Below are 72,089 nucleotides of genomic sequence, written 5' to 3'. Positions count from 1 at the left end.
TTAACATATACATGTGTTCTATATTAGTCTTGTCAGTCTTATCATATATTTATATCATATTCATATTATATTATATTATAACACTTATCATATGTGCTAATGTCTTAGGCACATTTCTTGTTTTATTAGTAATATGCAAGGTCAAAAATCTAGCTACTATGATATTTTTCTTATATAAATTTATGTTGGTTATTCATACCAAATAGGAATCAATCTTAATCACGTGCATCATTCTCATAAAAAGAAATTAATCTTATAGCAGATGTCACAAGCTAGGTGAGTTCTTATAAGAAGTCATCACTTCTTATCGGTCTGTGTATCATATCATATCAATCAATCTTTTAATATCTTCATTTTCATATCTATTAGGATCACACCAAAAAAATTATTTAAAAAAATGATTATCGACTCTCTCTTGTATAGGATAACATTTCTTCACCCAACATGAATTAATCAAAAATTTTTAGCCAGCCTTTCTTACTTTAACACACATTAAATGTGCATATTATAATAATAGAAATTATCACGAACATATCGAGTGCAATCATCATATGATGTAAATATAGTGTAATTATCGGCATGCATGTATTATGCCAAAATACATATAATGTCATATAACTAGAATTTTTTTTCATGTCATGTATTATATATCCAGATTTAAGTACACTAATTTCTACTTATTTTAGACATATTTTTTACACACTTTTATTCCAATTATTTCATATTAAATAACATATGTACAAAACTATTCAGCAAAATCTCAAAATAATCATATAAAAATACTTAAAATAATGAGATCTATCATATATAAAAAAGTTACATGGTGAAAGTTCACTAGACTATGATATTTTTCTTATCGTTCATTTTTGAAAAAGTATTCTGATCATGATAGTTAATCCATGATACATTTATATGATAAGACTTATATAAGAGCATACAATACACATGAATTATATGATAAACATGATATATTACATAGCATTTGAATATTATATAATTTCAATATGATATATATATATATATATATATATATATATATATATATTTATTGTATGATATGCAATATATAATAATAATAATTATTATTATTATTATTATAATTATGAAATGGCAGGTATACTAATATGTATGAGATGACACATAGGAATGGTAGAACACATTAAATGAAATGAAGTGAAGTATAATTTATTAATATGAAATGAAGTGAAGTATAATTTATTAATATGCATAAATTTATGTGTTCTAGTTGATATGAGCATAGGAATGGTAGAACACATTAATCCTTTATATGATTATTGATCTCTAACTCTAAATTATCTTATTTTAATGATTTATATCACTTATATGAAATGATACTGCTTACATTGACTATTACATGTTTATATTGATATGGATTGAATGATTATATGCATATTATTTCTGTTATTATGCATTAATTAAAGTTTTAGGTTATGGTAAGCTACTAAGCTGTTAGCTCACCATGTGATTATTACATATTTTCAAGAAGGGGATAAGATTCAGTGGAGGGAGACATATCAAATTTATAAGTTTTATTTTGTTTACTTTTGTACCTTTGTTTATTATTTTATAACTAGGAATGATGAGAGATAAATTGTTGTTGTAGAATGAATATCTGGTTATTGAATATAAATTTTGAGGAATTAATATATATTATTTTGATGTAAATGATTTATAGTTGCTTTTGCTAGACTTATTTATATTAATAAATTATTAGAATCAAGAGTTGAAATAGATAATTCTTTAAAATTTAGGTCTTCGAGAGTCATAGGTTTAAAGTTGCCTAGCACGATCAAAATAACTTTCATAACTGGGAGGATGGATGAAGATGCTCTAAAGATGAACTTCTATATATTTTCTCCCCTCTCGTCTCTTTTATTCTCTCCTCTATTCTTATCCTATCCTTCCCAGCCAAGGAACTGAATGGTAATTGGGGGTTAAACTTAGGTACTTGAAATTGGGGTGGTGGATTAAGATATTTTAAAAAAACTAATTTTTCATACCTAGAGCTATAGTGCTCTAGACTGTAGTGTCATAGCGGTACCCTTAAATATTATAAACTTGAGAGGTTGATGCCATTGCGGTCATAAGCATAAGCTCCCATTTAGATTACTAAACTATTCATACCTAGTTGACCTCATTTTACTAGATTTCCACAATAATGATACTTGTACCAAGGAAGGAGGTGAGAAGAAGAAAAAAGTGGAGGAGGAGCCTCCCACAAATTTAAAAGAGGGGCCTCTAAATAATAAGGAGAAGGTGGATCCTACTCACCCCCCAATGGATGTTGTGGAGATGTCAATGACAAGTTAGAGGAATCCTCCCTTGATGAAAAAAATGTTATTATTACTAGCCAACCAATGAAGGTTGTACCCATTCTCTCAATTTATCGACCTCTTCATAGATAGACTAAAGTTACCCCATCCTCCCTTGTGATCATAGTTTCCCCTCTCACTCTAAGGGGACTTTCATTGATGAAGACTCAAGATTAGGAAGTGCTGAGGAAGCACTAAAGTCTAGATTAAACTTATGTAGGCTAAGATCAAAGGAATAACTTCTACTTTTAAGAATAAGTAAGTGTCAAGTGGAGGTGAGGAGTATAAGAGTTTGAAGTAGGTTAGGGAGATAGCCGAGTCCACTAATGTCTTCAAAGGAGATAAAGTTCGAAGGATGTGCATGCCTTTGCCATGATGGGTGCATGCATCATCAACTAGGAGACCACATATGATGTGCCTTGTAGTCACAGATAGATAATGAGGACACTTATCACCTTAATAGCAATACACCATGAAGATCAAAGTCTATCCTCTATGAGGATTTTTCCATCGAGTAGGCTATGGATAAAAAGGTGGAGTCCTTAAAAGCTAAGATGGTAAGGAGAAATGTAACATGATGCTTCCCTTAAGGAAGCTGAGGATTTAGTGAGGAAGAATATTCTTGAAGAACTCATATAAGAAACCAACAAATTCGATGGAAAGAAAGAAAAGGGGATATCTTTTTTTGACTCATTTTAGTACCACAGGATTCTCAACAAGAAGAATGGAGAGGAGATTAAGTATTGTTTGAAAAAGTTGATTTCCTATAAGGAACATGGCTGTAAGATCAAGGAATAGGACCTCATATATGAGCTAATGTTGATTTCCTTAGGGGACCGTGGTGGGTTGAGTACAACCAATAACTGAGGTCGCCTTGCTTTGTTTATTTTATTTTATTTATTTACAAAATACATGTAATAAAATATTGAGAATGGATGAAAAAATATTTTTACTTTCTTATTTTTCTATTTATATACTTTTGCTCGTCTATACAGAGAGTTGATATCTTATAATCTTTTATGTTTTTGACTTGGCTATTTTGCATGAATGACCAAGATAGATGATAGTCATAGTGGTATTCAATCAATCGTAGCCAATGAATTTCACTTAAGTATTTAATTTAGTGAAAGATGTGTACATAATATACTATTAACTCTTCTCTTTTATGGGAATGAATAACTTAATACTTGTTATAATGAATAAATATGAAACTATGTAACTGGAGTAATAGCACTCATTTGATGACAACATGAATCAGTAAATCTTTATTTATAAGTCAAAAATTAGTAAACTTTACCATTTTATCATAATAATATGTAGAAATTATGCAATGAATATAACCATACTTGCATTGACAATACTTCAAGTTGTCTAGTTCATAAGGATGGATGAGCAAAAACTCACTTTCTTCACTTAACGAGTTCACATAAATGAAGGAAAATTATTATATTTATATAAAATCATTTTCCTATTTATAACTCGGCTAACTTTGAACAAGTTAAGTCTGTCATTAAAAAAATGATACTCACATGATGATGATGAATTAGCTCTTTCAAGATATCAAATTGGTGCCTAAGAATGAATGACCATGATAATACTTGCTCACTAATGATAGATAAGTTGGATTATGCACTGTGCTTATAGATAGAGATACCTAAGTCAACATTATGTCACTTTGGGTGGGACAAAGTATAAAAGTCCAAAAAATCCCTAATATATATAAGGAAAATGAGAATATATAGGGGTTGAGAGGGGGAATTGCCCCACCAATTTCAAATTAAGGAGAGAATTTTCCCTCCTAGCATGGATAGCCATACATGCTTGAATATCATTTTTAATTATTGATTTAATGAAAATATATATCCTAGTATGATCTGACATAATGATCCATAAATTTGAAAATTTAATTTAAATGAATTTAAAATTTAAATTTCTCCATATACATTCATTAAACTAAAGCACACACAAATATAGTCTAATGAAATAAAATAAAAGCATAAAATTTAAATCCAAATTAAATATTTTAATTCATACTCTTTATCATAATCATGGTGGGCTGGTCTAAAATCTTCTTATGTTGCATCATAAGATAAGAATATTTTCATTATTAAGTAAACTATCTCTCAATAATGATAGCCAACTTGTCATGACCATAGAGCCAAATCCTAAAATTGAAGGGATAGATATACTTAGTAATATGCTTATTTTCCCCACATGCATGCAAAATAGAATCACATGAAGAGGAAATTTTAATGTAGACATGATGAAATTGTATAGTTTACATCATACAATATGATTTGTTCAATGATATTAACTTCAAGAATATCTTAATTAATGTAAATTGATCGTATATGGATTGTCCAAATGCATGGCACATTATATAGTAGATAGAGATTGCATAATATGATTTATGAAATCAATTTATATTAATTAAAAATTTTAAAATAATTATTTTTTTGTATGTGTGTGCTAGTTGTTTCGTAAGTCTCTTTACCTAGAATACATATAAAAAATGATTCTAAATTATAAAAAAAGCTACAACACGTGAACAAGATTATTATATCTCATTAGAATTATCTATTATTCACTTTGAAACTTTGAATTGGTGAACTTCGATCCTAATATTCTTTTTTTCTTAAGGTGTAGTCATTGATTAAGTCTTTGCATATTCTAGATTCACACATTATATCTTTATATAGTCTCTCTCATGTACTCTTCAAATTAGTTGGTACTAAAACCTGCACAATATATATTAGTTCAAAATATACAATATCAATAAAATTATGTTTGTGATCATAAAAATCTATAAGGTACCTCAAAGCTCATGTAGTTATTGACCTCATTTTTGTATGGGGTCACTAGGATCCATGTAGAGCCTAGATCAATCCAGACCCAAGATCAATCCATGCTTCAAATCAAACCAGATCTCAAGTTAATTCAGACTTCAAACCAACATTGACTTCAAACCAATCAGTCTTCAAACCCAAAATTCAATTAACCTTTGATCCAGCCTCTAAACAAGCTTTAATCATATCCATACACTAGCAATCATCCAGTTGATTATTATTGATATGGATATTTGAAACTTAATCAATCAAATCTAGAATCCAGCTGAAACCTAGAAATATATACCAAAATCTAGAGCTAAAGGTTTATGTCCTAAAGCCCTTTTAGAGTGATTTTTTAGTCATTTAAAAACCCAATCAACTGACCCTCAAATCTTGATATATGAGTTTCATAATTATTACGCATGTCCTAGGGTCAACCCTCTAAATTTGATTTCAATCTAAGGTCTCTAACCTCAAAAACTAAATTTATTTCCAAAGATTATAAAACCTTCAAATATTTATAGTCAATGCCATTGGACATTTCACATTATAAAATTTAACCTTAGAGCTTCCTCCAAAGCTTTTAATCATGTCCACACCCTTGATCATGATTTGTTGAGAAACCTGCTAGGAGTTTGCATGCATTCATTTAAAACTTTCTCTTCCTTGTTAGGCACCTCCCCTCCTACGAGTTCTGTAAGCCACCTGACCTAATAAGGTGTAGTCCTATCAAGAGGATGTTGTGTGATCTCTATGAAAAAACTTATTTTTAAGCCTTTTTTAAAACTGCTTCATATAAATTTTATGCATTTATGAAGTTAATTAGCATGCATTACATTTGAAACTAATTAAATGAGTTAAAATTTTAATTGCATTTTATTTTAAGCATCAGTTACCCTACATAAGTCAAGAGGCAAATTAAGACATGCTTTAGATGTTGGCTCCAACTCCTCAAAACTTAATTAAATAACATCCCTACCACTCTTTCATAAGAGACCAGACACATGGTTTTTAAACATCTAGGTGGTTAGCTGGCTCCCTAATCCACGTCGGGGTAAGTTTAGATTTTCACTACATTAGCTAGGTTTGGCCACTATGTTTACTTCCCAAATTTAGATATAGGTTTTGAGTTTGACTCAAAATCATAAGGCATCACATTCTCTGAATATAATCTCAACTTTATAATAAAATTATCAACTTAAATTTTATTCTCCTTGAGTATAAAAACTTAAATTTTATTCTCCTTGAGTACAAAATTTAAGTCAAATATATAGGATAGGAAGGGTGCTTTCTGTTGTATATCAGAATCCTAAGACACCTCCTACCATTCCTCCTTTGACCTCTAGAAATTAGTATTTAATTTTAATCTATTCCCATTTGAAATTCCAGCTTCATTCCTTTGATATCAATCCTTAAGAGATTCCAAATAAAATTTCTACCATTATTTTGATCGAGAGTTTTCGTAGGAAATTTTGGTTCCCTATAATATACTTAATTATGAGGGCTTATGCTCGGAGCCCAGATCAAATTTTTAAAATCAGGTTTTTTTATTATTCAATTAATTATATTTGAGAAAATTAAAATCAATGATCATTATAATCATATTCAAATGATTGATAATGAACTATATTTTCTTTCTTCAGAAGATATATCATTATATTATCATTGCTTTTATTTTGAAATTAAAGATCCATTATCTAGATTATTATAGTTAAACACTTGAGCAAATCAATTTGATCCTTCGGGTTCATATATGGTTCTTCCCTAAGTTTGACTACGATAATCAGAATGAGCTTGTAGTTTAATAATATGAACCCATTAGGGAATGATATATTTGCCTCACAGGGCGATATCATTCATAATGACATGTTTGATTTTGAAACTAAAATCTCATAATTTAAAGTTTCTCAAATTAAATTAATCTTTTCAAAACTCAACTTTTGAACTCAAATAAAAAATGGCGACTTTGCTTGGGAAAAACATTCTCTACATCATTAAAAAAGGTAAATATTTTATTGTACAAGTAGTTTAAATATCCTTCCTTCCATTGGTCCCTCTATCCATTTCTTCCTTGGATGAATGCAACAAACTTCAAAAAGGATATCAAAAGAGAGGTGAGTAAGGAAACCTTTATCAAAGTTAGGCTTTAACATTATTGCCCCTAAGTTAGTTAGTGGAGCGAAAGAGTCAAGCCAAACTCTTAGGATCTTCTTATCAATTTTACAAACCTGCATATTTGAGTGAAACTCAATATATTGAGTTTCAAAAGTTGAAGAAGTTCCATTTAATTTCAATTCTATGTTCAAAGTTCAATTTTGACTTCAAGTTTAAACCAAGGCTTTGACATTTCACCTCTAAGTCAAATGGTGGGATAAAAGATTTAAGCCAAATCCTATAGATTTTCTTATCAATTTATAAACCCTCATATTGAGTGAAACCCAACATGTTTGGTTTCAAAACTTAAAGAAAATATGTCAATTTCAAATTCGAGTCCAGATTTTCCATCAAAATGATCAAAGTAAACTTTGGACATCATTATTATGTGTTACCCTATAATATCTCCTTATAGTTTAGTAACTACAAGGATGATCCAAATTTTTCAAAAAATATTTTTTATTTTTCATAGCCATTCCAAATTTTGAACTCAAGTCCTCTCATTTCAACTCCTCTATCAAAATCCTAACTTTGACATTTAACCCTAAGTCAATTGGTTGAGTGAAAAAGTCAAGCCAAACATTTAGGATCTTCACATCAATCCTATAAACTTGTATATTTGAGTGAAACTCAATTTATTGTGTTTCAAAATTTGAAGAATATCTGCTAACTTCAATTTAAAAATTCAAAACTCTCAAGCTAAATCTATGCTTTGATATTTTTTCCCCAAGTTAATTATGGAATGAAAGAGTCAAGTTTAATCCTGGGATTACTTTAATCAATTTTGTAAACCTACATATTTTAGTGAAACTTAATATATTGTGTTTCAAAATTTGAAGAAGATCCATTAACGTAAATTCAAATATTAAAACCCTCTAGCCAAATCTAGGCTTTGATATTTTGCCCCTGAGTCAACTGATGGAATGAGAGAATTAAGTCTACTCCTTAGGATTCTTCCTATCAATTTTATAAACCTGTATATTTGAGTGAAACTAAATAAGTTATGTTTAAGAATTTTAAGAAGATTTGTCAACTTCAATATCAAAATTCAAAACTCTCTAGCCAAATATAGGTTTTAACATTTTGCCTCTGAGTCAATTGGTGGAATGAAAGAGCCAAGTCAAATCCTTGGGATTCTTCATCTCAATTTTATAAACCTGTATATCTAAGTGAAACTCAATATATTGAGTTCCAAAATTTGAAGAAGAACCATTAATTTTAATTCCATAATTCAATTTTGTTTGACAAAATATGGGCTTTGACATTTCACCTAAAGTCAATTAGTGGAATGAAAGAGACAAGCCCAATTCTTGGGATCTATAAGTTGATTTTGTAAATCTATATGATTGAATGAAACTCATCATATTGAATTTCAATGTTTGAATAAGATCCATTCAATTTCATCCTCAAGTTCAATTTCAATTTAAATTCCAATTTCAATTGGTGGGAAGAAAGAATCAAGCCAACTCTTAAGATTTCCTTGTCAACTTTATGAACCCTCATGTTTATTAAAAACTCAGCATTTGAGTATCAAAGTTTAAATAAATTTAATCAAGTTCAAAATTCAAATTCTATTTCAAAACCAACTAATTCAAATCACCTTTCCTTACTTCTAGGAAACCAAACTTACTCAAATGGCTGGGAAACTCATATTCTCACTGAATGGAGACACACCTGTAGAATGAACTACTTGATGTAGTTCAATTCAGTTTGGGATGGGATTTCAAAACTTCAAACTTTCAATTAACATAGAAAGAATCATGGATATATTTGATGAGACATAAGTGGATCTCCTCTTAGTTGAGATTCCTTATAGCTGGGAACTGACTCCACCATTTCCAATGGAGGTTGCTATCGCACCCTTGCCCACAATACCTATACTTGGGAGGATAAAAAATAGAAACCAATAACAATGGATGAGAGATCATCTGTGTCTATGATCAGGTAAAGTTCCATCACCCCTTTTCCAGCAAGAACCAGAAGATGAACTACTTGTGTAGAGCCAAAAAGAAAATCATTAAGGCTAGAAAGATTATTGATTCAAAAGCCTTAAAGTATGTAAAATCTGAGGCTAATGGAGAATTCCTTTATCATTATCCATACCCCCTCTTTAGTGGAAATCATTTTGACCCTATTTATGTTACTTAAGGGAGGAAGGTTGTAAGAATGATAGCGCAATCTGCACTGTGCCCTTTTAACTATCGCACAAAAAAGATCAACCAAGTGATAGGCCATAGGCCTTAAAGCAAGTTAAACTTAACTAAAGGATGTTAGGTCATCTTACAATACGTGCCCCACTATATCATCAATAGAGGAGGAGGTGTAGAAACTACTTAGAGTGTCAATCTCATAATTATTAGGCAACTAGTAATTAGGAAGGAAAAACTAATCTAAAATCTTACCAGATAGTGATACCACAAAATTTAACTTTCAAAGGGATCATATGACGATAGACCTTTAGATTGAAATGATGCAATATCATCTATGGATAGTGCAAACCCCAAGACAGTTTCTCCTTCCTAAGAGATTGTAGAAATATAATTTTTAGGGTCTTGCCACTTAGAGTTACAATTTTTAAGGAAATAATATAATTTTTCAAGTTTACTGGGTTCGTATTTGAAGATATTTGATTCGTCTTTTTAATAAAAGTTGACCTTTACTTTAAATCATAAAAAGAGAGAGTTTTAGTTGACTCCATCAGATTTTTAAAGGCCCCTCCCTCATACCATTTGTGTGGGTTGATTTTACATTTGAATTAAAATCTATATCAAACTTAAGTTGACTTTAGAAATAAAAATCTTTTCAATTTTCACGTAATGTTTTACCCTAATAGGTGTCTCTTGTATGCTTAAAATCTATTCAATAATTTTTCTAGTCAAGTTAATATTCTTAACAAAAGATTGGGTCTGCTTCAAGGGTTATTCATCCTTGCATAAGAGAATGAAGTTTCTTCTATAATACTTGTTATATAATCTTGGCATTCAAAAAAGGTAAAAAATCATTTTAAGGTTTTAAAGAAAGTAAATCCTCTGAGTAAAATTAGAAAAAAAAAAATCAAAATATATGAGAAGTGCTCCAAAAATAAAAAAAAATTTAAAAAATGAGCCAAATGCGTCAAAAATCAATAGATGCATAAAGTGCACAAAAAATCAAAGATACGTGAAGTGCACCAAAACTCAGAAGATGCACAAAGTGTGCAATAAAAAAAAGAGAAAGAGGCTTCCTTCTTTTTAATTCCTTAAATCTTAGAAAATCCAATCAACTTTAATTTCTTGATTTTAAAAAATCTTGAATCCTGATTCTTCACAATGCTTGGATGGTCTATCATATAAAAAAAATATTATGTAAGAGTATTGAGAAGATTAAATTTTTCTTTATAACTTATACCTTTCGAAATTGATTTTATTTTTAAAATATACAAGGGAGAACCTCACTTTAGTTTCTATAAAACTAGATCTAGGTTAACAAAATCTTGATCCTTAGCCCTTTTAGGTTGGTTGGAGTCACTCTACTTCTCAATATACTTGTGAATTGGTTCTCATATATCATTCTGATAGGGTCCAAATTAGTATGAAGATAATTTTGAAATAAAATGAACTAATATCCAACTTCCGATAAGATTTTAAATCTCATTCTTAAGGGATGTATGTAAGCCTTTACACATAAGCAACATCTCCTTTAGAATATATTATATAAAATCACATCATCTGCTAAATCCAAAACCTTTCCCATTTAGAAGTATAATTTTCATTACTGGGAATTATTATTCCATATCAAATCACAATTGTGTTGAGCACTAGACTCCAATTAGAGGAGCTCGAGGGCCTTGCAGTGCATCATCTCCAAAGCTCAACAAAACTTGAATTATGTAAAGTCTGAGTGGTTCAAGCTCATGATAAGTTAATGCGACATAGAACCTTCTAAGTAGAAGACATGGTCCTGGTTCTTCGGATGCCTATCTTAGCCCACCCAAAGATTGATGTAAATTTTGAACCAACATGAGAATTACCTTCGGTCGTAGAGATGACCTATGAGAGAGGTTTATGTCAACTAATTAATTCTAAAGATACCACCTAATGTTTCTTGTCATCGAGATGGTTCTTCGAGAAGTACAATGCCTCATGAGTATCAAATTTAAAATTAAAAGAAATTATTCAAATTCAAAATAAATTTTAAAACTCTTCAAATTCAAAATAAAAAATCAAATCAAATAAAAAACTTTCAGAATTCCAAATAAAAAACCAAACCAAATCCAAAAACTTTAAAAATTAAAAAAAAAAATCAAATTCAAAAAACTCTACAACCTCAAATTCATGGATTCAAATAAAATTAAAAAAATACTCCAAATTCAAGTCTCAAATTTTAAAAATCACTCCAGTCTTCTTTTCTTTATGACTAGGTGCTTCCTTCCCTTAAGATTGGACCCACTAGAATCCAATTTGAATCCAATTTTAATCCTCTGTGTAGAGCAAGCTTCCTCCCCATATGATCATTCACTAGTGTCAGAGCACACCTTTGCAACACCATCTTAATTTCAAATTCTAGAATCCATTTTTCTTCTCCTTAAGGTTAGATATGAGTCATCGTGCTTTCTTCCCGAGGATTAAATCTCCTAGTGGTGGATAATACACTTTGTGGCGCCATCTTAGTTTCAATATCCAGACTTGATCCTTTATGGAAAGTCATGCTTCCTTCTCGCATGATCTTTCAGTTTTCTTCTCCTTAAGGTTAGAAATGAGTCATCATGCTTTCTTTCCATAAGATTAGACATCCAAGTGGTAGATAACACCCTATATGGCACCAGCCTAGTTTTAAAATCCATATTCGATCCTCTATCAGAAGCATTGCTTCCTTCCCATATAATCATGCAGTTTTCTTTTCCTTAAGGTCAAATGTAAGTCATCATGCTTTATTTTTGTAGGATTAGATGTTCTAGTGGTGGATAACACCCCTATGGCACCATCCTAGTTTTAAAAGCCAAATCTAATCCTCTGTGGGAAGCAATGCTTCCTTCCCACTCGATCATTTAATTTTCTTCTCCTTAAGTACATATGTGAGTTATCATGATTTCTCTCCTTATGATTAGATTTATTAGTGGTGGAGCATGCCCTCTGTGGCACCATTCTAGTTTTAAAATCTAATTTTGATCCTTTGTGTGGAGAAAACATTCTCTCCATATGATCATCTCCTAGTGATGTATAATACCCTTTGTGGCATTATCCTAGTTTAAAAATCTATACTTGATCATCTGTGGGAAGCAATGCTTCCTTCCCACACAATCTTCCAATTTTCTTTTCCTTAAGAACAAATGTGAGCCACCATGCTTTCTTTCCTTAGGATTAGATCTCCTAGTGGTGGATAACGCCCTCTGTGGTACCATCATAGTCTTAACCCAATCCTCTATGGTAAATAATGCTTCCTTCCTAAAAGTTATCTAATCTTCTTTTCCTTAAGGATAGGTATAAGTTTTTATGCTTCCTTCCCTTAGGATTAGACCCACTAATGATAGTGTACGCCCTTTGTGGCACCACCATAGTATCAATTCAAACTCAATCCTCTAAGGTTAGGTTTTCCCTTCCCTTAGAATCAAAATTTTAAACATGATTGATTTTTATTCGGTTAATGACAATATGGGCAGTATAACTTTATTCTACTATATATTGGGGGTCCATTTATTAACCTCATTTTTATTTGAAGTCACTAGGATTCATCCAGATCACAGATCAATCCAAACCTTAGATCAATCCAGACTATAGATTATTCCAAAACTCAAATCAATTCAGATCTCAAGTCAATCTAGACTTCAAACTAATCTAAACTTCAAACCAATCCAGCCTTCAAACCCAGACTTCAATTAACCTTTGATACAGCCTCTAATCAACCTTCAATAATATCCATTCACTAACAATCATATGGTTGATTATTATTAATATGAATATTTAAAACTTAAATAATCAAATCAATAATCCAGCTCAAACCCAAAAATCTAGACCAAAATCCAGAGTAATAGGCTTATATATATCCTTAGGTCATTTTTGAGCGATTTTCAATCATTTGAAAACCTAGTCAAATGACCCCCAATTCATGAACTATCAATTTCATATTAATTAGAAATATTCTTATGTTCAACCCTCTAAATTTGAGCTCAATATGAGGTCTCTAACCTCTAAAAATAAATTTTTTTCTCTAAAGGCTATAAAACCTTTAAATATTTATAGCTCATGCCACTAGACCTTCCACCTTATGGAATTTAACCTTGGATCTTTCTACAAAGCTTTGATCAAGTCCACACTCTTGATCATGATATGTTGAGCAATAAATTGCATTTTGGTGGATCCTCTTTGACTCCTAATTGACCAAGGCTCAAATAAATCAAAATGCCCCTTAAGGGCAAAATTGAAGTTTCCTCTAAACTTCAACATGACCCATTCAAATCAAACCTTGAAACCTCTTACAATGCATCCTAAGCATCACTAGGAGTGTATAGTTCACAAACCTAGACCCTTGTAAAGCCTGGTTAACCAAGTCAACCTATTTTGACCAAAATGCCCCTTAGGGGTTTGAACAGTCATTTCAATCCAAATGGCCTCATATTTACATGAGACCACATCCACCATACTCCAATTGTTAAACCAAACCTGTTGAACCTAAACCCAGTCTCTGTGTTAACTTGGTTGACCAAGTCAACCTAGGTTGGCTAAATAGCCTTTTAAGGGTCTAAATGGTCATTTTGACAAAAAATAACCATCCTGACCAATGAGACCACCTCCAATGGCCTTCATTATTGATCAACCCAAACATACTAAGCCCAACCCAAGCCTTGGGTCAACCTAGTTGACCAAGTCAACCCAAGTTGACCAAATATTCCTTTAAGGGTCTAAATGATCATTTTTACCCAAATGACTATTTTGACCCACGAGACCACCTCCATTAGTCTCCATTGATCAAACTAAACATGTTGAGCCTAAACTCAGGCCCTAGGTTAACTTGGTTGACCAAGTCAGCCTTTAAGCCCTTTTTACATAAAATTAAACCATTCAAACATTATTAAACCCTCCAAGCTCACAATCTTATTCCAATACTTGATCCAAATACATTAAAATTCATTTGAAGTCAAGCCACACTTACTTTGACTTATTTAACTCACAAGTAATGGTCAAACTTCCTTATAAATATATATGATATATTACTCATGCTTTGAATCCATCCCTTAATCTCTTTGAACTCCACTAAAGCTAGCACCTAGCCATCTATCAAATGACACCTAAGCAGCCCTTGACCTGTTGATTGGTCAAACCAGTCAACAAAGGGTAAAAATAAGCTCAATTGGTAAAATTACTTAACCAATTTGATTTCACTCCATGTTAAGCCTTTCCATCTACTTAAACTCATTATAGAACCTCCTAAATAGTCTTTAAACTTAAAATTAGGCTTTGTATTAGCCCAAATTATGCCCAGATGCTCCAGGGGACAAGGAGGCCTTTCCACCTAGATGTCCTTGCTTTTCCCTTTGATTCCATGCTCCCTAACAATCTAATGACACTTGGCACCATCATAGGAGGCTGCAAAATTAATCTCAACCCCCCAAAACTACTTAGGGCATTTGAATCATTTAAAAGGAATGAAAAAGCCTCATTCCTTCATTTAACACTCTCTGACCACATTCAAAATCTCCAATAGCCTCCCCTTAAAAAACTCTTCCTTTAAATCCTCTACCATCTCCTGTATCCATTTCAATCATTTCTCCACCATTTTTAAACCCCCAAACTTGTTTTTGGTGAAGAGAGAGAGAGAGAGAGAGATTTAGAGAGAGAATAAAAATACCTAAACATATCTAAAAAATATGTATAGGTTGTTAGACCTAAAGCAATTATCTCAAGGCTAACCAAGAGTAGGGGGTGAATTGGTAATTTAAAAAGCATCTTGGAAATTTTTATAGAAAATTGTTTTGAACTTTTTTGCATAATTAAAAGTAAAAAAAAAAACTTTTCAATCACAACAAAAATATAATATATAGAAAAATAAAATTGCAGTAAAAATAAAAAACATAAAAATTTATAGTGCTTCGGTCCAATTAGACCTAAGTCCACTCCCTGAAGGCTCCCTCTTCAGGTATTGCACTATTACCAAAGTGACTATCATTTTGCTCCCACAGCAAGGCAGAGAAGCCTTTATAATTACCCTCTATTCCACCAATCCCTTATGCAGCAGAGTACCATCATCCTTTCACACTCTTTAAATGTCGACAGAGAATTAGTGTCCTTTCACACCCTCCTGATGTCAGCAGAGAATCGACATCCTTTCATACCTTCCTGGTGTTAGTAGAGAACCAGCATCCTTTAACACCCTCCTGGTGTTAGTAGAGAATCGATGTCCTTTCACATCCATGAATAAACTTTTTCTACTTTAATTTAAATTAAAAAATTTTAAGCTAACATAAAAACTTAACAATTTTAAAAAGTAAGCCCGGGAATGACCCGAGTGAAAGTCTGTATAGATTCTTAGACCTATTACAATTGTCTCAATGCTAACTAAGAGGGAGGTGAATTGGTAATTTAAAATTCTCTTGGAAAATTGTAAAAAACTATTTTATGAATTTAACACAATGAAAAATTTTCCAAAATAAATGTTTTCAACCACAAAATTAAAAGTGCAGAAAATTAAAAATGAGTTAAAAAAAAAGAACATAAAAATTTATAATGGTTTGGTCCAATAAGACCTATGTCTATTCCATGAAGACTCCCTCTTCAGGTATTACACTATACCAAAGTGACTCCCTTTTTGCTCCCACAATAAGGTGGATTGGCCTTTACAATTAACCTCTCTTCCACCAATCCTCGATGCGATAGAGAACCGTCGTCCTTTCACACTCTCCAAGTGTCGACAGAGAACCATCTTCCTTTCACACTCTCATAGTTTTGGTAGAGAACCGTTATTCTTTCACACTCTCCAAGTGTCAGCATAGAACTATTATCCTTTCACACTCTCTAAGTTTAGACAGAGAACCGTCATCCTTTCACACTCTCCATATGTTGGTAGAGAACCTTCATCCTTTCACACTCTTGAAGTGTCGACAAAGAACCAGATATCCTCCAAAGATCTTCTCTCGAGCATCTTCAAAGAAATAAGAAAGAGATTTAACAAACTTATAAAGAGATTCTTACCTTTGGGCAACCTTGTGAATCATTCACAAATTTCACTTGCAAGATCTCTCTATCCACACTCTCAAACACTCTCTAAAAGCACTCTCACTCTTGCTCTCAAAGAAAATATGAAGAAGTATCTCTTTTATAGTTAGTTTTTAGGATCATATATATGAATGACATGAAAAATCATCGAGAAAACTAAAAAATTCAATTTAATCATCCATGATCATATAGTATGAATGCACATCATACATATGATCAGTTCAAAATTTGCTCATATGATCCTGTATGAACCTATTTTGAACTTTAATTAGTGTGTGTATGAATTGACATCATATAGTATGATCAGTTCAAAATTGAACATATTCATATAGTACGATTCTATACAAACTGATTTCGTACACTAGAAGTCATTTGTATGAACCCATTATCATACAATATGATCTATTTTAACCAAATTATGCATTGTTTGGTACGAAACTGGATGAGTCCATTACATACTCTGGAAGTCATCTATACAAACCCAATATCATATATTACAAACAGTTCAAAAAATTCACCTATTCATATGGATGAAATGATATGCACCCATTTTATACTTTGGATGTCATCTATATGAACCTAGAATCATACAGTATAAATAATTAAAAAAAAAATTCAGTTCATTCAAGACAAACTAGTACGTAGCCATTTTATACTCTGGATGTCATCTATATGAAGGTAACTTCATATAGTACGAACATTACTTAGAAAAAATTCCATGTATGATTCGATAAACTACTTTCTGGAGGAATGATTAATTCAAATAATCTCGTATGATCCAAAAACCTATAATATGATTAGTTTTTTAAAAAATACAAATTTTTATACTCCCCTAGTGTGCGTGTGCACGATTACTCAACTACAATCATACTATCTCATAATCAAGAAAAATATAAAAATTATAGACTTCAAATATAATAAACCCTAATCTAATCTATCTTGAAGTCTTCAACAATATGTAGTATGATTTTCTTTAAACGTTAGTACACACAAATAACAAAAGCAATATTTCTAATATATGTTAGGAGAAATATTAATCAATACAATAAGATTTTAGAATCATCAAAAACACACATGATATATAAAACATAATTATGAAAACTAAGTTGCAACATCAGGAGTTTGCATGTATTCATTTTGAACTTTTCTTCCTTTTTAGGTACCACCCTGCCTACGAATTTGGTAGGCCACCTGACCTATTAGAGTGCACTCTTGTCAAAGGTATATTTTGTAATCTATAAAAGAAAACTAATTTTTAAGCCTTTAATTCAAAAAAAAATTGAGTTCATTCAAGACAAACTAGTACGTAGCCATTTTATACTCTTGATGTCATCTGTATGAAGGTAACTTCATATAGTACGAACATTACTTAGAAAAAAATTCCATGTATGATTCGATTAACTGCTTTCTGGAGCAACGATTAATTCAAATAATCTCGCATGATCCAAAAACCTACAATAGGATTAGTTTTTAAAAAAATACAAATTTTTACACTCCCCTAGTTTGCGTGTGCACGATTACTCAACTACAATCATACTATCTCAGAATCAAGAAAAATATAAAAATTATAGACTTCAAATATAATAAACCCTAATCTAATCTATCTTGAAGTCTTCAACAATATGTAGTATGATTTTCTTTAAACGTTAGTACACACAAATAACAAAAGCAATATTTCTAATATATGTTAGGAGAAATATTAATCAATACAATAAGATTTTAGAATCATCAAAAACACACATGATATATAAAACATAATTATGAAAACTAAGTTGCAACATCAGGAGTTTGCATGTATTCATTTTGAACTTTTCTTCCTTTTTAGGTACCACCCTGCCTACGGATTCGGTAGGCCACCTGACCTATTAGAGTGCACTCTTGTCAAAGGTATATTTTGTAATCTATAAAAGAAAACTAATTTTTAAGCCTTTTAAAACTATTTCATACAAATTTTATGCATTTATCAAGTCAATTAGCAATATTGTAATAGAAACTAATTAAATGAGTCAAAATTTTAATTATATTTTATTTCAAGCATCAATTACCCTACATAAGTCAAGGTGTTAATTAGAATCTTCTCTAAATGTTGGCCCCAAATTCTTAAAACTTAATTAAGTAACTTTTTTGCCACTCCATAAGAGATCAAACACATGGTTTTAAGCACCAATGTGCTTAGCTAGCTCCCTAATCTAAGCTTGTGAAGTCCAAATTTGCACAGAATTAGCTAGGTTTGGGCCACTATATTTAGTATCAAAATTTAGATCTAGATTCTGAGGAATGCTCAAAATTATAAGACCTCACCTTCTTGGAATATAATCCCGACTTCGAATAAAATTGACAACTTAAGCTTAAATCAACTTTAATCCAAAATTTCAGCCGTATAGGATAGACTAGGGTGTTTTCTAAAGTGATTCATAATCCTAAAATGCCTCCTACCATTCCTTCTTTGACCTCTAGAAATATATGTTCAATTTTGTTCCATTCCCATTTAAAATTTTAGCTTCAATCCTTAAAAAATTCAAGATAAAATTTCTACCATTATTTTAATCCAGAGTTTCATTAGAAAATCTAGTTTATTATAATACCATAAACTATGAGGGATTTTGCTCGTAGGAGATTTAGAAGCCAAATAAAATTTTTAAAACTAAGTTTTTACAATATTCAACTAATTATCTTTGGAAAAATCAAAGTCAATGATCATTTTAGTCATATTCAAATGATTGATAGTGAATGATAATTTCTTTGTTCAAGAAGATATATCATTCTATTATCATGACTTTGATTATGAAATTAATGATCGCTTATTCGGATTATTATAGTCAAACACTTGAATAAATATTATTTTGACCCTTCAGAGTCATATGTGGTTCTTCCCTTAGTTTGACTATAATAATCAGGATAAACTTGCAGTTTTGTATTCTTAACCCATTAGGGAATGATATGTTCACCTCCCTGGGTAATATATTATTCATAATGATGTATTCAATTTCAAAACTAAAATCCCATAGATTAAATTTTCCCAAAGAAAATTAATCTTTTCAAAACTCAACTTTTCAACTCAAACAGGGGTCAACAATCTTCTCCAATCATGAAAAATATACTTTGGTTGTGTATATATAGCGAGGCGTTCTATGGCTTCCCCGGAATTTATACCTTAATAAACTTTATAATTGATTATTAGGTAAGTTGTATAGAGTTTATTTTTTAATTTATTAAAGAATGCACAAAAATTAACAATAATGTAATATGAACAAGGAATACTAATACACCAATTCAAACATGATCATAAATACAATATAACATAAGTAATAATTTCTACTCCTCATTTTGATACATAAAAAAGATACAAAAATGTATAAAAATATAAGAAAAAAAATATAAAAAACACATAAAATAAAAATTTAAATATAAGATAAAATGATACTCAATCAGCTATCAAAGGATCCCGCGTATGGTGGTGAAGATGTTGTATATACTAGTGAGGTTGAGTGAACAAGTTGATATAAAAATCATTCACAATCCTTTTCTTGATTCCATTGAATTTGTGCCCATTAAAGATTTTCCCAAGCAATGGGATCATTAATTTTAAGATTAAGTAAAGAGAATGTTCTATCCAGGCATCTTATTGGTAATTATAACATAAAGTGGAAGAGGCACCTCTTTTTTATTAAAGATGATATGAAAGGAGTGTTCGATGAAGTGAGATGGTAGATGATTAAGTGACTCGGGATAGGTGATATTATATTTTTCCTCGATGATGTGGGTAAGTGCTAAGTGAGATTTTTAGTATATTAAATAATGATATTCATAACATAAAATTTATTTTGGGTTACTATGGATAAAGGGTAAATAATTGAAATGACCACAAGCATTAGGGATTACATATGTTAAGTAATATGGTCATTTTACAAAAGTCCATTGACTATTGGCTAAAGATGGAGAAGAGGTGAGACCATAAGAACTTGTCTTATAGTCATATAAATAATGGCAGGTTTTTAAGCTATGGTATGTGGACTGACTCTAATATTCGATATATGAAGGATATCATACATGTGCTTATCACTTATTACAACTTGCCTCTAATAGACTAATGATTGCATGGATGTGTGGTAGTTATTGATTACCAAATTTGTAGAAAATTTTAGAAGGAGATCACAATTATAAGGATGAGCATGTGAATTCAAAAATTATAATGTAATAATGACAAAGAGATTGTATATATTGTAAGAAGGTTTTCTTGTAGTACCAATTTTTATTTAGTGATTACTAGAACAAAGATCTTCCATATTTTATCTAAATATAATCTCTTCCTTCACCCTCTATCATAGTGATTCCATATATGCTAACTTCTAGATAGCTTTCTCTTTCTAATGTTTCTTTAAGATAAAATAAAAGAGTTCTTCATTTAAGTGATCATTGAGATTGAGGTCATGAAATAGCTTTATCTTTGCTAACAAAAGAAAAAAGCTATAGAAAAAAGTTAAGAGAGAAAATGAATAGAAAGGATGAAAATATTCAAATATAATATTCTAGGGTGATCATTATAAATTTCTCCGATGAGCTAAACACATGTAAATAAGTGCTTTAAGCCAAGTAATTAGCTATAATTAATGTGTCATCTCTTTAAGATTGAAGTTACATTATAAATAGGGTAATCATTATATTGTTAATGAACTCACTAGTTCAAATCATAAGGCTAGTTGACACATTTGTTAATTACTCAATCATTGTTTTCATCATTTGAATTCAACTAAACCAACATTCAATACAAAAATTATTCAAATTTGACACATCAATTTGTTGTCAAAGTCACTCAAGTATCTAAAGTTACTCATCACTCAAAGTGAAGTCATCAAAAACTTTGTCAAAGAAATATTATTCACAAAGATTTTACAATTTATATATAGTCATCAAAAGCAATTGATGTAATTAAAAAGTTACAAAATAGTTAAGTTTATACATTTTCTAAGAAGCATTTGTTAAGACTTGCTGTATAATTTTATTTGCATTTATTAAATCTAGTACTTCTTAAAATATCATATATAATCCCAAGTTATAAATATAGGGAAGAGGTAAGTCTGACACCCTTTGTCACATTGATAATGTAACATCAATCTTATACTTTATCCTGGTTTAGTTACACCCCCATAGATTCACTTTTTAAGCTCTCCTCTTCATATTATTTCTTATTTTATTAGCCATTATGCTAGTAAGGTTCTAAAATGATCTATGAACAATTTAGGATACAACAATATCATCAATAAAAAGTATTGGTTGATATTTTAAAAAATTCTATTATTTAAAAACTATATTTTAATATAAATTTGTGAAGTAAAATAATTTTGCATTAACTCCAACTCCTTAAAACAAACTAGGGCCTAAAACTATTTACTAGACTTTTAGAAAATAACTCCATCTTAATTAAACTTTATCTTATGTAGTCACTAAATAGCAATACAACCAACTACATGATGTGGGAATTTTTCAATTTATAGATATTTTTGCAATACTCCATTTCACTTTTTTTTAGAGATGGCAATTTTTGTGCTAATAGGTTAGGAAACTTCAATGTTTATCTTGGGATCGAAAGGGTGGAGTTTAATATCCCTTCTCATTTTAGCGACATGGTTAATACTGATAAATTAATTAATTTATCTTTTTTCACTATGAATAATAGGGGATTGCTTTCATTAGGTTTGAGCCATTTAATATCATTGTATTTTATGTGTGATTTAGAGGCTGTTTGGTTGGAAGCTAAATTAGTGTATAGTATTTCTTTTACAGCAAATTTAAAAATGTTGGTGTTTGGTTGGATGACAAAGGAATGAGTATAAGAATATAAATATAATACAAAACATTCTTGTTCATTTTTAAGGTAAAGTAAACTCATACATTTTCGATTGAAAATCACCGCAACCAAGTTACTTTGTCATCACCCCTGCCAGCAAGCATCAGCCACCTTCCACCCTTCTCATCTACCACCAGCCACCACTACCACCTTCAGCTACATCTATCCTAGTTGTCTGCTACCGACTATCACTGTAATTATCATTGACCATCACCATCACTGCCAGCCACCACTACTACTTGCATCCACCACCAAACACATCCTCTCTCACCGACCACCATTATCATAGTCGGTGATCGTAACCATTTTTAACTTTACACTGCATTCAATTTCCTTCAAGCCAATAAAAAAATAATCTCATGTGTTCCTTTGACACTCATCCAAACAACTTCAAATATTTTAAATACATTATATATATTTTACACTTTATTTTTTTATTCATCATTCTTTTTTATGGAAATCAAATAGACCTTTAATCCAGATATATCTGGAATACCTTAATCTTTTGAGTGATGTTTCTTAGTGATCATTTCTAACCTTGAGCATTTTTGTATGTCCTACGTCACATAGTCTAATGTCTTGTTATATGATCATATTTTTTTGTGGGCTTGCTTGCTAGATGTCGGTTATATTATGGAGATTTTATTTAATATATTTGATTAAGTATAATTCTATAAGGATTAGTGGTTGGTTCCTAATTATCATTCAAGATGGTGGCTTTTTCTCTGTCGAGTTTCAATAGCAACTGATTCTCATTTAATGAGGTTCTTTCTCAGGTTGAGCTTGCTTATCTACATATGTTGACTCTTAAGCTTTGACAATTTGGAGGCATTTAGATCAATTAAGACAAACTCACACTCACATCACATACATAAGAATCAAATCCAATACCTCTTGGTTGGTAGCCAAAGCTCCCAACTAACAGGCCAAGGTGAGCTGCATCAAGCTTTGACTTAATATAGGATTTCTTCAAGTTACTTTATTTCTTAGGAGTGATTAATCAATGAAATATTTTGAATTCTCTTTTATGTTGGTTTGGTTTTTATTTATTTATTTATTATTTTTTCCTTGAACTTTTTCTATTTTTATTAAGTTGTAATGTATAGTTCACAAATTTTTCTCCTTAGTCCTAATCAAAGTTATGTTATTATTAATCATTTTTGCAAAATATATGCTGATTTAGGCTTCATTTGAGATGACTTTGTTACTTCTTTTTAAAGCAGCTTTTGTACCATTTGTATTCTAACCCCTCCGGCAATATCCTTTCGAAAACCCACACTTATATTCAACATTAGTGTGTCAAATAAATAAATAAATAAATATATATTTTTTTTTTTTTTTTTTTTTTTTTGGGTGAGGGGGTTGGACTCCTAATCACATGCAAGGCTTTGAAGACCTAGGGGGATCTAAGTTTTAGATGATTATCTTATCGAAGTAAGTCAACAGTGAAACTGGCGATAGCACCTCCATTTGAAAGAAATGGAGGCGACTGAATGTTCCATAAATTTGTTATATAAATCATCTCCAATGTACCTCACAAATAACATGAAGAGAGAAGTAGGTGTTAAAACTCCATATATTGCAGTGTAAAACTGGCATATATTATAATCCAATGCATTTGTATTTTCCAAGTTGGTCGAAATGATTACATATGTAAATAACATATAGGAAAACAAGTGGCACACCCTTAGCATTTATGAAAACTTGTGAATGAATGTAATTCTAATCATGAATTGACATCAAAATTTTGTAAACTAATTGATGATGTAATTTGAGCACAAACTTTCATATAAACCAATCCAACAAGTCCTAAATTATAAAATAACGAAAGCATATGAATAACCTACTTAATCTTCAATTTTCATTTATCAATTTATTTATTAAATAAATACCAAATCATTGTTTAAACTATATAACCCATTTATTCATAAAAAATTATGTGTGTGTGTGTGTTTATATATATATATATCATTAGACTTAAAAAAAATTACCCAAATATAATTATTTTAATTTAGATATAAGAATTAATCAGATGATTTGTTTCTTAAAGATATTTCATTTAAAGAAAAAGTGGTTGGTTAATGTAGAAATATCTATATAATATATCCATAACGTCATATAAGCAATTTTTTAAAAAAATTACAATAGCTAATAAATTCAAAAGTTATCACCATAGCAGTCGTTTTGAAAGCAAGTATTCACTCCTTTCTTGCAAGAATAGTCTTTCGCCATTTTCTAGTTTCAGCAATGTAAAAATATGATGCATTTTATATAATTTGATTGCAACCCAATAAATATGCTAATCAAGAAATTAAATGATTTAGAGCTCACGGAGCATTACCTCCATGTTAATGAAATTTTTTTTTATTGATCAAAGGACAGCAAAAATTCTAATGCTAATCACCCACATTTCTATAACAGGCTATAATATCTTATTAATTCTCTATGCACACATTGGTTTTCAGCAATAATTCAGAGAAAAAAATGATGAAGAGCATACGCAAAGTTAAAACAATATGAGAAATTATACAGAGAGAACACAACTAAGATTGTCTGGTTAGATATAAGCAAATGCATGGTGTAATAACCATAGTGATGATTGGAGAGATCCAAATCTCCACTCTCAAATGTTTCTCTAAGTAATAAACGGAGGAAGAAGACACATAAGGAGTAAAAGCTCACAGGCTATCACATGCAGGTAAACGGTGAGAAAGCAGATTTCATTACCTTCAAAACATAAAGCACCGGATCGAGTTGGCTCGATCATGTCAGCAAGGTTAAGAGTTAAGTGGGTCAAAGGAAGGGCTGTCTGTGAAAGACTTTGGCAAAGGAGGGGTTGTTGGCAGCATGAAGAAGAATGGCATGTCGGGATCTAGCTAGTCAGGGGCTTGAGATTGAGCAAGAGTCAGATATGGATGGTCGAAGGTTGACGGATCTAGTCCGTCGAAGAGCAGCAAAAACAACAACCTAAAATAAGTTGAGACGACGACTACGTACCTAAGCTGAGTCGGGACTGTCGGGAGTTTGGTCTGCATGCTGGAATTGAAGGGAGGAAGGTTGTTCGGTCGATGATAGGAGGGGAATGGTTGATCACAGCTGGAGTTATGGGTGGCTGGAGATGAACGGTCGATCGAGTTATGAGTGTTGAGGGAAAGAGTAGCTCCCTTGCTACTGTTTGTTAATGAGAACGGAGCGAGTTTGACTACACCAGCTAAGGGGGAGTTGGTGTCACTATACTTGGAGTGGAGACATGTGAGAGGGTGTCTTAGAGCTCAGCCTTGGGCTTACAGCCTAGACAAAAGGAATTGGGTTGTGTCTTTAACCCAGCCCAGAGAGAAGTCCCACCTTCACAAGAAATTATTCTGTGTGTAGCTCTGCGTCCGGGTGCTAATAAAATTATTACACATGGATTGCCTAAGTGTAAGTTGCCAACATTGTTTACTGACTTGGATTGCCCGCTTAGGGTACCAAACTGATTTTAATCTATCTTATCAGCACGACACTCACCACCCAGAGGAAGGTAAAAATGTGAAAATGGCTTGAAATTTTTCACTTTTTGAACACCTATTCAGCTTTCAATTTTAGGCATTCGCAGTTTTTCGAAGTTCCTGCATTCGGTTCTCCTTCGAACTTTTAACATTCTATCATTTTCTACTCAAATGGAGTCACTTGCACACAAAAACCCTAATCACCTAAGCAATCATACTTTCCATTTTCATTTTCAGCTCAATCATTCGATATTCTCAAGGAGAAAATAATGAAAACAGAGCGGAATACCTGCATTAACCTATTCCATGAATTTGAGCAACTAGCTCAAAGAGTAGAAGTAATTGCCCCCTCCTCTTCTAGCAAGAACCCAATCCAAAATAAAGGGATATATAGACCAAATAAAGTGGAAATCCCTAGACGAGCCTAATATTGAGCCAGATATCCCTGCCCAGTCAAATAATCCTGCCCATGACAAACTAGTTATCCCTACCCAAGCTTTTAATGAGAAAGCTTTAGATGAGTTAGAAGAAGATATTATAAAAATTAAGAGGGTGAATAAGAAGCAGAAATTAGATATCCCTTTCCCATCTCAAAATGAACCAATCGACATTGATGACATTGAAATAACTACTAACCTTACAAGTCAAATAATGGAATACTTGGCCAAGAAGATGTTGAGTTCTGAGAAGAAACATTTTTAGATGAATGCTTAATAAACTTCATTGACAAATAAACTCTGCAACACTATGTTATCAACTCCATTTTTAGTGTTTTTTTGTGTATATATTGAGATGTTTATTGACTTATGTACTAGATTTTTATGGTATAAATAGCTACGTATTACTAAGCATTACTACGTGTGTATTGCATAATGGATAACTTATGCATATTTTATACATATTTTAGGCTTATTTACTAAGTATTTACTACATATTTTATGCGTAATTACTATGTGTTATATGCTTATTAACTGTGTAATTTGTGCCTAATTTTTTTGCATGAGTGATACAATATTTTCTTCTAGGAAAATTATATGTTCTAGATGTGGCATTGATGAATTATTATCTGATTGTTACCCTGACAATGATCATGTAGATGCCTTCGCCATTTTATAAAATGACAAGAGTAGATTTTCCCCCAATAAGTACCATAAATTTCTATACATCTCGCCAATGTATTGGGTTAGTATACATGTTTAATTTATATATAATATTTTTTAGTTTTTTTTTTCATTTTTCATTTCTTATATTTAATTCTTATAGAGTTACAAGAAGAGGGATCCACTGTCGAATTATATATCGGTAATATAACCTATGATTTTATTCAGTCAAGCGAAATTCTACTTTAACCAATTATTGATGGTTCACACTAGAACCTTCTCGTTGGGTTGGTGAATGAAAATATATGGAAATTTTATGATTTTTTTCCCAACCCCGTGCATAAAAGTATTACTGCAAATATCATAAGCTTAAGATCAATTGTTAATTTTTTTGAAATTTACTAAAGAACTAATATTTATTCTATTTATTATTCATATTAGAAGCTTATATTATGATATGAAAGGAGCTTTTGATTGTGATATTAGACAATGGAAGTTTCAGACTGTCAAGGGTATGCCAACTCTAACTAACAATGTAAATTGTAGAATGTATGCTTGTAATTACATGAAAAATATTATTCTTGAATGCAACATCAACTAGACTGATAGTAAAAATTGGCAAGAAGAAATGCTTAAATATAGGGCGAAATTCGCATACGCATTATTTAGTGCATCATTGAAATGAACTTTTTATTTTCATAGTTTTTTTCATGGTCTGTAGTTGTTCAATGTACAATATTATGATTAATTTTTTTTTGTCTACAGTTTTTTTTTCTTTCACTAATTTTTTAGAAAAATATAACTTTTATACTGTGTAATATAAATAATTTTGTAAAATTTGTATTAATTTTATGGATATTATTTATTAGATTTAATCAAATACTCTATAAATACACATTCATTATGCATAAAATACTCATTTGATGTGCATATTGTACGCATACTTACACATAATTTACTCAATCAAAAAGCAGCTGGGGAGTCTGGACATTCAATATTGTTGTGAGATAAAATACTCAATAAATACGCATTTCATATGTATAGTTTACACAAAAGGTATGCATGAATTACGCATTTCATTAGGTTTGATGTTTAAAATTTGGGTTTATAGAAGACAAAGTAATTTATATGACCTACTTTTTTTTAGTCTAATTATGTTTATGTTTAGAGTATTTAGGGTTTAAATTTTATTGAATGAAGTTTAATTATATTTAGTGTTTAGGTTATTTAGGTTTTATTTTTAAGGATAGGGTTTAGGGTTTAGTGTTAAAGATTGAGGGTGTAAAGTTTATTACAACAACAACAACATCAAGCCTTTGTCCCATTGCGTAGGGTCGGCTACATAAACCCTTTTTCCCCATTGTGTCATGTTAAAAGTCAAATTCTCATTTAAATCTAATAAAGAAAGATTCTAATATTTTCTAATCAAGTCTTTTAAGGTCTACCTCTACCATTCTTAACATAAGTCAAATCTAATACCTTAACTTTCCTAATTGGGTCATTAGAAGGCCTCAATATAAAGTTTATTAATAAAAGTTTAGTTATTTTTAGTGTTTAGATTATTTAAGTTTTATTTTTAAGGATAAGGTTTACGGTTTAATTTTAAAGATTAAGAATTCGCCTTAGATTTTTTTTTGGTTTTTAAGGATTTTATTGTGTTTAATAAAATACTTAGTAAATACACAGTTGATACACATAGTTTAAGCATAACATACGAACAAATTACGCATTTCTTTAGGGTTTGGTGTTTAAAATTTGTGTTCATAGTGGACAAAGTATTTTATATGACCTTTTTTTTGTCTTAGTTATGTTAGTGTTTGGAGTATTTAGGGTTTAATTATTGTATGAAGTTTAATTATATTTAGTGTTTAAGTTATGTAGGTTTTATTTTTAAGGATATGGTTTAGTGTTAAAGATTGAGGTGCATAAAGTTATTTGTAAAAAGTTTAATTATATTTAGTGTTTAGGTTAATTTTTGGTTTAGTTTTAAAGGATAGGAATTCGGCTAATATTTTTTAGTTTTTAAGGATTTTATTTTGTTTAATAAAATACTCAGTAAATATGTATTCGATATGCATAGTTTACTCATAAGGTACAGATGAATTATGTATTTCTTTAGGAATTGGTGTTTTAAATTTGTGTTTGCAAGGGACAAACTATTTTTTATGACCTATTTTTTTTATATTAGTTATGTTAGTATTTAGAGTATTTAGGGTTTAAATTTTATTATATGAAGGTTAATTATATTTAGGTTTTATTTTTAAGGATCAAGTTTAGGGTTTTGTGATAATGATTGAGAGGTGTAAAGTTTATAAATCAATTTTATTATATGAAGTTTAATTATTTTTAGTGTATCGGTTATTTAGGTTTTATTTTTATGGACAGGGTTTTATGGTTTTGTTTTAAAAGTTAGGAATTCCGCTTAGATTTTTTTTGTTTTTAAAGATTTTATTGTGTTTAATAAAATAATCATTAAATATGCATTCAAAACACATAGTTTACGCATAAGGTACGCATGAATTACACATTTCTTTATCGTGTTTAAAATTTGTGTTTATTGGAGACAAAGTATTTTATATGACCTATTCTTTTTGTTTAATTATGTTAGTTTTTACAATATACAGGGTTTAAATTTGAAACACATATTTTTAAGGATAAAGTTAAGGATTTAGTGTTAAAGATTGAGGAGTGTAAAGTTTATTAATCAAGTTTATTTTATGAAGTTCAATAATTTTTAGTATTTAGGTTATTTAGCTTTTATTTTTAAGGATTGGGTTTAGGGTTTTGTTTAAAAAGTTAGGAATTCAGCTTAGATTTTTTTTTTAATTAAAGATTTTATGGTGTTTAATAAAATACTCATTCAATATGCATTCGAATCACATAGTTTACTCAAAAGGTATGAATGAATTACACATTTCTTTAGGGTTTGGTGTTTAAAATTTGTGTTTATAAGGGACAAAGTATTTTATATGACCTATTTTTTTAGTTTAATTATGTTAGTGTTTAGAATATTCAGGGTTTAAATTTTATTGTATGAAGTTTATTTATTTATTTATTTTTATTGCATGAAGCTTAATTATATTTAGTGTTTATGTTATTTAGGTTTTATTTTTAAGGATAGATTTTAGGGTTTAGTGCTAAAGATTGAGGGGTGTAAAGTTTATTGTATCAAGTTTATTATATAAAGTTTAATTATATTTAGTGTTTAGGTTATTTAGGGTTTAGTTTTAAAGGTTAGGAATTTGGCTTAGATTTTTTTGTTTTTAAAGTTTTTATTGTGTTTATGCATAAGGTACACATTAATTGGTTTATTATTTTTTTAGGTCTTAAGGAATTATGTAGCGAAACACAATAGGTAATGAAATAAAACGTGGTAAATACACATATAGTACATAGTAAATATGCATGTATTACCCATTGAATATGTTTTAAGTACTCAATTAATACATAATTAATACCCTTTTAACACGTATATATTACTCAATAAATACACCGTGAATACTCATACTTTACGCAACAAATCTTCTCTTTCAAAACTATAAAAGCAAAATGATACATTAAGATACATTCACCTCACAACAGCTAGATAAATCTAAAAAAAAAAACAAAAATAAAAACCTAGCTTGCTCCAGCTGCGTATTTACGAATACTACAAAAATATATTGCAATTACGCAACAAACCTGAATGTATGGACTCCCCAAATTTACACTAGCCTAATTTCCAAATACCAAGCAATCTAAAACTTCCTTTTTTGCAATTCTTATCACCACGTTTAGTAGAGTATTCATTTCTGACCTATTATCTGTGCAATTTTTTTGTTGCCATTTTTCTATGTAATTTTTTAAATGCGTATTTCAAATACCCAGCTCCAAATTTTTTAGTTTAGTAGAAAGATTTTGCAGTAATACTAGTACAACTGTTTTTATTCCATTTGGGATGTCTGGGGCACTCTCTCCCTGAATAAAAAAATGTATATATTAATGTCAACCATAAATAAATTGCACATATAAGAAGTCAGAAATGAAATACTCCACTAAAAGTGGAGATAAGAATTACAGCAAGCGAAAGTTTCAGATTGCTTGGCATCTAGAAATTTGGCTAGTGTAAATATGTTGAGTCCAGATATTTAGCTTTGCTACGTATTTTTTGAGTATTTATAAATATGTAGCAAATACTCAGATGTAAGTTAACTCCCAATAATCAGCAACTACTCAATCGAGATGGAGTTGGATGGTTAACTACTAATAATCACGGCAAAACCTAGCCTTGTGTTCTCATAAGGTCTAAGCCTTATATAGAAAAGTGAAAATATAGACAAATTAAAAGTAGTCAAAACAGAAATAAAGGACCGCTAAAATTTGACCACCTCCACAAAACTATCACCTTGGAAAAAACCAGATATGCAAGTAAAAACATAAAGATAGTTATAAAAAAGTAATAAAGAACTGACCGGCCATCATTCCATAACTAACACCAATTATTACACATACCAGGCCCCCCCAAGCTAGGAATTTGTCTTAGATTTTTTGGTTTTAAAGGATTTTATTGTGTTTAATAAAATACTCAGTATATATGTATTCAAAATGCATACTTTTCACATAATGTAAGCATGATTTACGCATAAGGTACGCATGATCTACACATACATTACACACACAATATGCATGCATTACACATTAACTAAGCATTAATTATGTTTTTTTTTTTAATTTAATAATTACATACTCTATAAATACGCATTCATTACGCATAATATACACATACTTTATGCACACAATATGCATGCATTACACACTAAATAAGCAGTATATACTCACTAAATATGCATTAAACCCTAGAGATGAAATTTCAACCATTCAAATGAAGACATTTTATTATCAGATAATTCTATAAAATGATTTATTTATAATGAATATTTTACTTTAACAATCAATCATTACAAATATACTTATTATATTTATTTCTCTAATTCAATGATATCCATCATCATCCTCATTAACTTAGTTGTTGGCTTATTGGAGGGTACATCAGTTATGAATTTCTCGGTGAAGCATTCGGGCATATTTGTGAAATTACACTGCTTAGCTGATTCCTAACTAGAGGGTATGTCGGCTTTGAATTCATTAGGGAAGCATTTGGGCATGGTTGTTAAATTACACGGCTTAGTTGATGCCTGACTGTAGGGTATGCTAGCTATAAATTCCTCAGTAAAGCATTCAGACATGCTTGTGAAATTACACTACTTAACTGATGCCTGACTAGAGGATATGTTGGCTATGAATTCCTCGGTGAAGCATTCAAGCATGCTTATAAAATTACACTTTTTAGATGATGGATGACTAGAGGGTATGCCAGTTATAAATTCCTCGGTTAAGCATTCTGACATGCTTGTAAAATTGCACTGCTTTGAAGGTGCGGACATTTATATTATGTTTTTCTTCACAGGTGATTTCCCTTTAAAAAAAAAATTAATCTAAAAAAAACTTAGTTACAATATGTCATAATATGTAATGAAAATAAATTAGTCATGAAGTTAAATCATACACTTCAGCTTCTTTATTTCCCATTGGCTTTTTAGCCATGCATTTGATATGTCTCTAGGCCTACGCTTTAGAGGTTCTTTCACTTTTATAATGCCACCCTATATAAACTTATGGCTCTTTCTCTTCCCATAAATAATCAAATAAACATTTTAGATATATCCTTCATCATAGCCAACATGTATTATTCAGCCTCCTCATTCAGCTATACTCATGTGTTAATTTGATATGTAAACTTGCTGATATGATTTCTAAATATGAATCCACTGATAGATTCAGAATTATTCTGAGAAAATCCTTTCAAATTTTGGCCTGAATATATATCTTTTTGAGCTACTGTTGACCATCGCAGCAGTAGATACTTTTTATGGATTTTTATAATATTCATCTACCTCAAAACTCTCATGTAGTGAGCAAACCGTAAACCCATCATTTCAAACTTCTTGCAGGTGCATTGAATGCTTCCATCATGTGCATCAAAATTAATAACCCAAGAATTAGAATAATCCTTTTTCTCTATGCAACAGACAAAAAACTTTGAAGAATCACAAGACACAAACTCTATACTCATTCCACCCATAGCCTGTAAAATTTTTTCTTCAAAAAATGAATATAATTTTCTTGAAAAAAATTGAGCAACTTGCTTTAATATTGGGCTTCATCTTAATGCAAGTTTTATTTCGGACTTGTTGCATTTGTAATCCTCATCATGTTTATTTCGGTGCCAAATCCTTATTCGGTGCAGAAGGTTTAGGCACTCAGTATTTTCTAAACCATCAGCTCTGAAATTCCATGAGGTGGCGGAAAATGTAATTGATACATAATTATTAGATATGCATGAACCTGTACAGCCATCAAATAATTGACTAATTACCATGTGGGGGGGGAGGTATTGCTCAGTATAAGTTATTGACAAGCAAAATCGATCAATACCAAGCAATACTGAGCAATATCTAGCAAAATCGAGAAATACCAAGCCATCCTGGGTCCATTCTGGGTCGAGTTGTCAGGGCGTGCGGTAAATAGTGAGAACGCATGGCACAATTCTACTGGCTGCCGAACGTAGAGCTACGTCCTGTGACCGGACCAAATAAAAGTTCCATGAAAAGGCAAGGTACACAAGCAGGCAAATAACGAGATACACCTAGTAGATTTGAACTATTCACAAAATAAGAAGTAAACAAGCACTAAATACACAACAAATACGTATCAATGATGCAGTAAATATATAATTAAAAATGAAGTGAATACGTAATAAAAACTCAGTGAATAAATAATTAATTCTTGGTTCAATCATTTAGACCAAGTCATTTTTTATCAAATAATTTTATAAAATGATTAATTTAACATTCAATCATTACAAATAAATTAAATTAAATTAGCTAGAAAAGCAATTCTAATATTGGTAGTAAATACGCAGTAAATACATAATAAATACGGTGACCAAATTTAGAAATACACATCAAATATGAAGCCAATATACATCATTTGGACTTTAAAAATTTGTATTTATTTTAAAAATGAATTAATTTTAAAAATGCATAAAATGTTGAGTAATATGAATTAATTTTTAAAATTTGCATAATGGCTACATTGTTGTAAAGAAAACTTAGAAGGAGTTGAACTTTACTGATAAGTTGCAAACTACATCTCCAAAACCTAGCTTTCCCTCTAGTTGCACTTCTTTTAACTATTCTACTTCCTGGACATCTACATAACAGTTTTCGGCATCCGCAACCATAGAGAATGTCATATGTTAGTAAAAAGAAATGTCCTTCTCCATATCAATCTTCATATTCGTTGGCATTTTTAGGTTCTTTTTTTTTTAGCTGTATGAAAATTTTCACTAAAAGCCTTATTGATGATAGTGCTTCATGGCTGAAATCTTGAAAAAAGAAGTGTCAACCCTAAATTTAACATTTTAACCAAGCCAGGTTGCAAGACAAATGAATATCCACACTGGTAATCCACATCAGTAACTTCAATATAGGCAATCCATGTGTAATAATTTCATTGGTGTCCGAACATAGAGTTACATTCGAACTCCACATAGAATAATTTCTCCCCCTTTGTTGTATGCTACTGCTTGTGCAAAAAAAAAGGGTTGAAGGATTGATCTACACTTGAATCCCCTCTCTTTTTCCAAGTGAGGAAGTGCTGCCCTTTTTGTAGAAACTTGCGGCTGCACATAAAAAAATTGTGAATCTACTTTTTGAGGAGGCCCCTATTCAATTAAAAATTAAACAAAACCCTCAATCAAATAAGAAATTATTTTGTGTGGAGTTAGATGTAGCTTTACATCTAGACTCTAATTAAGTTATGGCACGCAGTTTGAAGAAGTGGATATTAAAATTGGATTTTATTTTTAATTTTAATCTTATCGGCTCGATCGACCCAACCCAGAGATTCAACATCACGTTAAAATTTAGGTTTTAGGGTCGATGTTCTTTTTTAAAATGAAAAGTACTGCGAAAGATTCATAATATATTGAATTTTAGCTCAATGAATTTTTTATATTTACTGAGAAAGTAAAAAAATAAGGAAGAGCTGATGAAGATAAAGAATAATTTGGAGGAGGACGTTCAATCTTCGAGCAAATGATATGCCTATATAACACAGAATCTAAAAGGCAGTATGAAAACACTAAGAAAAATGAAGAATTGAATTTGAAAGAGCTGCAACCTGAAGAAATTATAGTTTTTTTCTATATACTTATGAAATATGTCGTGGGTCTAAGGGGGCAGTGCCCCTTGGTGGGGTTCAACCTGCCCGATCAGGTCATGGGATCAAGGGGCAGCACCTCTAGGCTAAATTTTGGTTGTAAGAGAATGTTTGGAGTTTCACTTATTTTTGGCATGCGTTTGTTTTTCTGTTCCATAACAAGATTTGTTTTTTTTTTCTCTTTTTCAACAATTTAAAAAAAAAATGTTCCTTACAAGTTCAATTCTAAAAACACATTCGATAAAATGTAGAAAATACTCGTAAATATGCAACAAATACGTAGATAATATGGAGATGGAGGGGCAATTAAATTTGTAAGGAAAATTTTCTAGAAAATTATAATATAATTAGTAATTCATTGTGATTTAACTTTATTTTTGTTGTGCTTTCACTACGCTTTGGTAGTTAATCAATGGTTTCGATTATCTTTAACTTTAATTTTTAAAATTAGATTGCATGGTTTAGAACTCTCTATCGTAATCAGTTTTTATTAGATTATAACATATTACAAGAAGTATTTTCACAATGAATTTAATTTAAAACAAAATTTTTTTAGAAGATTACAATATAATGTGTAATTCATTGCACTTTACTTGTGATTTCACTTATCTTTAGCTGCGCTTTGGAAATTAATTAGTGGTTTTGACTATCAGTTGGGTACTCTCTATCGTAATCAGATTTTATTAGTTCAGAATATGTTACTCTTAAGTGTTTTCACAATGAATTAAATTTGTACATAATTTTTTTTTAGAAAACTATAATATAATTTTTAATTCAGTATGCTTTAACTGCACTTTCACTATGCTTTCACTGTCCTTTGGCAGTTAATCAGTGAATTCGATTATCATCAACTTTAATTTTCAAAACTAGATTGCATAGTTTAGAATTCTTTGTCGTAATCAAATTTTATTAGTTCAGATCATATTACTATAAGAGTTTTCATTATGAATTAAATCTCTAAGAAATTGTTTCTAGTAAATTATAATATAATGTGTAACTCACTGCGCTTTCACTGTGCATTTACAATAAATTAGTTGTTTCGACTATCATTAACTTTAATTTTCAAAATAAGATTGCAAAGTTCTCAACTCTCTATCATAATTAGATTTTATTAATTCAGATCATATTACTATAAGTGTTTTTATTATGAATTAAATTTGTAAGAAAATATTCCTAGAAAATTCTAATATATTTTGTAACTCACTATGCTTTCACTGCGCTTTGGCAATTAATTAGTGATTTTGACTATTGTCAACTTTAATTTTTAAAACTAGATTGCATAGGTTGATGCGCTTTCATTGTGCTTTGATGCACTTTTTTTACACTTTGTCTGTGCTTTGACTGTGCATTTGCTGTATTAAAAAAAGGAAGCAATATTAACAAGGACTGTAATATTATAAATAAAAGGGAATGCAGTATTAAAAAATGCATTATTATTTAATTAAAAATTATAAGTTGATACAATATACTTAAAGAATTAAACAAAGAATATAATATGAAATGAATCACTAATTATACAAAATATACAAAAAAACATGTTTATTTCTTCATTAAAAGAAATAAAGCATATGTGAAATCGACCCTAAATTTTGGCATTTCATCTTGTCAATTTTTATGTTCTGCCAAATCCATTTTCCTTTGATGAATAACTTTTTTCTATAGATTTGCAGAAGAACTTTATGCAATAAACACTATCATTTGGCTTAGAATTTCATAGACAATTTGGATATTCCATTTTGTTTTTTTGGTCTCAAATGATCCTTTCATGTCATGGTATTTTTTTTTTCCTGAAAAAAATAAAGAATAAATATTAGTTCATTGTCTATATCGAGAAAAGAGTTAACATACTATGCATACTGCTCTACCTTATGACTATTGGAAGAATTTGCTTGTATTATAGATTGGGTAAGGATTCATAACATTTGCAAACATTCTCTTACAAATAAAAAAATACATGTAAATATAAAGAAAGCACAATGAAAGTGAAGTATAAGTGCAACAAAAGCATAGTGAAAGTGCAGCAAAAGCATAGTGAAAGCTTAAAAAAATATAGTGAATATAAAGAAAAACGAAGCAAAAGCGTGGTGAAAGCGCAACAAAAGCACAGTGAAAGCACAACGAAAGAAATAATAAATGCTTCAGAAAGTTTCAAAAATATAGAGAATATAAAAAAAAGCGCAATGAAAGAGAATAAAAAATGTAGCAAAAGCTTAGATGAAACACAATGACAGCTTAGTGAAAGCACAATGAATGAAATAACACAAGCTTCAAAAATATAATAAATACAAAAAAAGTGCAGTGAAAGCACAGTGAAAGTGCAACAAAAGCGTAGTGAAAGAAATAACAAAACCTTCAAAAACTTCAAAAATATAGTGAATATGAAGATAAGTGTAGCAAAAGCATAGTTAAAGCATAGCAAAAGCACATTAAAAGAAATAAAAAAAGCTTTAAAAAGCTTAAAAAATATAATGAATAAAAAGAAAAGTATAGTGAAAGCACAACAACAGCATAGTGAAAGTGCAGAAAAAATACAATTAAATCGCAGCAAAAGCACAGTAAAAGTGCAATGAAAGCTAAGTGAAAGAGCAGTGAAGTGAATATAAAGAAAAGCGAAGCAAAAGCGCGGTGAAAGCGCAACAAAAGCACAATGAAAGCACGATGAAAGAAATAATAAATGCTTCAGAAAGTTTCAAAAAAATAGAGAATATAAAGAAAAGCGCAATGAAAAAGAATAAAAAATGTAGCAAAAGCTTAGTTGAAACACAATGAAAGCTTAGTGAAAGCACAATGAATGAAATAACACAAGCTTCAAAAATATAATAAATACAAAAAAGTGCAGTGAAAGCACAGTGAAAGTGCAACAAAAGCGTAGTGAAAGAAATAACAAAACCTTCAAAAAGCTTCAAAAATATAGTGAATATGAAGATAAGTGTAGCAAAAGCATAGTTAAAGCATAGCAAAAGCACATTAAAAGAAATAAAAAAAGCTTTAAAAAGCTTAAAAAATATAATGAATAAAAAGAAAAGTATAGTGAAAGCACAACAACAGCATAGTGAAAGTGCAGAAAAAATACAATTAAATCGCAGCAAAAGCACAGTAAAAGTGCAATGAAAGCTAAGTGAAAGAGCAGTGAAAGCACAATGAAAGTGCAGCAAAAAATAACAAAAGATTTAGAAAGCTTCAAAAACATAGTGAATATAAAGAAAAGTGCAGTGAAAACATGGCAAAAGCATGCAGGAAGCGCAGTCGCAAGTAAGTAGTAAAAGAGCAGTGAAATGTACCATAAAAAATGTACTCATATGTTTTAAAGCTATGCAACCAACTTTTGATAGATGAAGAAGTCGTTACACGAACTGATACCATGAAAGAAAATGGACAATGAAAGCACACTTAAAGCGTAGCTAAAATAAGGCTAAAATGAACAAAAATAACTCAGAAATTTTTGAGCAAACAAAAATAAAATTGTTTCTAAAAAATAGAAGAACTCGGTACAACATCGATACATGAGAATATGTAGCAAAAGCGCATCCAAGGTGCAACAAGTTATTGCATTTGTTCGCACGTGGAGATGAACTTTTGCATCGGCTGGAATGTTGAACGAATGCATTGAAGTGTTTGTAATGCTGAATGAGATAGAAAGTGAGTAGTGAAATGTCGGGATGATAAGTAAAATGACCTACCTCTGAGCTTTTAACTCATGTAAATTCATATTTTTCGTGGGTTGATTGTTTGGGCTGACAAGACATGAATAAAAAATGAAAATTGATTGAGTAATCAAATGTCCACTGTACATGTCAAGATTTAATAAGAGTTCAGACATATCCACACAAAATAATTTCCCCAATCAAATAGCCATGATTTAGTTTGGCTTGCTAAAAATCAACCATTAGATCCAAACTTGCTTGATTTGGGAGGATAAAAAGTAAAGCTAAAACTGGTTTGTATTTAAACTCAATTAAAAAAGAAATCAATTTAAATAGCATGCCATATTATTTATCTTTTTTTTTTAATTTTATATATCCACACAAATTGAATGAGTTTCAAACTTTAATCCCCCTCTCTTGTGTAAGAAAGTTACGATGAGCACTACAGGAAAATCTCTTCTTTTCGACGGATTTTCCGGATAAATTTTAAGGAGTTTCCGGCGGATTTTAAAGTTTCCAACGGAATTCCAATGAAATTTTGTTCGCCGGTAAATTGAGCGTCGAAAATTTTTTTCGTCGCAAGTTTTCCACCAGACTTTTTTTCCCGGCGGACTAAGCCCGCCGGAAAAATTTGCCGGCAGAACAAACTCCACTGGAATAAATAAAACATTTAAAAAAAAATTCCTTACCACGAACGGCGCTAGCGCCCGTCCCGCGGGCGAACCTACCGCTACGCCCAAGCCCAGCTTACGTGCGAACCCACACTCTTCTGCGGTGCGCGAGTACCTGTTAGGATAATTTTGCAATTTGGTGTTTTCCCCAGAATTCTGACAGCCTTTCGACGCCCCCTCCCCGTGAGGGAAGTTTTAGGAAGGCACTTGCCCTTTCAAGTCTGCTCAATCTGATTAAAATCGACGATCAAGGGCTTATGGGGAAAAATCAACCCCGGTATATGTCTTCAACTCTCCTCCGATTTAGTGATTGTGATACCTGTGTTTATTTTTAATATATATACATATATATTTATATACATATACAATTATTCCCTCCATTCATATTCTTAATCACGATTTTAAACATGAAGTGTAACTGTACTATCTAGGGGCATAAAATTCTTCTAAGAAATCCAATTATGGAGTGTAACTGTTACCAATGATGCAATCTCATCAATTCATGGTGCATATTAACCATGTATGACAGCCTATAGGATAATGAGTTCAACGATTGCAAAGGTCAGCAATTCCACACACAACAAAGTTAACAATGACTGATGAAATAAGACTTGGGACCAAAGCTCTTCCAATTCAACAAACAAAGGGGTAAGAGAAAAAAACATGAAGAACCGGAATAAATTTAAAAACCAAAAGAAATGACGCAATTACATTAAGTTTGAAAAACAAACATGAAATATCTGGTATAGGTCAAAGAATGTACCATCTCTAAGCTTTTTAATAATAACATTAGCATCTGGCATGGTTCCAATGAAGTAACCTCCAGGTCGAAGCAAGGCTGATATATTGGCCAATGCTCTCCTTGCTCGTGCTTCAGTTGACCATGAGTAGTGTAAGGCAAACTGAGATGTTTAAACGTCAAAATTACTGATGAAAAGAGCAATAATGCAAAGCAGAAAGAAAACTGCTCAAGTAAATGTGCCTTCATTCATTTCAGTAAGATTAAAATTTCATAAGCAAGGACTTGCCTGACAACTGCATATATCGAATGGACCATCATCACTCAGATACTCATCCAAGTGAGTCTGTCGTCAAAACAAGATAGGAATAAGAATATATTTCCGATCGCCAAAAAGCCTTTTTTTATTATATTTAAATAAGAATTTAACTCTTAACAAGACACAATGGAGAAAAATGATTCATGTAGCCGACCCCATATAGTGGGATAAAAGCTTGATGCAGTAGTTGTTGTTGTTGTACCTCATAACAATCTGCGCAAATAAGTCTAGCAGGAAATGAAAACTTTTTTCTGCGTTGTTGCTGGTCTGCATCACCATTGTAACGGGTTCTGCAGTCTTTTATCTAAATACAGTGTAAAATACGATTTTGGTACAAAATTAGTAGTCCTGTAATAGCATAAAAAAAGTAGTGAAAGCGAGCCATTATCTTCATAAAATTTTAAGACAGCTTTAGTTGTTTTCATCACACGTAAATAAACATCATTATAGAATTAAGAAAGAAAAGAAATAGAGTTTACATAAAGGACCTCAAAAGTCAAATCATTATTCTTCGGGCGCTACACCTATTTCCTAATTTGAAAAATATTATGTTGTCAACATGATCACCGTTATCATGGAATAAGTTGATTGTTATCATGACCATCATTGAAATAGGAAAAGAATTAAATCATCATTATCGCTATGCAAGTATGGAAAGAAAGGTTATCTTTTTTTAAAGGAAAGAATGTGGCATCATTATCTTCAATTAATGTTGGAGCAATCAATGAAGAAAATTACTCAATGAAAGCAATTATTTGTATACACTCAATCTTTAATAAGGTTTGCCTAAATTTATAACTTGGAACCGTGCATGAGGCATACACTCTAACGTCTAATAAAGATTCAACGCTAGAAAGGAAGGTTGAAGGTAATTTACAAATAAGGATCTCCTCAATTAAGAAGATAGCAATCAATTATACAATCAAATCATGAAGATTTCAAGCTATTCTTTTCCCTCCGTAAAATTATGTAGTATGTTATTCATTTGTTTATAAATAATGTGTGAGTTGTATTAGTACATATGTTGTTTGATTCATGTATTAGTGCAACTTGGTAACAAAATAAGGTAAAGCTTGATGGCTATGTCCTTCATAAAAACTATGGTGCACCCATCTAAACATCGTTTGTATCTACATTATATTATTGTTCTTCTTTGAATAATAATATCCCTTCATTTATCATCATTCATGTTATCATTGGTATGGCCTATCTTCTCTAAGGTGTACATATACTGAAAGGAAGCAAGACGCATCTATGACAAGTTTAAAAAATAATTATCAGTGACTCAAAAAATATAATAAAGCTTTCAAAAACAATAGAAACTTACATAAAGGAACTTAACGTAGAACAGACTATTTAAGCTTATCAACTCCAACATGAGTAAATATACATAGAAGGAAATAGTAAAGCAAAGGATGCAACTTACAGATCCTATTGCTATATCAACACCAACATAATATCCAATTTGTGCCTTATCCCATTTGATAAGATCACCACCCTGTACAAACAATAAGATACATAACAGAGGAGATGGTCATGATAAGCTTCCTTTACGTTCCACAATGAAAAGAAAAACTAAATTGAACAGAAAAAATAGGGCGTGTTCATCACTGGAACTTGAAGATATCATAGATCAAACTAAGCCGATTCCCTGATTTGATAAAGAAATGTGAATACAAGGCTTGACTAAGCTACCAGATAAATAAAAATTTTGCATGTTCCGACACCTCTGAAGGGTACAATCCAAAAGAGAATAAGGAAATTAAAAAAAAATGCAAGCAGATTGGAATAGTTATATTTTGGAGACGGTAATGTAGAAATTTGTGCAAGGAAAAGTAGACAATTGGTTAGGATATTTACACAGGGCAGAAGATGCACAAACAAAATAAACAAATGGAAAACAGAAGGGAAAAAGGGTGGATCAAAGTTAATCTGGTCAGAAGTTGTGAAAAAGACTTGTACAAATTAGCATTGCATCCTACATTAATGAATTAAGGAGGATTCATAAAGCCAATAACAATTGGTTGGAATAAGGTTATGGAAGATAAGATGATGATCTCCATGTCTAAAGCTAATTTTGTATTCAGCCTATCAGGAATCCAGACCATTAAAAAAAAAAATTTTTTTTTTTGGGACATTTAGGCCATTTAAGGCAAACTCACACACACAACGCATACACATAGACTCGAACCTTGGACCTCTTAGTTGGAAGCCTAAGCTCTCAACCAATAGGCCAAGGAGAGTTGTGTTTTAAAAAAAAAAAAAAATTCCCTAACCTTCCCACAAGCCAGGTCGAGAACAGCATCACCCCTGCGAGCATAACGTTGAATGAGGACACTTTTAATCTGCCAGCAAGCGAAACCAAATTAACAAAAAATCATTGAGGATATCAGCCAAATAAGTGCAACGAAAAACTACAGGACTCGTCTTAGTTGGATTTCTGATACAAATTAACGTACCCAGTTGTTAAGCTTCTTTAGGTGTATGATAGGGCTAGCCTCGCGCTCTTCTAGGGTTTGATTCGACCTTGCACTGTAATGGTCCGCCACCTTCCGAGCTTTCCTCGTGCTTTCGTCAGCAAAACTAGAGGACTCGTCTAAAAAACAAGAACAAATAGAATTAACACAAGGCGAGGCGTATTTGAATGTTTAAGGAGGGAAAAACAAGGAATTGGGAGAAAATATAGAAAGGGATTTCGGACCTACCGAATGAATTCCATTTTCGCTTCAATTGGGAAGAAGAATAGGAAGCGGAGGGGGGTTCGCCATAGCCCCGCTTCATTTTCTCGAATTGCAAAAATAAGGGGCTGTTTGGATGCAGGATTTAGGCTGGATTTGGGGCAGATTTGAGCTAAATCCAGCTAAACGGCCAAAAAAGTAAAACCAAATCTCACGGTAAATCAAAGCCGCGGTTAACGGAAAATTCCCTCTTTTCGTGGTAAATCCCGGATTTACGAAAAATCCTTCGGTTCGGCGGATTTAAGGCATTCGTGTGGCATGAGAAAAAGAATCCCGACCGAAGAAGAGCACGAAAGGGGAGAAATATCGTTAGCTTCGCGGCTAGCTCCCGGCGCGACTTCTGATCCGACAGGAACAACGTCGGAGGAGGAGGCGAAGAAGCTTGGACCCGTTCCGAACTCTACTTCACGAGAAGCAGAACAACAGCGAATAAATGCAGAAGAGGAAGAGCAAACCCTAGACAGGCAATGTCAATTTACTGGCTCGAAGCTCTACCACACGCGAACCAGCGAAGCCGCTCGAACTCTACCTCACCCGAACGGCAGCGAACGGAGAAAATATTCCGTGCGGACTATACATAGAATTGTCCCGATTTACTAACTTTTTTTTTGTACTTTTACAAAAATAAGTAAAAAGTCGTAAATATTCAATTATTGATGTATTTTTATTATTTTTTATTATATTTTTATAAATATTTAGTAAAAATATAGTAAATATTTAATTATTTAGTAAATATTGAATATTTGTTGTTCCTTTATTGTCAAAAGAATAATAAAAGCGTAGCAAATTCGAATGATTCTCTCCGTCCGAGTCCAACGAAGGAGGGTATTATTCTTAATTACTTAATTAGACATTAATTTAATTAAATTAATTAATATAATTTAAAATATAAGAGGAATTTACATACATACTACTATCTAACACATAAAACTCAAATATTTCATTTCTAGCACCAAAAATAAATGTTAACTACAAATCTACTACAGCGTCTCTAAAGCAGCTTACTCTGTCTCATTCCTATGCTCCACTCATTGCGTGCTCAAATCCCTCTTCCCACGAACTCATCTCTTCGCGGGCTCTTTTGGCGATCTCCTCTCAGCGAAAAAACAGTAAGTTCTATCACCATGAAATTCCTCTTCCCGCTCACTATGTCCAATCGCTCTTCCCCTACTCGCAGCGACCTGCAAACTGCGATTTTTTTCATTTCGCTGTTTAAAGATGAATTGTTTTATCTGTAGGCTCAAATCCCTCTTCCTGATCGCTCTTCCGGGTGACTATTTTGTTTTCAAAACTAAACCTAGAAATGAGACAACATTCGGAGGAATTTGTTGTTTATATGCTACATTTTGATGCTAATTTAGCTTTGTACATTTCATGTATACTTTTGGATAATTGGGTTGAAATTATTTTGCTTATTTCCAATTTTGAAGACTAAAGATCGTTCATTTTCTAAAATGACATCAGTATGACATTTTTCTGAGGCAACATTTGGAGGAATTTGTTGTTTATATGCTACATTGGATGCTAATTTCGCTTTGTACTTTTCATGTATACTTTTGGAGAATTGGGTTGAAATTATTGCTCTTATTTCCAATTTTGATGACTAAAGATCGTTCATTTACTAAAATTACATCAGTGTGACATTTCTCTGAGCACTGAAAAATCCATTTAAATGTCTTCTTGTAACTTGACATTTTTAACTTGGAAATTACTTATCCATGCAGATCCATGCATGTTTATGGTGACAAAGGAGGAAGTGATTTATGCGGAGGAGGAAAAGAGCATATTTTTGTTGCATTTAAATTTGGAGGTTTTTGGGTTGGCACCAAGGACCAATCTAGAAATATGGGCTTCTTTATGTGAAGACACAATCTTTTCAAGTTAGGAGAGTGGATGTAATGCGCACATGCCCTGGGTCGAATTGTACAGGGAATAGAATCGCCACATATGCAATGGTTGCCAATGAGATTCAGGAGATGGTGAAGATGCACTTAGACATCCCTCCAAAAGAAATAAATACTGGTCTATAAAAGGAGTATGATTTATCATTACCTTATATGAAGCTTTGGAGCGCAAGAGAGCAAGCCAGTAATATGATATTTGTCTCAGTTGATGATAATTATAAGTGGGTTCCAACATTACAAGAAGAATTAATTGATAGAAATATGGGCTCACATGTAACATACATGTATGATAGTATCGACAATTCATTTCAAAGATTTTATGTTAGTTTCAAGGTGTGTGCTGACAGATTCCTTATTGCTTGTAGACCTCTTCACTTTGGATGCATGCCACCTAAAATCTAATCACCTAGGTGTGCTTTTATCGTCAAACTCGGATGATATCGTTACCATACAAGTGGTCAAGAAGTCAATTCATGGTTGGGATATTTCATTCTACCAATACAAATAATTTTGCTGAATCATTTAATTCATGGATCACCGATGTTAGAAATAAACCCATGGTGGATCTAATCGATGTGATTCGGGGTAAGCTTATGGAGAAGAGAGCTATATGAAAGATGACTAGCATGACATGGTAGCGAGAATTATTCCCAAATGTGGAAGATTACATAAGAGAAATCACAACAATAAAAGATCATCTACTAGTTAGCCAATCTAGTATTTTCATGGCTAAGGTGGAGGGCCTCCATTCAAGACATGTTGTCAATGTTGAAAGAAGAGAATTCACATGTAGGGTGTGGTAGTTAATTAGACTCCCTTGCATTCATGCCATGGCTTTCGTCGGTATGAAGGAGCACATGTTGTGGCATACATATGTTGATGAGTACTACTACGTGGGAACGTAACATTCACCCATACTTGCATATGTACTATTATTTTCATTTAGCGTACAGTAACTTGAGGTTGACAGTTGAAATAGGCATAGACATACATACGATTGAGCAATTTTCATGTTACCTGGGAAGAAGCAATAGCGAGTTGTAGATGATGTTGTGCAAAGTGGAGTGTCGAATACATCCAAACCAAGAGGAAGGCCAAGAAAAAGAAGACTGCAAAATTTCTTGGAGAAGGACAAGAATGTACATAAATGAGGACGATGTGGTCTTTGCGGCCATCATTTAAGCACTTGTAAGAACCCATTGTAAAATAAGAAAAACAACGACGCAACACTCACAAGTAGGACAAGCACGACAGATAAAGTTGACGAGTAGAAGGAGTGTCGATGAAGTTGAGAGGCATGCATTCAAGTCTTCATATGTGGACGGTCTATAGCTTCATTGGTTTGGGCATGTAGAGGTCAATCTTTATATGTGAATGCACAATTTCTGGTTTTGTGCAGGCCAATTTTTTAAATGTGCCACGGCTAATCCTGTGTTTTTTTAAAGCACAATTTTTGGTTGAATGTTACATCACAATTTTTTTTGTCCAAAAAAGGGCAATTCTATGTAAAGGGCAATTCTATGTGCAGGACAACTCATTTTGTATGTGAATGTTCAATTTCATTTTACAATTTAGTCTGTGAAAGCACAATTTGAGCTTTTCTGTGTACAATCCAACACAATTTATTGCTGCATTTTGGCATGAGAGCTAAACATTAGCTATCGTTTACTATCATCATTCCATAAAGTCAGTTAAGATACAAGACAAATACATCAACATTTTTTTCATTCCACAAAATCAGTGAAAATATAATACAAATACATTACGTTTGATCAATAAAAAAATACAAAAAAAAAAGTGTCGAAGTCTACAACACTAAAGCAACATTCAAACCTAATTCGGCACAACATATTACTCCACAAAAAAGACCCTAACGATAGTATCAATAAAGGCTTTCGGCAGGTAGATAGATGATCAAGTCTAGTTTCCTAGAAATCCTTGCCTCTATGCCATTTAATTCACCATTCATGGCATAAGATGGCTCTTCTACTTCATTTATTCACTTAAAGTAATTGCAATCATTATATGTTAGATTATGATGCATCTATAAAATTGTCTTCCACTATTTGGATTTTTGTGCCAAGTATATAGCACACAATTCAGATGACAGTAACAGTAAACTTTTGAATGTTAGTGTTTGCCTTTTGTAAAAGATGAGTTAGCCAAACTCATTTTAAACGGCACAAAATCTGTCAAAGTAGTATACAAATTAGCACATTTCTGATAAAAACATAGAAGCCATTTCAAATGGCACAGCTTCGTGTATATTAAATATGCTGAGAACATATAAAATAGTCTCAATTATGAGTATAAAACATGAACTGATGTCTAATGTATTAAAGCACAAAAGCCACAGATTTTGGTTTGAGCAGTAATATGCACACATTTTGGTTTCAAAACATAAACTCGTTTGAAATGACACAAATTTTGAAACCAAAATGCCATCGTGACAACAAAGCAAATTAATATAGAATATATCATGACAACTAGAAATGTGCCATACAGACAAGTTAAGGAACCAAAGCCAGCACCTACTCCTAGTTTCAAGAGTGTCATAGTGCAAAATCACAGGAATAATCTAGCTCGCGGGGCGGGGATCTTAGCAAGACCTCTCCGACCATGATTTTCATTACAAAAAGCACAAACATCGGAGAAGTCCGACCGAGTTAAAGGAGGAGAGCTCGCGGGGAGAGCACACGAGGAAGAAAGGACTTTGCGGAAGAGTGTTTTCAACAGAAAGAGACGAAGTGAGCTGCATGAGAGACGTCATGGTATGTAATATTAGAGTTTTAGGTGTTAGATATGTAATATACCTATAATATAGTGGAATGTATGTAAATCCCCCAAAAATATAAATACTTAATTAGGTGATTAATACTTAATAGTGTAAATATTAAATTAATAATTATATAGTAATATAATATTTAATTGATTTATAAGATAATAACCGCCGGGAAAAGTGAAATTTTATGCTGCGAAAACCCTATTTTTTGGTAGTGCATGATTTAGTAAATAAGGATTTAGAGTATTTACGAATTCCTACTTAAATTAAATCCTACATGCATCCAAACCGGCCCTAAATCAAACAGGAAATATGATAGAATAGCTTGAATTCAAAGAAAGAGGAAAAGCAAACGAGAGAGAAAGAGAGCTGGGATTTATCAGGTGGAAATTAACTCAATTAAGTTCTTAATAATCTTATAATAAATTTTAAGAGAATAAAAATTTGAAACTTTGTACATGAAAATTATTAAATATTATTAAATTTCTATAAATTATTTTGTTATTTCTTTCTTAATTTAGAGTTGAAATATTTTTTTTCAAAATAATAGAATTTAAGGTTCAAAAATTATACTTGACATGTTTAAACTAAATCTTATGTAAAACCTTCTTAAAAAAAGGTTTCCAAACAATTTTGTACAAATTTTAAATAATTTTATTTATTGTATTAATGGCACACACCTCAAATAAATTCAATTTTAAATGAGATTTTGATTTTATATGTCTCATAATAGCTATGATTGATCAAATAATTTCATATTTTATTAGAGAAATATATCTGAAAATTCATTTCAAATCAAAATGTTCCCTCTTTTAGCCACGAAAGAGTTATTTGAAATTCATTGCAACAATTTTTCAAATCAAAATTTGCCCTCATAATTCAAACAAAATTTAAAAAAATAATCAAATATGATTCAAACCATATTCAAATAATGTTCGATAAAGTGTAAATATGGTTCAAATGATGAAGGTTTATAACCTTACGATAGATATGATAGTGCAATCAAATAGCTTTAACACAACAAACAACAAGGCTGATATAGTGAGGTACAATTACAAAAAAATATTATATATAAGATTACAAGATAGATGCAATATAATGCTCTTCAACAACTATACAAAACAAAATGAAAAGAAATAAAGATGCTTATAGAATAATATAATATTTTCTTATTGTATATTTATAAACATATAAACCTATATTGTTGTGGAATAAATCTTCACATAAACTATCTCTTTAGAATTGTATACATTTAGTTTTAGATTCCAAAAATAAAAATTCTTTGAAATATGTTTAATGATGTATTATATTGCATACGCTCCACATTCTACCCTATAAATAAGGCATAGATAAGTCATTAAATTACATGTCTCATTAATATATATATATATATATATATTCACTATAGTACATGACTATATATATATATATATATATATATATTATTTGTTAAAACTTCAAATATCTTGCCTTATGGCAGACCCAGGAACCTCATATGTGCTGGATCTCTACCACTTTTCCTTCTCTCTAATGATAGACATTAGAGCAGCTTCAAGTCACTTGGAGCCTGTCCTCTTTAAATTGTTAGAAGAATTTTATGTTATATCGCATTAATCAAATAATTCACTTAAGATAGTGATCTATAAATCATAGATCTTTGGGTAGTACCATATTCACTTCCTTATTAAGTAACATCAAGAAGTTATATGTTGTAAAAAAAGATTAAAATTGAATTCAATTTGTTAGATAACTAGTTAAGTTTTTTTCATACCTCAATTGATCATTCTCTAATCATAATTATTTGTTCTTTTCAATTAATTGGGAGAGGTCATGGACTAACTAGTAGCTATTTATATGATGCACCAAGACCTAAATGTGGAAGAATTGCCACTTTTGTCTATTAATTAATCTACCATAGGCACTATATTTCATTTATTAGATAATGTCAGTAAATGCAACCATGTACATCAAAACATTTTATTATATTCATCACTCCTCCAATCCATTTATAATAGTTAAAAGTTAAATCATTACATCAATCTTTCCTTTAATAACTCTAACTATAAAATACATAAATCTAAACCTAAAATATTGGAATTAGATCAGCCTCACTCCACTGATTCTTGGACCTTCTAGAAAAATAAATACAAATTTTAGAGTGAGCTAACAGCTTAGTGGGTTACCATAACCTACAACTATAATCAATGCAAGGCAATAGAAATAATATGCATGCAATCATTCCATCCAAACTAGTATAAATATGTAGTAGCTAGAACAAGTAGCAATCAATATAAATAGTATCATTTCATATGAGCAATTAATGTAACTTATAATCAGTGATCAATGGAAATATAAAGGATAAGTATATTTTGTCATTCATATAGCCATATCAAATTAATTACAATGTAGTAGGTATGTCATGAATCTATGCATGTCTATAAAGTATTCTTTATTTTAATTTATAGGTCATTTCATGTATATCAGTATACCTGTCATATCAAGAAAATGTTATACGATTATTGTATGCATGATATACATCATCAATATATGTATATCAAGTTCTATAGTAAATGCAATGTATTATGTATCTTGTATATTTCATATGTTTTATATGTTCTTGAATCAATCTTATCAACTTTATCAATCATATCATATACATGTATTAGTCATGTCCTTTATCATATGCATATTATTTTATATCATGTTGTTTATGTATTTTATTATATATGCTCATGTCATTTGCATATTAAGTAAGGTAGGGCATCTGGCTACTTGTGATAATGTTTTATCAAAGAGTCCAGTTTAGTTTCTTTAAAGTTCCATTTACAACTATTAGGTTACTAACAATCTAGTGGGACATATATCAAGGGTTAGCTAATAACAATTTGTTTGGGTTCAATTGACCAAAAAATTGGGCTCAAAGGGCTATAACCTAGTCAAAAGATTAACCAAGATCAACTCATATATTGTTTGAATATTCAAACCCTAATTAAAAGGTTTGACCAAATTTTATTTTATCATTTAGTTATAAAGCAACAAATAAGATCCAAAGTTGAGGAGGAAAATGGGATAATTTGACTATTAATCAAACTTGGTTCCACAATTCAAGCTAAGAGTTTCACTAATAAATTATAATGTGCAAGTATGTTATGAACTAATGAAGAATAAATTGAATGCTTATATCACTAATTGAGCCCATTGGGGAAAAATTAGGGTTATACTTGAAAACAGACCTACCTTAGGGTTAGTTATGTTCAAACCTATTCAAAGATAATTTGATATTATCTATAATTAAATGAAATAATGAATTCCTCTTATAATCTTTGCTAAGTCCCTTGAGATCGTATAATTATCCTAAAATAAATTCTTACTCAACCTAGGTTAATGGTTAAGGTATGGTTTCTACCTAGACTAAGAAAGAGTTGAACCTATTGTAATGAGCTAAGAATTGAAATTCTGATTAATTTTGATAAGGAGTAATGCTTTAAACATCTCTAGGAAAATGAAGATGTCTAGGAAAGGGTATTGACTTAGTTTAAATTTTAAATGATCGAGGTTAAGAATGAGAAACCCAAACTCATCTTGAAGAGTAATTTTAATTAATTAAACCCAAGCATAAAATGTTCATAATTTTAAAGCCAATGAAGGTCTTATTATTACATTTTTGTTTTATAAATATACCATAGTTATTGGAGATAAATCAAATGATATTAATTCTTAAGAAAGATTTGAGTTTTGATAACTAGACTTAACCAATGGGCTCAGAACTCCAAGCCTTCCAATTTGTAGAACTTTATAAAGTATTGATGACTAGACTCCTCTAATAGATTTATGCCTCGAAACCCGCCAATGTCTACCATACCACTCAATGTTATGAACATGCATATCTAACCAAGCTATCCCTATGGTTATTATCTCAATGAATAGAGCTCAAAGTTTTTATCTTATAGTTCCTCAAAAGTTTATTCTAAGCATAGGTTGATCCCTATAAAAAAAAAAGAGCACTGATCATAAAACCCCATATTCAGACTCTAAAGATGTACTTGACTTGTGAACATTTTGATTCAAGCTCAAATTGAAAGATTGATTATTTCACTTTACACTCACTTGTTGGTAATAAGTGACCATGGAAAGCAGTATCTCAATTTATGTTCTAATCTTTAAAGTGGTAAAAAAGGCAAGTTCTTAAACCCTATACTCTTACCTTTTGAGTTTAAGTTAGAGATTTTAAAATAAACTTACATTCATTATAGCTCAAAAAGATGCTCATTAGTATCTTAATCAATATTGTATCTTGGCCTACCCTTAACATACTTATAAACTAAAAGGGACTTCTACCTAAAAAGGGCATGGGAAACCCTATCATACCTTCTCTAATCTATTGAGCTTTGGGTGAGCATAGCGAATCAACTTGAACTTAATCCTTAGATTAGATGAGTAGTTGTGCCTTTTACTTAATCTTTAGGTTGCTCACTCAAACTTAAAATGATGAGTCTAACCTTGGAAATTCTATGATGATAGCCAAACAACCCAAAAAATAATAGAAATATATTTTCTTCATAAATAAGTCTCAATCGAACCAAAGTATCCCTTTTGTCGAGGATGGAATCCTCAATGTGAAAGATGGATACTCTTAAACCAAAGTGTTTGTTTTTTTCTATGCCAAAGGGGGAGAGAGGGATAAGGATGAGCTTCATCTCCAATGAAACATGTGTCCTTTCTTTTTTTGGGCCATGATATGAGATTTAAAACCTAAAATTAATTATACTCAAAGTCATAAACTAAGTGAACCAACCCATTTTTTGATGTTAAGTTAGGCTATAAGGCAGAGGGTGAACCACCATATCCAAATAGGAAATGTCTATTCACAAAAACATGTTCAAAAAGAGTTGATTAAAACTCAAAGGATGATAGTTGATCAAAATATCATTAAAAAGGCTTTAATTCAATTCAAAGATATTAAATAAAATGATACCTAATTGGATATGAAATTGATGTTGTAAGTGTTGAACAACGTCAACTATAAGAGATGACTCAATATTTTTAGACTTATGATTCATCATGGTTCACTCTTTTTTAGGTATAAATGTATACATATATCAAAGAAAACCAAATTGCATTCCAATCTGATGTCCAAGCACATACACAAGTTAAAAATAAATATCAATCTCAAGTCCAAGAGTGAAAATGAAGAATCCTCAAAGCATTCTAATAAACTAGAAGTTTCCTAGTAACATACTAAATAACATGTAAATAATAGAGGAAAAAGGTTGCAAAATGCATCAAAAAGGTGTATTATTTCTTAACTTTACTTTCAAGAGCATGTGTAGAGTCTAGAAATGTGTTTTAAAATAGGATATTTTTAAATTACATTCAAGTGTGTATATAAAAGCATGAGGTATATCTTACCATAAGGAACAAGAAAACTAAAAATTCCATAGTCCTATGTCCAAGAGTCTACATAGAGCCTAATGCTTTTTTTTCCTTCCTATGAATAAAAGCATATAAGAAGCCGAAAAGGTGATCTCACTACAGAGAGTGGGATCATAAAGAATATCAACTCAAAATCAAGCTAATAAGATTTCAATAGTAATTGATTTCATAGAAACTTTGATTAAATTTGATTAATACTAAAAGGTTTTTGTAATGTGGGCATAATCATGAGACTAAATCAAAAAATTGAACTAGATAATGAATGGGCTAAGAATTAAAATTAGATTTCGTATCTATTATTGAGGATGATTGTGAGAATCTTTTCTTAAGGAAAGCATTATATTTTTTTTCTGGGATATTAATTATCAGGGTGAAAACTTAACGCATTTATCATAATATAATTAGATTCTCAAAGAATCCTTACAAAAGAATTACATATTAATCAAAATATTTCATTGAGGGGGCAAATGAAATTAGCTTCTCGAGGATATCCAAATAAGAAAATTTGTTAAAAAGCTACTATCTATGATTGGACAAAGTTAATGATATCAAAGATAGCTATCCACTAAAAAATAAATAAAATTAGCTTAATAGAAAATTTATTAAAAGAGCTTCAATATTAGTGACTTCATAAATCAAGCTTATCTATAATCACCTCGATAAAATGAAATAAGCTTCGTAAAGATCTCCAAAGAGGGAAGTTAGTTGAAATATAAAATCAATGATTGAAAAAACCAAATTGAATCAAAGAGGGCTATACATAATTATATGGGAGGGTAAATATAATTATGAATGATTTTTAAGAGAATATTTATTAAAATAGCTTCAAGATTGTTGATTGGATAAATTAAATTTATCTATAATCACCTCAAGTTAAGTAATCTATGCAGGTAAGATGGAGTTAGCTTCTTAAATGATCTCAACGGAAATATATAGTCAAGGTTTCAAATGTTATGATTGGGAAAACTAAATTTATCCATAACCTTATTCAAGGAAATGCTAAATCTACTTAGGTTATGAGCTGTAAAATTTAATAATTCTATGGGAGGGTAGATTAATATCAAAATTGATCCCATCAAGGGAATAAAAAGAACTTGCTTTTGAAACATTATTAAGAAGAAAATCTTTTAAGAACTTCAAGAATGTGATAAGAAAAAATGAGTTTGTACATAGTTATGATTTTTTATAGATTTTTGCAAATCTACCGAAAAAGTAGATGTGTATCAAATGTGATTCCATTGATGAGATAGACAAAAGGAGATTCATAAAGTTCACCTCTAAAATAAATCATTGAAAATATTAAAAAAATACAACAAAACAAATCAAAGTTATACAATCATATTTTTTGCAAGGCTACCTCTGGTAGGGAAAATGATAAGATTTAGCCTTGATTAGTCATCATGTATAGTAGGAGATTAACTTTAAAAAACAAATTGGCCTTATCAAAGGATATGTAATGTCTCAATTTCTACATGGAAAAGATAACTAATACTTAATATTTCTTGATAGGAGAGTATTTCATTTTAGTAGGCATAAACCTATGATTGAGAGAATACAAGGCTTTTTATTTTTTAGAAATTTCCCTACAAACTCACTAAAGGTTGCTATATAGAGGATCAAAAGCTTTCTCGATATTGGCAATGTTAATATTGGAGGATTTAATAAATATTTCTCAATGTCATTAAATGCATCTTGGTACGATTTGTCCCAATTAAAATTATATATTTTTCTTTTCTCATGCTATAAATGGTTGACATTTATCTAAGTTGTTGAAGGTAAAATGCCTCAAAAAGCTAAGTCTCCCCTAACTAGATTTAATTTTAATAAAGTTAATTTTAATATCTCTATGAAGAATAAACCCCAAGAACATTCTTGAAGAGACTCCAAAAATATTTTCAACCAATACTTTTAATATAGTAAATTATAATTTTAAATCGAATATATAATTATCAATATGATTAGTTTTTATAATGATGTCATCTAAGTAACATTTGATCTCATAAGGTAACATATCATAAAAAATTTTGGTTTTTGTCCATTGATATGTGGTTCCAATATTTTTCAATCCAAAAAGAATAACCATATAACATTAAATGCCTACTAGGATTCTAAACATTGTGAATCATTCATCTTCAAAAACCATTTTAATTCTTTTTATCCATATAAGTTGTCCATGAAAGAGAACATTAAATTTATATATGCTTTATGGACCATCAATTTGGGATTGGCATAGAGAACTCACCTTTTGTGGATACCTCATTCAAGTCCTTGAATTTGATATAAACTTGAATCTTTCCAAGTTTCTTACAAATAGGAATGGTATTGGTAAGCTAGGTAGGATATACACTACAGGAAAAACGCTGAAAACCGGCGGTTTTTTCCGGCGGTTAGTGTAAAATTACCGGCGGTTTTTTACGTTACCGGCGGTCTAACGGCGGTTTGGTAACCGCCGATAAAAACGGCGTAGGAAACCAATTCCGACGGCTTTTTACCGGTGGTTTATTTTTGCGGCGGTTTTCCGGCGGCCCGTACCGCCGGTGACCACCGAAATTTTAACCGTCGGTCTTTCGGCGGTTCGGCCGCCGGTACCTATAAACCGCCGGTTCAAACCGTCAGTATAGGCCATTTTTCCTGTAGTGATAACTCCTTACGAATGAATTCACATTAATCAAGTTCTTAATCTATTAAATAACCAGTTTTTCAATGTCAGGTGGATCCTCCTAGGTGATTGCTTAATTGTATCAATCTCAAGATTGATCGATAAGATGGGAGAGATTATCTTATAAACTAAATCTGATGTCTTACAATAACTTCAAGTAAAATCATCCTAATACTAAGACTTGATCTCTTTGAGTAATTTATTAATAAATGCAAGATGATGATCACACTATGTATCAAGATTCATCTCAATCAATTCATCAAAAGTAGATGAATTATCTTCTCCTTACTCCAGAGATGCATTTGTAATCTTAAGAGTGTCCTCAAAGTCAATGAAATCTTTGGATGAACTAACCTGATAGGCAGAACTAAACTACAACAAGCATGAAATATCCTACTTCTTTTAAACTTTAGTTTCTTATTGAAATATTATCCTCAATGCTTATTAATGGATTAAAATTTCATTGCCTCATGTGTAATAATTAAACTATCTTCAAGATAGAATATTATTTTTCATGAATCTAATGACCAAAGGAGATTAAAAATAAGGAACTAGTGCATCTTTCATTTTATTATTAAAATGTTACTCACAACAAGAGTAACATCAATGGGATGCACAATATACTATAAAATAAACTTGGAACATTTACAATATCTCATAAGAGCTATGTAAATAAACTTAAAAGTAGACAATGTTGGCCTCTCTTTTGCTTAAACACTTTGGTCAAGGAGTTGACCTGGTCAAATTGACCAAGCCAGACCCCAAGATCACCTCCCTTGGATCCCAGGGGTCAAACTGAGTCTGTTGAGCCTAGACCCCTACCGTGGGTCAACCTGGTTGACCAGGTCAACCTAGGTTGAACCATTTAGCCCATTTGAGCCCAAATCAAATTCAATTCAATCCCAAGGATTCTTAGACTCAACCCTCCACCTATTTAGGTCTAATAGACCATGTTGATTGGGTCAACCCTAGCTCAATTTGGTCAAATTAGGCCTAATTGGGTCAAATCCTTTCTCATTCAAATCCAAGTTAAGTTCAACCCTATCCTTGGCTCAAACTCCTATCCCTTTGAATTATTTGACCAGGTTGACCAAGTCAACCCTTGAATTGGTCAACCCAAGTCTCCATTAGGTCAATCTGACCTATTCCACGACCAATTGAGGCTAGTTTCCCTCCTAATTAGCTATAGATCTAATCCTAGTCATCCACCTTAGTAGGCCTAGGGTTATAAATATGCTTTTTAGGGTTCATAGTAAGGACTATTGATTTTATCTCTCTCTCCAAGGTCTCCCAAGCTGAAATTTTTGGCGTGCAAGCTCCCCTCACCCTTCTCCACTCTTTTCAAGTCAAACTCCGCCAGTCAAGGCCGCAGCCAACGAGATCTCCGGCGACCCAATACCACAATACTTCCAAAGAGAATTCTCGTTGATCCAAGGCATTTGAGACCGCAATTTCCACTATAATTTGGAGCGTGGACAGTCTTCAAGTGCAACAAGCCTTTATATGAATTAATCCATCGATAAAATCTCAACCCTAGTCTATGACACTTATGATTAAATAGCAATAAGCACATTTTAGTTCAAGAAAACTAATCCCCATGAATGCTCTTCATGTCTAGGTGTGGTGTTTAAAATTTCATTTAATTTGCTCAAGTGGATCAAGAGAACGAGGCGATTATCGCTTTAGGGATTCGGTCCGAGCGCTCTCATGCATGGGGCAGATCCTGGACCGTTGAATCCGCAATCAATGGTCCAGATCTTGGTGTAACATCCTCCAGATCCATCCCGCGGTCCGCTCGTTCGCTGAATTGGGCTATCCGACTCGATTAGAGTCGTCTGCTCGAATTAGCAGAGGAACGGACGGCTCTTAACCACGCTGACGTGCTTAAGTGATTGTCGTGTTAGCGGCAATGATTGCCATGATTATTATGTCAATGATTGTTGGCAGTGCAATCATTGTGCCACCACACAATCATTGGTCGTGGTTTGAATGGGCGAACCCGAGTGTGCCAAGTGTCACCTCGAGAGTCGTCGCAGCCTTTTTATATTAAAAGTAATTTTTAATCTTTTTTAAATGTTTTTTAAATAATTTTTACTATATAATTAATATAAATTATTTTTAAAATAAAAAAGATACATAATATATACTATTATTTTCAAAAAAGTATTTTCCTAAATTTAAAAATAATATTAGCCATTTATTATTATTATTATTATTGAGTCTTTATGTATTGAGGGGTATGTTGGCAAGATCACCGAGCATAACACTCAGTTTCTCTGTTGACTCGTACTATACGATCACAATCATACTGTATGATCCCTATCATACTAATGATTTTGATCATACAATATGATCAATTATTTCAAAAAAAATAAAAAAAGTGTTTAATTAAATTAATCAAATAAAATATAGCATGACTAATCATACTATATGACCTTTGATCATACATGATGATATATTGTTTGGATAAATACCCACTCTTGAATCTAAGTTTCCAAATTTAGGAAAATTTTGATTTTAAAATGTGGTCTAATCCTGTTGTACAAACACATTTGTTTTGCATGATTATTAATTGATGTTGCCTAATTTAGATCGTTGATCAAGCAATCAAATCAGGATCAAATAATGATTGAAATTCATAATGTATGAACTAAATCATCTAGTATGATTTAACATAACATTCAATGGATGAACTATGATTCATCTAGGATGACCCTTGGTCTTATTCAATCGATCATATTGTATGATTTATATCATACAGTGTGATTTAATAAAACTTAAAAATGGGTGTTCAACTAATCATACAATATGATACATACTTCTTATTATACGATTAGTGCATTAAAAAAAAAATAGGGTTTCATTTAAATAGCCCAGTTTGATTCTTTTTATAATAAGCATGTGTGAGGCGAGTAATCAGAATTATTTTCCCCTAAGAGAGAGTCCTTTAGAGAGCGAGATAGGTTTCTCCTTGCTTAAGAGAGTTTGTCCATCCACTTGAGAGAGAGAAGATGAGGTTGAGAGGTTGTACCTTAAGAAATCAAGGGTTTTGTGAGGGAGTTCACATTGTTGTTCTTGTCATCTTGCACCTTAATCCTCCAAGTTGTAATTTTGGAGCTCTTGGAGGAAGTTTTATTTGGTTCGGTCGACCGAATGAGAGAAACATTCGGTTCGCAGGCAAAAATCCTGCGGTACCGAGGTGTACCGAGTTTTTTGAAAAACTCGGTACACCTCGGTACCGCGGGATTTTTGCCTGCGAACCGAATGTTTCTCTCATTCGGTCGGAGGACGTAATAATTGTTCCTCTTGGAGAGGAGCTTTAGGGAAGATGGCATTGGGTGAGAGACTTGTGACTAGCTGAGGAGGCAATGAGAGTGGCATCTCTATCATTGTGAGGAGAAGAAATATGGAGTAGCATCTTTGTCATTGCGATGAGTAGAATGAGGGAGTGACATCTCCACCATTGCTAGAACCAGAAAGAGGGCATTTAGGCTTTCCGAAAGGAAGAGCTTATAAAGATCATTCTCCACTTGGGAATGGAGAAGAGCTTCTCCGCTTTGATGAGGGAAAAATGAGCATTTGCTGGAGAAATTTTAAAGAGGAGGATATTTGCAGAGTGGATGTAGGTTAAGTTTCATTAAACCACTATAAAATCTCAGTTTGCATTTTCTTTTACTTTTCTGCACTTTATTTCTTGCAAATTCTATTATCTAAGGATTTGTGGTTTTAAACTATTGTAATTCAATTCAAGAAATATTTTCAAAATAAAGTTTTCATAAATTTTCTATTAATTAAAATATTTATTTTGAATTACTTTCAAATTAATCTTAAGTAATTTTATTGCTTTAAAATAATTAAAAAATATATTTTTAACACTTCTCTCTTTAAAGTTATATTGTTATTTTCAAAATCATTTTTCATTGCACATTATATCATTCCTTTTCAATCTAGATATTAGGATTGGTTTGTTTACTTTCTTTATGCATTCCATGCATGTTATCCCAATGGTTAGTCATTGACTTTGATTTAAAACCTCTTGAACGTAGAGACACCATAAGGATAATAATTAAGGACTCGTCTAGGATTTAATCTGCCCTCAATGGTTGATCGTATGTAGGATTTAATCTGCCCTCCCATTGGCCCGCTTGCAAAGAGCATGGAGGCCTGCGATCATTTCTATCCCCCGGGGTGGAGCGGTTGTGTACCCTCTGCACTCTACAGCCAGCGGATCCCTTTCGGAGGTCCACAGACATAAATGATGTACTAATATTTTAGAGATCCCACGATAAATGCATTGAAGTAGGATCAATACTTGAAATCTCATCCAACAGGCCATGTGTGCCAAAATAAGAGGCTTAGAAAACTAGAAGCATCAAAGTATAGAATAATATTGTCATATAAATCACCTCCATGTTTTGTGCTCCTAAGTTGTGATGCCTCTTGAGAGAATTCATTCTCTTCGTCAACGTGATGAGTCTCCTTCTTAGTATCACTAGAAGAACTATAGTGTAATACAATCTAACTTGAAGAGAACATATAAAAGCTATCATTATTGACATCTAATCTTGAAGATATAGAATATCATCATTGTCCTATAGTAATCATATCAAATCCTCTTTTAGTGGAGAAAAAGCATGAAGGCAAATATTTTTATTTAGTTAAAATTTGGTTGAGTAATCTAGTGGATCAACTAGATCTTAAGCATAAATATCAAGCATCATATATTTGTCTTTTTCATATATGAAAAAGGATTTAAGATCACCCAAAATGAAAAACTCCACTGGTGTAAGGTTGAAGGTATGATCATGTACTAATGTAACCATGGAAATCCAAAGGAATCACAAAATGATGTATTAGTATTATTGAAATGAAACTTGCCTTCAATTTTAAACTCATAGAATTTTAAAGCTAAGGTAATAGAACCAAGTGTCAATTGGATCTTTCCATTTTCATGTAGCATCAAATAGTTTAAACACATTTGTATATTCAAAGATAAAAGCTCAAAGTATGAACAATCACAAAATTAATTAAGAACCTAGGGTCTGCTAATATGCAATTCAACATATTATTATACGCATGCATCAACATAAATAGGTTGATAATGATTTATAATTTTCAAAAGTAGAGGGTCATTTATGAGTGATATTAAGGACAACATTGGTAGGTAAATATTCTATCAATTTCTAGTCAATGAAGTAGGCTTGAAAAAAAAACTTAGTCTCAAGGAGTGCTTTAATTAGAATTTCACAAATCTTAAGGGTTAGCAAAATAGCATTGCAAATAATCATGAAAGTGGGACGCTTTTCAAATGAGCTAGAATATTATAGTCCACCTTAGGGTGTACGATAAACATTTTTTACTTATCATTTTCTTGAATTGCTTTAGTAGTAAGTTCATCAAGATCTTCGGTTATAATATTTTTACCCTTTTCTTACACAGTGGGCTTAGGAGGTTGGGTTTGAAGAGATTTCACACTTCTTTTGAACTTATTGAATATGATATAGCAAATCCTCATTTTCTGTTATTTGATAATTTTTAATATGAATATTAGGTTCTTCAACTTCATATGTTTCTTTATGAATAAAGTATTTGCAGTATTTTTATTTGAATTTGACTTTAAAATTTATTCATTGCTAGAAGACTTACTGACATTTAAATCTAAATAACAAACACTATTAGTAAGGGTAAGCTAGGTTTCCTTCTTTATCATCCATATCAGCATTAGAAGTATGTGTAATACAAATAGAAGAAAAGAAAAGTACTCAAAGATTGAATGATTGATTTCATTATTATTAAAATTTGTAGGAACTTAGTGGTACTATAGAAATAGTATTTGATTATGTCAATAGATAAATTGGGATATATTGTACAATTGGAAATAAATTCAGTACATGGTTGGATCCCATTAGAACTACAAATGTAATTAATGAAATACATGTACTATTTTATATCAAACCTTGAGGTGTCATAAGGAATGAAGATACAAACACAATATTATATGTAATCCAATTTGGAGTTGATAACACAACCATAGTAATAATTGGAAAATTAGTTGTATATTTTGACCAATAAGGTAGACAAATCACCAACTATGTCAACTCATTCATCTTGTAATATTGGGATAAAGTGAATTAACAAAGACTGCCCTAATGGCTTCTCTAGGAATTGCTCAAGAATGTCATTCTTTCTAGATTTGTGTTGACATTCAAGAAATTTCTTCAAAATAATAAAATCCTTAATAGCATGTCCCAAATATATGTGAATGGATAATAAGTATGATTGTTAGTTTTTTTTGACTTCGTTAAACTTCTTCATTGATGGTAGTTTAATGCCTAACTGTATCAGTATATTAAAAATCTTATTTAATATGCTTTTATAAATGAATATGCTTGATTAAACCTTACCTGAAAAGTGATATGAGACTTTCTGGATAGAGAAGGTAGAAGAGTATGTTTAGCTGGCTCAATAGTAGCTATGAATTTCTTCTTACCCTTATTAATAAAAGTAGAAACAATAGTAGTTTCATTGATCTTCTTGGGCATTATAGACTGAAATACTTTATTCTTTCACTTCTCATGAGAACTATCCTCATTCAGTATCAATGATGATGTCTTACCTTGAAGGCTAGTTTCTTTAGTAAGCAATTTTTGAAATATGTGACAAAAAATGAAAGTTTCAAAAGTATAAAAATAGGACATGTATTCAAACCAATTGATAGATCTACTATGTTGTTTTCAAGTAGTGGTGACTCACACTTCATAACTAGATTTTTCCCCCTCAAAATAATTTTTTAAAAAAAAAATCTACAAGTGTTTATATTGGATAGATATTAGATCATGTAAGTTGACCTATTTATAAAGACTTCTTTTAACTCATTGAATATCTTAAAAAAATTGTTCGAGAGATTTTCATACCACTCAAATGTGAATCATGATAAATATGTCACAATTAGATAAACTACAAGAGCATCATTACTGCCAAAATTATAATATTATGCTTTATACTAAGCGTTGGTGAGGGTTTTCAATGCAATCAAAGGAAGAAGGAGAAAATCTATTAGGATAGAGAGTTACTTTGTACTACTCTAAATAAGGTCATTCCTTATAAATAGTAGACTTTCCTTGCTAGCATGTCATTATATCCATGACTTAGATCTCAACCAAATAGTATGTAGTTGCTTTAGTGAGAGGTGTAGCATGAGGTAATGTAGAAGATATAAAAGGAACTACAACTACAGTTGGGGCTATAGGAAGAAAACATGTCTCCATAATAACCGCTATGAATCGTACAACTAGAGTAGGCTATAGAAAAATTGGTCAATAGCAAAACTTTTTGTACAGGGACATACAGATGTACAAGTTAGGCATCCATCAATATCATCTTAGTAGAAACTCTAGTAGAACAAGCTAAATAGAACGTAGAGTAGTCATTTATTTTATCAATTTTTCCATTATAGCAATCATTTAACCAATTTACTCTAGAAATTTTTTGGATTAAAGTATTTTCTATTTAATGAAATTCTAAAGGATAAGCAAATCTTAGTCATCATTAAAGCTTGATGGCTCTCCATGATTGTCCTTAGCAGATACTTCTTAAGAAGAATTTTGAGATAAATCCTAAGAAGGTTCACTTCAATGACAACCTCCTCTACCCTATCTCTCGATCATCATAATATCTGCAATGGAGTTTTTAGAATAAATCATGTTATCATCATAAAGATCATCCAAATCTTTGAGATTTTCTTCTAACATATGATTGTGAGTATCATACTTTAGAAGGGAATAATCAATAAAAGCTTCATCAAATAATGCCTTGCTTGACACATTAGATGGAGAAGACATTGGTTCAATAATAGATTTCCCTTTTAAGTGAGTTGGTGTGGGAATAGTCTTATGGAGACTAATAAGAGAATTTTGAATAAAACTCCCAGGATATTTGATAAAAGAGTCCTTCCCAACCCACTTCAAACTAGTAAATGGGGTAAGAGTGGGAACAATCACAAGTGACTTATGAGAAGTTTTTTTTTTTTTTTTTGGCTCCCACCTGCACTTTGTAAGGGTTCATAGAGGAGAAGTTTTTTTTTTCTTTTAATGTTTTTAACATTAATAAGTTGCTTAAAATGTGTAGATGAAAAGTACTACTACCTAAGATTATTTCATTTCTTATTAACATCAATTGTATAAATTTATATTTGAAGTCTGTAAGCACAACTTGTTGTTTTGATGAGTCCAAACATTATTGGTTAGATCACGTATTATTCTATGCAATTTATGTTAGTTATTTTTGTGCTACTAATATTTCAGGTTCAACATACAAGGAGGCAAGTCAAAGAAGAACTCAAGAATTATAGCATTAAGACCAATAAAAACTTATAATAAGAGTATGCATTTTCTTTTTCTTGAGTCTTTATGTATTGAGGTGCATGTTGGCAAGATCACCGAGCATAACACTCGGTTTCTTTGTTGACTCGTAATATACGATCACAATCATACTGTATGATCCCAATCATACTAATGATTTTGATCATACAATATGATCAGTTATTTCAAAAAAATAAATAAAGTGTTTAATTAAATTAATCAAATAAAAATATAGCATAACTATACTGACCTTTGATCGTACATGATGATCTATTAGTTTGATAAATACCCACTCTTGAATCTAAGTTTCCAAATTTAGGAAAATTTAAATTTTAAAATGTGGTCTAATCGTGTTGTACGAACACATTTGTTTTGCATGATTATTAATTGATGTTGCCTAATTTAGACCGTTGATCAAGCAATCAAATCAGGATCAAATAATGATTGAAATTCATAATGTATGAACTAAATGATCTAGTATGATTTAACATAACATTCAATGGATGAACTATGATTCATTTAGGATGACCCTTGGTCTTATTCAATCGATCATATTGTATGATTTATATCAAAGAGTGTGATTTAATAAAACTTAAAAATGGGTGTTCAACTAATCATACAATATGATACATACTTCTTACTATATGATTAGTGCATTAAAAATAAAAAAAGTAGGGTTTCATTTAAATAACCCAGTTTGATTCTTTTTATAATAAGTGTGTGTAAAGCGAGTAATCAGAATTATTTTCTCCTAAGAGAGAGTCCTTTAGAGAGCGAGAGAGATTTCTCCTTGCTTAAGAGAGTTTGTCCATCCACTTGAGAGAGAGAAGATGAGGTTGAGAAGTTGTATCTTAAGAAGTCAAGGGTTCTGTGAGGGAGTTCACATTGTTGTTCTTGTCATCTTGCACCTTAATCCTCCAAGTTGTAATTTTGGAGCCCTTGGAGAGGAGCTTTAGGGAAGATGTCATTGGGTGAAAGACTTGTGACTAGCTGAGGAGGCTAGGGGAGCGGCATCTTTATCATTGTGAGGAGAAGAAGTAGGGAGCAGCATCTTTGTCATTACGAGTAGAATGAGGGAGTGGCATCTCCACCATTGGGAGAACCAGAAAGAGGGCATTTAGGCTTTTCGAAAGGAAGAGCTTATAAAGATCATTCTCCACTTGGGAATGGAGAAGAGCTTCTCCGCTTTGATGAGGGCAAAATGAGCATTTGCTAGTGAAATTTTTAAAGAGGAGGATCTTTGCAGAGTAGATGTAGGTAAACCACTATAAAATCTCAGTTTGCATTTTATTTTACTTTTCTGCACTTTATTTCTTACAAATTCTATTATCTAAGGATTTGTGGTTTTAAACTATTGTGATTGAATTCAAGAAATATTTTCAAAATAAAGTTTTCATAAATTTTCTATTAATTAAAATATTTATTTTGAATTACTTTCAAATTAATCTTAAGTAAATTTATTGCTTAAAAAAAAAAAAAATATTTTTACCACTTCTCTCTTTAAAGTTATATTTTTATTTTGAAAATCACTTTTCATTGCATATTATAACATTCCTTTTCAACCCCCCACCCACCCCCACCCCTTTGCCACGACACTTTCAAAGTACACCACTCCTAGCTAAGTAAACAGTCACAACATAAATTATAAAAGGTACAAGTAATATATTTACATATTCAATAGCATGAATAGCACTCTAAGGTACATATATAACAAAAGTTAATTATTTGGTGGACCCTATGTATGTACAAATCTTATGCCATATTACTGGTATAGGGTAATAAGTGAAATCCTATAGGACTTGGCAACAAGTGGAAGAAACTAATAAAATCAAATGTTGGCCAACTATTGACTCTTTACTGGGAATGGTTGAGATCACTTACTGAATCTTTCTCACAAGAGCATGTTAAGTCTTCTCAATAATGTGAATAACATGATGTGTGAAGTACATAACATCCCTAGCTAGTGAAGGACAACTCCATATTATCTCAGTTGGCTTTTATAGCCATAAAATTTATCAAAATATTAAACTTGTTTGGGGTAATAGAAATATCAGAAATAAGAGACATAGACAACTTATATTGATGTTATTAATTAATATTATGCATGTAGTTGTTTGTTTCTGGTATGTCTGGTTCTCTAGTGAATTTATGGCTCTCATACTATCTAGAAACATGTACAAAATGAGTGTCTAACTGATGAAGTGTGCCCATGATGTGGTAAGAGAATCTTCAAAATGGGTTTAAAAGGGACCACCTACAAATCTCTATAACATAATCAAATAAACATGAAAACACAAATGGGAGACCATATAATTTAATAAAGATGGAAGAACTAATACGCTGAAGAACATTGGGTCTCGCCTCTCAATGATAGAGGTTATTATCACTAACAGGAATTGTAGTACTAACTAAAATTGGAGTAGGTTTATGAGCACCACTAAATGCTCTACTCCCCTTCCTTTGGAGAGGGGACAAAGCAAGCTTTGTAGGTGTAGGATCACTTACAGTAACCCTTTTATGATGGTATCGGTCCCAAAAATTATATGTATATATCTCAACATGGATAGTAACCTAAGGCTAAGTTTTACCCAAGAAAAAGATTTGATTGTAACATTCTTGTATGTTATATACAAACAAAAACATCACCAATCATTGGTTGTAGAAAGAAAAAAAAAATCATATTTAAAAGAGTAACACTCAAATGTGTAAAAAAATGAAGCATCAATTTACCCACATGTGGCTATGAGAATTGAAATGCCTTGGAGAGAAGGATTGGAAGATAAGAAGTACTTATCTCAACCCATATAAAACACTTAAGATAAATCATATTATCTAAATCAAGAAGAGAATTTGGGTTGATCATTCTCCTAAAAGGTATCTGCTCCTTCAGAACACCTCCAAGAGAAACAATTGATATTTGAAATACTCTTGTATCGTGATTTGTTTGGGTTAACATCAAGGATAGACAATAATTCAAAGCCTATTATCTTACTAGGAAATTTATGCTTTGAATGAGTTAGTCTACAAGAGAGACTAAATCACTATAACAAAGTGAGATGGCTATTTCTTTGCATAAAAAAACTTGAGGAATGAAAATCTTTGAATCATCAAGAAGTCAAAAGAAATATAAAAGGGCTCAAGGGGTAGACAAGTTCTAAGTTACGGATAAGGCAAAAATAATCTATTTAAAACTTCATGAGTTCATCATCTCATGTTATCAATTTTAAAATCACTTAGTTGTAAAGGTAGTCGACTCAACCTAGTCATAAGACACTATCAACAACTATGAATTACATCATCTTGGCCTCAAAATCTCAAATTGCAAAAAAAAAAAAAAGCATGGTTTTTAGATAGTTGAATTCTAAGAGGTAGATTGAAATGACACGGGACTTATAATCCTCAGTGGTATGAAGAAGACCAACAAAATACAGGGAAATGAGATAAAGTCCAATCATACACAAATAAACCTACTATGTCAAATTTACACTTCTATCTTCTAGAGTTGTGGTCCACATAAGTACAATACAAACTCCTAAATCAATAGAAAAATAAGATTGACAATAGAATAAAAAGTTAGGGGATCCTTCTGCTCTTAGTGCTTGCCACTTCAGTTAAGTTGAGTATGCTTTGTTCTGGCTTTTCTTGGGTAATACTAGATCATCTTGAGTACTTCCAATCCTGTTTAATTCTTAGTTCTCCTGTATCTATATCATTTGGAGCTGAAAGGAACCTCTGCTTGTACCTAATTGCATGCATTATGCTTTTCTAGACTAAAATAGAGTAGTTTTTTTTTCTTCTTTTTTTTCTTTTTTTTACAAAATAGGAAGTGTTAGAAAAGCAAAAAAACTAAGCAACATATATAAATTTAATAGTGTTAAAATAAATATAAAACTTCTATAAATTTAATAAAGACAGAATAAAATATTTTTAAAAGCTTTAGCCTTATATATGATCCAAATTAATTCTAATTAAGAAAATAAATTAAGAAAATATAACCTATTTTATTTATATTCAAACATTTATATGATATATGATTATAATAAAATGCCATCATCAAAAAAATTATCATCTGATAATAATAATCAATCTATCATGACCATAAATCCTCTCTAGGGTTACAATTTAAAAAATAAAAGATTCAACTGGTTAAGGATAAATTATTAGGTCCAGTCACCAGACCTATTTTTAGGTCCAGATTAGGTCCAAACATCCACTAAAAATTTGTCATATGAACTACGCTTTGCCTGCACTTTGACTACGCTTTGACTGCACTTTGAAGAATAGATGCATTAGATTTTGCATATATTATGAAAGGTAGAGGAAGATCTAAAAAGAATTGATTAGAAAATATTACAAATAGTCTTTTTTATTAGATTTACATGAGAATTTGACTCCTAACAGAACACAATGGAGAAATAGGATTCATATAGCCGAACCAATGTAATGAGATAAATGTCCTCAAAGAACTTGAAAATAAAATTAACTTCATCTGAGCAGAAAGAAGCTCAAATTAAGAGCTCATCAGCAATTATTGATTGATCATTCAGACAAAAAGAACACATACTATGTTCATATAATCAGTTCCATATCCATTCTCACTGCCATGATTTTAAAAAAGCATCACTTCTGCTCACTGAAACGAAGAATGCCATAGACATCAACAATGCCTGGAGGGAAAACCTGGTCTGTTGCAGCCCTTACGGCAACTTTTGCTACAGCTGTTGCACTTACTGGTGGAGTGAGGAGAGGACCAAAAACTGGAACCTTATTTAGTGGCTTAGCATGTTGGAGGATCTGCAGCAAGTCAAATATAATTACATTGCATTCTAAACATATAAGAAATTTGAAATAATATTTCAAATAAGAGCAAAAAATAACAATTTAGGCTTTCGTTTGGGATAGCTTTCTTACTGCTGCTTAAAAAGGTTTTCTAGAAGAGGCTTTCTAGAAAGCCGTCACAAATGAAGCCTAAATTGGAATTATCTAAGGGTTCGTTTGGGACGGTTTTCTTACTGCTTCTCAAAGCAGCTTTCTAGTACAAATGAGAGATTATTCTATGCGGACACCGGACCGGATAACCGTCAAATACCCGCTTGGTACCGAGCGTCAGTACAGCACTCGGTACATTTATGGGGTGACGTGGTGTTTTTTTTTTTTTTGTCTCTGGATGATGTCCGGACTCCGCACAGAATAAAAATTCCCCAAACGATGCCTAAGTTTCAATGTCCAAATGTGGTTGGAGGCCTTAACCATCATAACATAGAGCATGTGATCAGAAAATTATGTTGATTCAATTAGATAAATATATAACATATGAAAATAATTTCTTGACATTCAAAAGATACATGAAAAGGAAGGTTTTTCATACAATACAAGTAATGCATAAAATACCAACTATAAATTTGAAGTTTAAAATATGCTTATTTATACATAACTTGATATAAATTCAAGTGAATAGAAGTATTTTAAATAGTCAATATGCATGTATATTATACAAGTATGATACATGAATATGCTAAAGGTTGTACCATTTCAAGTGGGGAGCCAATAACGCCTAAGGGTATCTTCATGCCCCCAACTTGGCGAGTCCCATATATGAATCCAGGTCTGAGAATCACACCTGCAAAAAAGAGTTTTATAAGGGATACTGCAGTGGTCTGGTTAACCAATCATTTCAATGAAAATGTAAATACTGAGCTGATGTCAAATGATCAGATAAGAAATATTTGGTATTAACAAAATATTGTTCAAGAGTATGCTAGTTATATAGGAATCAATTTTACGAGATACAATAAAATAATGGGAGAGAAACATACTAGTTACATTAGTTATGAAAACTCAGTTGGTTTTATGCCATAAAGATTTATTAAGAAAAATGATCTTTATGTAATTTATTGGGAAGGTATATGGTTGAGTACCATGAGAATTGAATCTTTATGCATAAAAAACGAGAAATGTGTGTCAAAGGTATATTTAAATTATTAAAAAATTGTATAATAGAATATTGTATAGTATCAAAAATAGTTGCGGAGGCGCAAACTTTTTTTTTTAATTTTAATAAAATTATATCAATAGATCAACATGGAGTCCATATCATTTTTAAATTGATTATGAAAGTGCTAACAAAAAATATTCAGTGCTGTGCCTTGGTATTTGAATTTCATAAAAGATAAATCTAACTAGTGAGAAATTTATTGAAATAAATGAGAAATTAGAATAATAATAATAATATTTTAAAAATAAATAGCCTAGAAGTAGTACAATAAAAACTAGGCAAATGATATGTAACTTTAATGGGTGTGATATTAACAAATAATTAGTATTATTAGAAGATAAACTGATATATATGTATGATAAATTTAAGCAACTTGAATCTATTATACAAAAGAATGGATATATATATATATATATAAGATTGAATGGTAAGAAAAGAGAAGCTCCTCGGGAGAAGAGGATATCATGAAAACTTTAATTTCATTTGGGATAGCTTTCTTACTACTTTCTAAAATAGCTTTTAATTACAAAAATTTCTTGAAGTAGAAATTATTACACTAAAAAGCTGCTTTAAAAGCAGCACAAAAACTATCCCAAATAAAGCCTTAATGATAAAAAAATCATCGATATCTTAGTTGTGTTTTGCAAAAATGAGAATTTATAGATAATTAAGTGACAAAACTAGAAACAATATCAAGAAATGACTATATTAGAGAAATAGTTGAAATGACATCTATTAATGTAGTAGTTGAAAATAAACTTGATTTGGGTAAGTACAACAAATGGTGGAAAATCCACCCATTAGATGCGTAAATAAAATTAATGTATGAGGATTAGGATAGAATAAGCCAATATCTCAATCAACAAAATTGAGGATTGTACTTCATTACAACATTACATTAGTTATTCAACAACCAACTTGACAGACCATTGTAATTTAAGTTCAACTATCTTGCCTCACAAGTCTTTTTTCTCTAGTTTACTTCGCAAATCTTGCATGCCAACCCATCCCCACCACCTTTTCCCACATGTACATTTTTTTGTTCCACATGGTAACAATATAAAACCAATAATTCCTAATAATAATTATGTCTACTACAAAACCTAACAACAGTCCCTCTACCCTCTGCCTCAATCCTGAGCATCCATCTCCAACAAATAGAAAAATCATAAGCCATTGGATTAGAACTCCCTCTATAAGTTGTAAAAAACTTATATATACATAGTTGTATAAATATGATCAATGCAGCGAAGAAATGTGTTGAATGAAAAATGTAATTCTTGCATCACTCGTCTCTCTTCTTCCCTCCTTTATTAACCCTCTTTGTTTTGCAATGATGCTACACTAGTTAAGTTTTCACAGTATCAAAGCACCAGTACCAAATAGTGACCTGCCGAACATCCTCACAATTCGCCATGAACCTCTCCACTTCCTCCTCAATAAACAATCCATCCATAGTAGGAGCTTTTCATGATTAGGGCGAGGTTCATATCCTGTCCCAGCTCAAATTCCAAATGATTAATGTTAAAAACATCGTTCATAGCCACACCTCGCAGTTGACATCCAATATCATAGAGATCCTAAGTTCTCAAAATATTCAAAACTGACAGGTTTGAAGGATTTCTTGATGACATTACAACATGC

The 72,089-nt window shown here is 31.3% G+C and overlaps 2 protein-coding genes across 3 annotated transcripts in view; both read right to left on the bottom strand.

Annotated features, from left to right (window-relative positions):
- Nucleotides 1–39,720: 39,720 nt before the first annotated feature.
- LOC110096007 (mRNA cap guanine-N7 methyltransferase 1) lies at nucleotides 39,721–43,871 on the bottom strand. Its single transcript, XM_020821748.2, has 7 exons — nucleotides 43,280–43,871; nucleotides 43,034–43,170; nucleotides 42,851–42,919; nucleotides 42,001–42,072; nucleotides 40,777–40,878; nucleotides 40,545–40,601; nucleotides 39,721–40,418 (listed from the first exon to the last, which is right to left on the bottom strand). The coding sequence occupies exons 1-7, from the start codon at nucleotides 43,353–43,355 to the stop codon at nucleotides 40,224–40,226; spliced, it is 708 nt and encodes a 235-aa protein (XP_020677407.1). The 5' UTR covers nucleotides 43,356–43,871; the 3' UTR covers nucleotides 39,721–40,223.
- A 24,915-nt stretch (nucleotides 43,872–68,786) lies between these two features.
- The window catches only part of LOC110096018 (uncharacterized protein At1g32220, chloroplastic), a 28,317-nt gene continuing 25,014 nt past the window's right edge, over nucleotides 68,787–72,089 (bottom strand). For both annotated transcript variants that reach the window (XM_020821765.2, XM_020821764.2), the window contains 2 exons: nucleotides 69,979–70,070; nucleotides 68,787–69,244 (listed from right to left, as the gene is read on the bottom strand). In XM_020821765.2, coding sequence (XP_020677424.1) covers nucleotides 69,071–69,244; nucleotides 69,979–70,070 — 266 coding nt within the window. In that variant the 3' untranslated portion in view covers nucleotides 68,787–69,070. The remainder of the gene's footprint in view (nucleotides 69,245–69,978; nucleotides 70,071–72,089) is intronic.

The sequence above is a fragment of the Dendrobium catenatum genome, unplaced genomic scaffold (assembly GCF_001605985.2).
Source record: "Dendrobium catenatum unplaced genomic scaffold, ASM160598v2 fragScaff_scaffold_133, whole genome shotgun sequence".
In the NCBI taxonomy this organism is placed as follows: Eukaryota; Viridiplantae; Streptophyta; class Magnoliopsida; order Asparagales; family Orchidaceae; genus Dendrobium; species Dendrobium catenatum.
The sequence above is the reverse complement of the archived record's forward strand: the minus strand, read 5'-3'. Positions and strand labels throughout refer to the sequence as shown.

Bases quoted from the DNA above. Each gene is read 5' to 3' on its own strand.
- LOC110096007 (XM_020821748.2), bottom strand. From the start codon at position 43,355: ATGAAGCGGGGCTATGGCGAACCCCCCTCCGCTTCCTATTCTTCTTCC. The intron at 42,920-43,033 runs GTACGTTAATTT...GCTTGCTGGCAG, and splicing joins TAAAGAAGCTTAACAACTGG to ATTAAAAGTGTCCTCATTCA. The intron at 40,602-40,776 runs GTACAACAACAA...TTTTGACGACAG, and splicing joins TTTGCGCAGATTGTTATGAG to ACTCACTTGGATGAGTATCT.